General features: G+C 47.1%; 1 protein-coding gene across 1 annotated transcript; it reads right to left on the bottom strand.

The window, feature by feature from the left end:
* Nucleotides 1-23,875: 23,875 nt before the first annotated feature.
* Nucleotides 23,876-62,242, bottom strand: LOC132390535 (killer cell lectin-like receptor subfamily B member 1B allele C). Its single transcript, XM_059963150.1, has 9 exons — nucleotides 62,131-62,242; nucleotides 51,153-51,242; nucleotides 49,393-49,446; nucleotides 45,449-45,568; nucleotides 41,916-42,032; nucleotides 41,255-41,332; nucleotides 36,367-36,509; nucleotides 26,073-26,137; nucleotides 23,876-25,828 (listed from the first exon to the last, which is right to left on the bottom strand). Exons 1-9 carry the CDS (start codon nucleotides 62,240-62,242, stop codon nucleotides 25,639-25,641), a joined length of 969 nt encoding a protein of 322 aa, XP_059819133.1. The 3' UTR covers nucleotides 23,876-25,638.
* Nucleotides 62,243-72,089: the final 9,847 nt, after the last annotated feature.

Below are 72,089 nucleotides of genomic sequence, written 5' to 3'. Positions count from 1 at the left end.
TCTTGTGAAATGTTTGAAATATTACTCGCTCTAGGATAAACAATTGTACATGTCGGGCGGACTCGGATTTGGGGGTTCTCAGAGATTTTGACATGTGCGGCGAGTTTGGGTTCACACGGATTTGGGTGTGTCGGTAGTTTGGGGGATGTGACGACTCACAAGGTTGTTTCACTTGTAGATTATTTAATAATAGAACTTGGAAGTTTGTTTTAGACTTTTGAACGCGAAGCTATTTTGTGAACTGTTTGACCTGACTCGTGATTTCGGATAATCCAGCGTGCATGTGGGTTTGTCGTCAGAATTGGGGTGCATATGGATTTAGGGCGAGCTCTTACTCGGTCATGCGCACAGATTTATGGTTGAATACGGACTTGGCAATGTGCGCAGATTTAGGCGTCTGTTGTCTAATATGGAGGTGCACAGGTTACACCCAGATCTGTGTGTGTCAAACGATCTGGAATTGCAGATGCATTTCGGGATGCGTGCTGATTTTAATGTCGAAGCAGTCATTTTCTGATCGATTTGAAATGATTCCCGCTCTGAGATAATCTATTATGCATGTTGTGAGCACCGATTTTTGGGATTACGCAGATTTAGGGCGGTGTCAGCAAATATGTCCTCATACACCAGTCTGCGGATTCGAACAGATTCAGTGATGTGTCCGACAAAATAGAGATTCACACTTATTTGTAACGCTCATTGATGAGCGAGGAGCATGCAGGCCAGTATGTGAATGTCTACAGGTTTCGGGAAATATGTTCACACACACCAGTCTGGGGATGCGAACAGATTCAGTGATTTGAAGTTGTTAGATATCTGAAGGTTGTTTCACTCATAGATAATTTCAAAACCAATGCTCCTTGACGTTTTCACCAGTATTCTTGTAATTGCGCAATTTTACTTTCTGTTATATGGGTCGCACACGGTCCTGTGGTTCATTTGGTTGTGCATGGATTTAGGAGCGTTCTCTAATAAATTTGGTGTACGTGCGCATTGAGGAAATGACAAATATCACGGTTCTGTCAGTTGTACACTGGTGTATCTACTGATTTGGAGGCATGGCGAATTTCGAGGCTATTGCCTTGTGGCAGCAATATTGTGCGCTCTCTGAAATGATCCTTGCTCAAGGATAATCCAATCTGCATTGGAAAGTGTCACAGAGTTTGGGGAGAACGAATTTGTGGTTCCATGGGGATTCGGGGCAGCACACGAATTGAACAGTCTGTGGATTTCTGTTTGCAACTCATGTGGGGGTTGCTTACAGGTTTGTTGCTGCGCACAGACTTGTGGGAGGAACTTGGTTTCCATGCACATTGGTTAGGGGATGCACAAAGAGTTAGCAATTTGTCTGCCAACGTGGATAGCACCATAATTTGGAGAAGCACAAAGATTTAAGGATAGGTATGCCAAATAAATTTGCACATATTTCATGTTTGTCTTTAATATTTTGGTGCACTTGGATCGGGGATTTGTGCGCCTCGGCTGGTTTAGGGGTGCACACGGATTTCGTGGTGTCCGTCTATCCTATGAGCTTAAATCGGAATTATAAAACTGTATTCTCACATCCTTCTGCTATCCCTCATTCCTCAATTCCCTAGCAATTATTGTATAAGTCTAGCCAGGTAGGTCCGGCCAAAATGCAACGGCTCTTGGTCCCATCTGGATGGAATGTCACATTAGATTCTATCTTCTAAATGTCCAGCCCGTTTTTTCCAGCTGTTCCACTGACGCTGAAAGTTTTCATAAACTATTTCGCTGTCTACTCGTGCTCTTAATCCAGGTGTCATCTGCAAATCCAGTTTATCATATAACAACTGTTACATATTACAAGTTTTTACAAGTTTTACAATATGTTACAATATTACAAGTTGTTACATATTACAACTATCATATTATATCCTGTTCCTTAGAATGTTTTTCGATAAGTTTTGGGGTGCACACAGATTTGGGGTTGTCGCTGGATTTGAGGTGCATACTAATTTGTTTTGTGGGCAGCGTGCAGGTTTTGCGGGTGTACCCATATTTTGTCATTTCGTGAAATGGTTTTGGGTTAATCCTGTTTTCAAGTCGATGTGTCCTCGGCTTTCAAACTGTATATAGACATAAGGGTACACCAGGATTTCGAGGTGCGCACGGATTTGGCGGAGCTGCGGACTTGAAGGTGTGGGAAACCCAAAGTTGTTCTATTTATAGATACATAAACAAAATAAAATCTCATTTGAACTTCAAAATCTGTCGGTGTGTTTTTTCTCTTGTTTAGGCAGCTGTTGCGTCAGATTTTGAAATATTCAAATTTGCATTTGGGTTTCTCAGCGGGTTGATACACTCATACACACACACAAGCGCGCGCGTACGTGGATTGGGTTGCGCTCATATTTGAGGATGCGCGTATATTTTGGGGTGCACACGGATTTGGGATTGCGTACAGACGTTGTCGAATATGGAGATCCACATGGATTTCGGGTTTGTCAGATTTGTTGTGTCAGAGGTTTTGAAGTTGATCACGAATTTTTGGCTATGTGCCGATTTTAATGTCCAACAGTTCTGAACTGTTTGAAATGATTCCTGCTCTCGGAATATCTGGTGTGAATGTGAGAGGTGTAAGCGGGTTTGGGATGCACACTGAATTAGACATTGCGCATATTTAAGGTTGCCTTCTCGAATATGTGGATGCAAATTTATCTTTCGATTGAGTAGATTTAGGGGTGTGTTCTCGAGTATGAGACGTACACGGAAATGGTGATGTGCGTAGATTTAGGCTGTGTTTTCTGATATCGGGCAGCACACGGATTTGGGATTATCTGTTTAAAATTATTCTTAATCTGCGATAATCTAATACGTATATGCGCTTGTCAGCGGGTTGAGTGCACATGGAATTTGGGGTTGCGCTCTTATTTAGTGACTTGCGCAGATCTGAAGGTACCAGCGCATTTGGTGATGTGTCTGGATTCAGCGGTGCATCGTCCAACACAGAGATGTACACTTATTTGTCGATGTGTACAGATTCAGCGGTGTATTGCCGAATACAGGGGATGCGCATATATTTAGGGGTGTATAAGCCAATACGGGGATGCTTACCGATCTCGGGCTTTTCACAGATTTGTAATTTTTTATCGATTTGGAGTTGCGACGCATCTCAAGGTTGTTTCATTTATAGATACTTTTAATATAAAAGCACTTTGAACTTTCAACAGTGATCTTGTTACTTTATGTTGCAACCTGCTATTTTATTATGTTTTCTCGCCGAGCAGCAGTGAACCATCTGATTGGCCTTGCAGAGTCCACTTTGGGAACTATTTGAATTGATCAGCATTTCTGATCGTGTGTTCACTATCACACTTAATGAAAAAAAAGGCGGTTATAGTCTGAACAGTTTGACATGATAACCTCGTGATCATGTGGATGTGTCAGCGGGCGTGGGTGCACACTCAATTAGGAATTGCGCAGATTTAGGGCAGCGAATATGGAGGTGCATACTGCTTTGGGGTGCCCATGGAGTTGGAGATGCGCACAGACACAGTTGTGTTTTATTGGGGTGCGCACTGACTCGGGAAATGCGCAGATACAGGAATGTGGTGGCAAATACGAGTCGAAAAACAGTTTTCTGGAGTGTACCTGGATTTGGGGAGTCGCGCAGATTTAAAAGTGTTTACCTGAATATGGGGTTGGGCACAGATTTGTCGGTGTGCGCAGATTTACAGGTGTTTTGTCCAATATGAGTGTGCACACAGATTTGGGGCTGTGGATTAGAGTTCTGTCTATCAGCCTGTCTCCAGTTGAAATCGCATTTCGGTGTGCTTGGGAATTTTAATTGTCGAAACAGATATTTTCCGAACTGTTTTGAAATTATTCTTGCTCTGGAATAATCTATTTTGTATGTGGGGTGTCACCGTCTTTGGGTACGCACTGATTAGGTGATGTGCACAGACCTGGGGATGCGTTATGGCTGTGTCGGCGGATCAGGATCTGCAGACGAATAAATTTTGGTTCACATGTGGAGATTTAGTGACTAGGCTGCCATTTTGTGAACTGGTTGAAATGGTCTTTGCATTGCGGTAATCTAATGTGCATGTGGAGATGCCAGTGGGTTTGTGGTTCACACTGTTTTGGGGACTGTGCAGACAGAGCCACCTTTCCGAATATGATGTTCACACGGTTTTGGGAAAGCACATGAATCCGGGGATGTGGCAGATTTAGGGATCTACTCTCGAATTTAGGGTCCACACGTATGTTACGATGTGCGCATATTTCGGCGTCCCTTGTCGAATATGGGGGTGCACACATATTTATTGTTAAACTGAGGGTTGTGACTCCCAGCTGATCTACAGTTCAAATCGTATTTTGGGGTACATTGTAATTTTAATGCGAAACAGCCATTTGCTGAAAGTTTTGAAAAGATTCTTGCTCTGGAAAAATGTAATATATGTGGTGTGACAGCGTGTTTGGAGAGCTCACTGATTTGCTGATACGCACAGATTATTTTCAAAGATGGGCCTGCTCATGCATTTGGAATACATATATATATATATATATATATATATATATATATATATGGTTGTGTTTGGCGGATCAAGGTTTGCGTACGAATATTTGCCTGCGTGCAGATTATTAATGACGAGGATGCTCAGGGAAAATCTGATGTGCATTTGGGAGTTTCAGCAGCTTTAGGCTGCGCACTAAAAGCGGATTGCGCATATTTAGTTTATGTCGGCGAATACGGGAGAGCACACGGTCTTGGGGAGGGCATAAACCCGGGGATGCGCACGGATTTTGCTGAGTTCTGTAAAATAGGTTTGCACACGTGCACTGATTTAGGGGTATGTGCTCCAATATGGGGCTGCGGATCTATTTGGGGATTAAGCAGATTTAGGGATGTGTTGACGAATATAGGAGTTGCAAAATTTTTGTGGGTGTATATGATGATGATTAGACGGACCTGGCTGTGCCGGACCCTGGGATGCGTGCGGATATTTTAATGTCCAGGACTCCATTTTGCGTTTGGAGTGAATCTTCGTCTGGATATTTTAATATGCATATGGGGATATGCTCAGATTTGGGAGTGCACGCTGATGTTAGTGACGTACACATCCTTAGGGGTTTACTATTGAACATGGGGGTGCACACGGATTTGGGTGTATTGGCCGATCTGCAAATGGAGTTTGTGGCGCGTGAGGGCTTTTAATGTCGGGACAGCCATTTTCTGCCCTGCACCAGATCTCTGTAATAGCTGGCTCAGTACGTTACTTATTAATTCAAAGTACGACTGTCTTACGTTTTACACACCTCGTCTGACATAAACTGACCAAGGCCTCGGAGCCACCGGGATCATTGACTGGGTCCAGTCTTCCTTCTTTTTGGCGTTCCTTGACCTCGTCTCTGCCTTTTATTCAATGCTACTTGCTCACCTGTAGTATTAGTTCCTACTCCATGCCCCAACCCCAACAGCACGTATGCGCATATTACATGTTATTGCCAGGGCAGCTGCATCAGACACTGCAGCTAGAATATTAAAGAGCAAACGACTGGGAGACAGCTTCGCTGAACACTTGCACTCAGTCTGCCTGAAAAAGCAAGATCTCCCAGTAGCCACACATTTTAATTCCACGTTCCATTCCCAGTCGGATATGTCTATCCATGGCCTCTTCTGCTGTCAAAATGAATCCAAACTTAGGTTGGAGGAACTTCACCTTATATACCGGCTGGGTAGCCTCCAAACTGATGGCATGAACATTTACTTCTCTAACTTCCGTTAATGCCACTTCTCCTCTTCTTACCCCATCACTGACATATTTATTTGTTTGCCTGTTCTCCATCTCCTACTGGTGCTCCACCCCTCTCCTTTCTTTCTCCCGAGGCCTCCCGTCACGTGATCCTTTCCCTTCTCCAGCTCTGTATCACTTTCGCCAATCACCTTTCCAGCTCATAGCTTCATCCCACCCCCTCCGGTCTTCTCCTATCATTTCGCATTTCCCCCTCCCCCCACTACTTTCAAATCTCTTACTATCTTTCCTTTCGGTTAGTCCTGACGTAGGGTCTCGGCACGAATCTTCGAGAGTGCTTCTCCCTTTAGATGCTGCCTAGCCTGCTGTGTTCTGCCAGCATTCTGTGTGTGTTGCAGTTAGAATATTAAACCCCTTTTGGTACAGGTGTAAAACCCGTACTCCTTACACCTGTCGCACCAATCCTGGAAGACAGTCCAATAATGCGTGTATACGATTACCTCCTGTAAAAATCGTTAGCCACATATTTACCTGTACTTCCTTAGGATCTCTTCCCTCATTAGAACACTAATCCGGAGTTGCTATTTCTGAAGCCATGAGCCTTCATAACCACTAAATTAACTTATTTGGATATATTGGGGGAATCTATAGGATTGCATAATACGTCTTCCTCCACACTGCGATCAAATCTACCATATATGCTCTGTAACCTAGTTTAAAGTTTTATTGTGTATGAACTTTTCATTGCGTTGGAATTCTACGCTATCCACAATACCACATAGGTGTCATTGATTCATGCAGAGATGAAGCGAAGAATTTTACCCCAGCCTAATCGCTAAGTTGTTTTCTTTTTTTTTTCGTTTACCTTGTGAGAATACCCATACATATCACGGAGAGAATGTACAAATTCCTTACGGAATAAAAAAAAAAACACCTGAATGAACTCCGATTTCCATCGTCAGATTCTAACCGCTGTGCTACGTGGCGCCCCAAACTGCAAGTTTCCAACCCACACATCCACTTCTTCTCTCAAGTCATTTACAAATATCAGAGAAAGCACGGTTACAGAACAGATCTTTTGGAAGCGTCCCATCTACTGCCAGCCCCATGCTCACCATGCCTCTCGACGTTCTGGATCGAACTATTGTACGGCTCTTGTCAAACGCCTCACACAATTCCATACACAGATCATCCATCTCCTTAATTTGTTTTCTCACTCTCTCAGAATGCGTAAGGTATGACCTTCCCATCACAAAGCCATTTGATCGCCTGTGATTCTGCTTCTCCGACTGTTTGTCAAACCTTTCGTGAAGAATCCCCTTCAAACGTTTAGCCTCCATGAAGGGCAGTAGTCACTGTTTTACGATTCCCAGGATTATCCTTACTACTTATTACCCGTCTTAACGAAGCTTATATCTAGAGTTTATCATTCCATCTTACCCGCTCACGATTAAAATTATTAAACATCATGGACCAACCACTGAAGGACTCAGACTGATACCTCAATTCAGCTTTCTCTGGAGAACGTAATATCTGAATACAAATTGCCCGTACTCCCAACATCTTTCTAATTGTATAAATAGTTTATGCCCGATCGTGTGTGTTTAGAGAGACCCTCCAGTTTCCCAGTTGCGTCAATTCAGAATTAGCTGAAACTTTGTTCCATTAGTTATCAAGTTTCTGTTTCTATCACACTGTCCTTTTCAACCATTCTTTGCTTGTTCTTTGTCAAGGGTCAGTTCTGCGTTGGCATAGTCGAATATCTCGTTGACACTGACTAAGATTAGAGCGGTCAGACGCAGGAGACAATCTGCACACTCTAGAATTCCGAAATGCTGGAGGAGCTCTGCAGGCCAGTCAGCATCTGTGGACAAGGGTAAACTGTGGACGTTTTGGGCAGAGACCTTACATCAGAATTGCATTTCCTTTCCTCTCTCTCAAATTCTGCTGCCTGAGCTGAAGACTGTCGCCAGCACGTTGTTTCGGATTAGTTCATATCAGTTCCCATTTTGCTTCGCTGTGTCTTTTGTTTTTGGGTTCACAGCATCGCCTCGTCCACTCAACACCCCTCCCCCTCCACCTAACCTTTGAGAGCAAACATCCTGTTACTGGAATTCAGTTCAAATCGGAAAACAGAAGGAAAAGCTACAGGTAGGGACAGAGGAGACAATCGGCGTGAAGTAAAGGACGGGTAATGATGGGAGCAGGAGTGATTAATATCGAGGGAAGTATACTCCATATCAAGCTGTTCTGTCAGAATCGGGAAGAAGGGTTGACAGGTTCGCCTCAAGGCACAACTTAAACGGGGCAAGTGTGAGATGCAAAGGGGATTTTTATTTGTTGTATGTACAACAACAGCTTCGTGCGGTCCTGTGAAAAGATGTCTAGGAGTATAGCAAATATAGAATAAATAACATAGAACAGTATCAGCACAGGACTAGTTAAAATTCAGGTCGAAGTTCCCCACAATGGTAATTTCTCCTACCTACACATCCGTGTGTCTATATAAACGTCTCTTCAAGCGCTTTAATGTATATTTGTCTATGCCACCATACTGGGCAGAGCATTCACGGTTTTACCACCGTCTGAGTAATGGAATTAACCCTCGCATCCTCTTTGAACCTGCAATCTCTCACCTTGAATGCATGCCCACGGTTGTTAGACATTTCTATCCTGGCAAAATACTGCCTCTCTCGTCTTTCCTTTCCACTCTTAATTTTGTAATCTAATATCAGATCTCCTCACAGCCTCCGCCACTCAAAATAAAAAAATAGCCAGACATTGCCCCGTTTCCTGGTAAAGCTCTTCAACACTTGATTCAAAGCCTTTGCATCCTTCCTACAGTGGGATAACCAGAAAATTATGGAATACTCCAGATGATGCCTACCCACAGTTGAAACACCACCTCCTGACGTTTCAACTTGATCCTTCGCCTGAAAAAAAAGAAAACATGAGACTTTTTAATCCCCCTGTGGGACAGTGGAGACGCGTTCATAGATCTATGGTCTTGGACCACAAGATGCCTTTACCCAGTAACACTGTTCATACAGAATAGGAATCACAGAATGTTACAGCACAAAACCAGGGTCATTTTCATCTGCCGGGCGAGTATCCTGTCAATTACCATTGATCTGCACTTGGTTCCTAGAGCTACATACCTGCTCCATTAATGCACTTATGTAATCGTGTCAAATCTGCATCTACCCATTCCGCTTGCATGTCGTTCCACACAAGGTCTATTTCTGACTGAATGCATCCAGTCTACAAAGTCTTATTGAAATTTGCAAACCCCCCCCCCCCCCCCGATCCCGCAGGACATCTGCAGTTCTTTTTTCTAGATCTGGTGAGAGAAGGGAGGAGAAACACAGGAGGTAGAGTAGGAGAGCAAACCGGACAGAATGTTACAGATGCTTCCGGGAGGGACGGTCCACTGTGTCAACTTGGGCAGAGCGCTGACATCAGGAATATGCGAGCACCCAGAATGGATCATCGAGCAGAACTCCCAACAGCTGGTGAGAGATGAAGGAAAAGGTATGTGGACAGATTATGGAAATGTTACTATGTTTTATTTGATCAGTCCAGTCTAATTTCCCCAAAAATTGACTGGAACTGGAACCTCAGCATCATCTAGCGTCAAGGATTAGTTCAAATCCATCTCCCCCCACACAACAGCCCCACCTCCACGCGGTTTCCCCAACGGCTGAGATGGAGGTACACGATGTGGCAATTCATGCATTGGAAAAAGGTTAGCTTCCTGCAGGTGAACACTGCGCAGAGTATTTACTGATTTTGCCAGTTAGACTCACCCGTTAAATGTAATTTAATCCTTGTCCAGAGCTGTCTTGTTTGACTTCTAACATGGCACTTCCGGATTTAGAAAATTGCATTACAGGGTCAGGATAGTCTGAAGTACTATGTATGTGAGCAGGTGTCCACAGGGAGGGTGTCGGGCTAGAAACGTCAAAGTGATTGTTTTTCATGCTACCTCTCTGAATTCCTCCGGCGCTTTGAGTTTGCAATGTTGTGTCGCGGTGTCGCATAACAACCACTCAAACCACTAGTACTTTCGTTTGTTCCATGAAACCTGCATGTTTTTGATTATGTTCTTGCTGATGTCCGATGACCAGGTACGCCATCTGGTATAGGACTGCAATTCCGAATGGAGCTGTGTGGTATTGTGGAGCACAGACATTCAATTGTAGGAGGTTGTTTCCCATCCATGCGCGTTACTGTTGATCTGAAATAGATTGGGTGGGTAATGACAGAATGTACATGGGTGATGTTCCACCTGCCCGTGTGCATGCCAGTTCGGTGGCTGTAGTATTACAACTTGTCCAAGGGCACTGGCCGCACTGGAACAAACGACTTTAGTACGTTAGCCACCATTTCCGAAGGCTCGGAGCATTTGTCGCCGGCTGAGACTTGGTATCCTATTAAGATCGCGTGATCTTAATACGTGATGGATAACGCGTGGAAAATGGCTGCCGGCAACGATGGTGGATATGGATGCGATAGGGTCTTTTAAGAGATTTTTAGAAACGTACATGGAGTTTATTGAAGTCTGTTGGTAGGCCCAGTAATTTCTAAAAGCGGGACATGTTCGGCACAACTTTGTGGGCCGAAAGGTCTGTATTGTGATGTAGGTTTTCTAAGTGTTCGTGATAAATACGCTACTCAGAATATGAGTCCTTCAACATCCCATCTGGGACTCTCGTTATCTCAACAGAGCCTCCTTTTGTTACCCTAATTGACGAATCCCCTGTCACGACATCTCGCCGCTGCTCTCACTAACATGACGTTCTGAGATACAGGACAATACTCAGGGTTCACCAAACAATTGTCAATAACCGCCAGACACACACACACACACACACACACACACACACACACACACACACACACACACACACACACACACACACACACACACACACACACACACACACACACACACACACACCAAAAAAGCAGTATCCGGTGGAAAATGGGAGGTGTGACAACAGACATCAATATTCCCCTTCCTCATCACACATCCCTCTGAACAAAGAAAAGGAGGGGTGTAGCGGAGTGAGGTACAGATATACTTAGGTGAATATGGAAAATGCGATTACGGAAATTGTGAGGGCTGTAGGGGAGGGCGTGGGTGAGGCAAACGAAGACGAGTATGGGGGAGGGAATTGGGTACGGCGACATGGAGATTTTTAAGGGATGGAATAGTGGAAGGGGACGGGCATCTGTATTCCCCAGCCTGGTAAAACAAATTCCTTCTGTCCTTCAACACTTCCCCCGAGTTACAGTACAGGTCGCTACAACGAAGGTAAACAGCGCTTTGGGTTCCACCTTTCCAAAATCATCTTTGGGAGAAAATATCTTGTTCAAATCCACACATTTCGGATCCTTTCTGACTCAAGGTAAACCGCCTTGTTCCAATTTAGAATCGAAACCTGAGGACCGGTCCTATCGTTTCCGATAATTACTTGGATCTAATGATTTTCTGCATCACTAGATACGAAAGTGTGGCCCTGAACAAAATTCTGACAGTTGCCTTATCTCATGCCACAGTAGCTATCAAGTATTGCTTCTCTCTCTCTCTCTCTCTCGATCTCTCTCTCTCTCTCTCTCTCTCTCTCTCTCTCTCTCTCCTAGATCTCTGTCTCCCCCCCTCCGAGTGAAATGAACAAACCACAGTTTCTCTCTTTCTCTCTCTCACTCTCTCTCTTTCTTTCTCTGTATGTCTCTCTCTCACCCTAATTCCGAGTTAAATGAACAGCACTTCACAGACTGTCTCTCTCTCTCCTCTCACTTCTCACTATCTCTCTTTCCCTCTCCCAACACCGAGTGAAATTAACAACGCCTCAGATGCTCTCTCTTTAACTCTCTCTATCTCCCTATTTCTTGATCCCCTCGTTCCGAGTGAAATGAAAACAACTCCTGACAGTCTCTCTCTCTCTCTCTCTTTCCTCTCTCTCTCTCTCTCTCTCTCCCTCTCACTTTCTCACTATCTCTCTTTCCCTCTCCCCAACACCGAGTGAAATTAACAACGCCTCAGATGCTCTCTCTCTCTTTAACTCTCTCTATCTCCCTATTTCTTGATCCCCTCGTTCCGAGTGAAATGAAAACAACTCCTGTCAGTCTCTCTCTCTCTCTCTCTCTCCCTCTCTCTCTCTCTCTCTCTCATCTCTCTCTCTCTCTCTCTCTCCTCTCTCTCTCTCTCTCTCTCTCTCTCTCTCTCTCTCTCGTCTCTCTCTCTCTCTCTCTCTCTCTCTCTCTCTCTCTCTCTCTCTCTCTCTCTCCCTCTCTCTCTCTCTCTCTCTCTCTCTCTCTCTCTCTCTCTCTCTCTCTTCTCTCTCTTCTCTCTCTCTCTCTCTTCTCATTGGGACCTATACGTAATAATTAAAGAATGAGTTGTAGGCCATTTCGACCAGAGTTGAGGAAAAACTTTTTCACCCAGAGAATTTTGGATCTATGGAATGCTCTGCCTCGGAAGGCAGTGGAGGCAATTTACTTCAATGCTTTCAAGAAAGAGTTAGATAAAGCTCTTTAAAGATAGAGTAGTTAAGGTATATGGGAGATGGCAGGAACGGGGTTCTGAATGTGGATGATCACATTGATTGGCTGTGCTGGCTCGAAGGGCAGAATGGCCTACTCCTGCACCTGTTGTCTATTTTTTTTGTCTATTGTCTATTAAGGACTCTTCTCTGAACATATTTCACAAACTCTATCCCAATGATCCTTTTGCAGTATACGAATCAGTCAATAGGTGGACAGCTGAGATAACCTGCTATCATAATCTTATGTTTCCTGCAACAGGCTGCGATCTCTCTAATGGGTGCTCCTCCTAATCCAGCGGACTGTTGGCTAATCTACAAGGTAGCTCCAAAGTCATAGTGAAGCATTTCCTATTCCTCATTTCCTCATTCCCATTGATGACGGAAGAACAGTAGATGTAGAGTATATGGATTTCAACAAGTCATTTGTTAAAGTACTTCATGGAAGATTATTGAGAAAGTAAGGAGGCATGGGATCCAAGGGGACATTGCTTTGCTGGTTGCAGAACTGGCTTGCCCACAGTCGGCAATGAGTGGGTGTGGACGGCTCATATTCTGCATGCAGGTCGGTGACCAAGTGGTGTCATTCAGGGATCTGTTCTCGGGCGCCTACTCTTTGTGATTTTTATAAATGACCAGATGAGAAGTGGAGGGATGCTGTTTGCTGTTGACACAAAGGTTGGTTGTGTTGTGGATGGTACGGCGGGCTGTCGGAGGTTACAACGGGGACATTCATATGATGCAAAACCGGGCTGAGAAGTGGCAGATGGAGTTCAACCCAGATAAGTGTGAAGTGGGTCAAATATGATGATAGATGAAGTCTTAATGGTAAAGCTCCTGGTTCTATGGAGAATGAGAGGGATTTTGGGGTCCGGGTCCATAGGAAGCAGCTGCGCAGGTTGACTCTGTGGTTAAGAAGCTATACAATGTATTGTCCTTCATCAATCGTGAAATTGAATTTAGGAGCAGAGGTAATGTTGCAGCCTCATGGGACCCTGGCCAGACTCCACTTGGAGGACTGTGCTCAGTTCTGGTCGCCTTTCTTTAGGAAGTATATAGAAAGTTTCCTGGACTGGAGAACATGTCTAATGAAAACAGATTGAGGGAAATCGGCCTTTTCTCCTTGGAACGACGGAGAATGAGAGGTGACCTGATAGATGTGTATAAGATGATGAGAGACATTGATAGTGTGGATAGTCACAGGCTTTTTTTCAAGGGCTGAAATTGTTCCCACAAGGGACACAGGTTTAAGATGCTGGGGACTAGGTACACATAAGCTGTCAGGGATACGTGTTGTACGCGGAGATTGGTGAGTGTGTGGAATGGGCTGCCGGCAACGGTGGTATAAAATAGTCTCTTTTAAGAGAACTTTGTATAGGCACATGGAGCTTAGTAAAGTAGAGGACTATGTGTAGGCCTAGTAATTTGTAATGTAGGGACATGTTAGGTGCAGCTTTGTGGGCCGAAGGGCCTGTGCTGTGCTGTAAGTTCTCTGTTTTTATTTTTTCCACACATAAAACCTCACAAAGACAAGTTGTCTTTTCTGTTCTGACTGTGTTTTGCGGTGACATTTCCTCAGCCCTGTAATGTCACCCCTCCTCCTGTAATTCTTCCGTTTACGTCTAAAAATAGGGAACCCGAGAGATCATGCTGTCCTGCTTGCTCCTCCTACACCCAGTTGTCAATAATGGCTGTAAAAACACCTTCGCTGTGTTGATTGATGCCCTGAGCTGCACTGAGTCCCATCCCCCTGCGCCCCCAGTTCAACTACTCTCCAGAAACGCTCATGCGCAGTACTGACAACCCGTCCCGCTGGGATATCAGTTCCCCTCCAGTTTATGTGTGAATATGTGGCTGAGGAACCGGTGCAGGAAGCAAGAATTTACATTCTTGGACCAGTGGGATATGTTTTGGGGTAAGGACAAATTGTACAAAAGGGACGGGTTGCACCTGAATAGGCGGGGGAGCAGTGTTCTGGCAGGCAGGTTCGCCACTGCTACACGGATGTGTTTAACATCAGTAGTTAGGGGGAGGGGAAGAACTGGAAATATAACGATGGAGTTAAAGGGAAAGTGAAAATAAGAAACGTTGAAAGGACAACAGAATCAATGGAGCAGAAAGCTCAAGAAGAGATCATGCAGTATGGACAATTGAAATAGGACATGATTTGAAAGGTGAGATGAGTAACGAATCAAAATTATTATATGACTGCACGAATTATAAGGAATAAAGTAAATGAGCTTGAGGCTCAGCTGCAAATTGGCAAGTACGATGTTGTGGGAATAACAGAGACATGGCTTCAAGCGGACAGGGCCTGGGAAATGAATATTCCAGGATATTCATCTTATCGAAAGGACAGGCTGACTGGCAGAGGGGCTAGGGTGGCTCTGTTTGTGATGAATGATATTCAGTCTCTCGCGAGGGGGGACATAGTATCAGGGGATGTAGAGTCAGTATGGATAAAACTGAGGGTAGAAAGACCCTAATGGGAGTTATCTACAGGCCCCCAAAAAAACAGTCTTGATGTCGGGTGTAAGTTGAATGAATAGTTAAAATTGGCATGTCGCAAAGATAATGATACAGATGTCATGAGGGATTGCAACATGCAGGTATACTGGGAAAATCAAGATGGTACTGGGCCCCAAGAAAGGAGGTTTGCAGAGTGCCTCCGAGATGGATTCTTAGAGCAGCTTGTTCTGGAGCCTACCAGGGAGAAGGCAATTCTAGATTTGGTGTTGTGCAACGAGCCGGATTTGATCAGGGACCTCGAGGTAAAAGGAGCCTTTAGGAGGTAGTGACCATAATATGATATGTTTTAACCTACAATTTGAGAAGGAGAAGGGAAAATCGGATGGGTCAGTATTACAGTTGAACGAAGGGAACGATGGCGCTGTGAGGGAGGAGCTGGCCAAAGGTCAATGGAACAATACCCTAGCAGGGAAGACGGTGGAACAACAATGGCAGTTATTTCTGAGAATAATGCAGAAGGTGCACGATCGGTTCACTCCAAAGAGGAAGACAGATCCTGAGGGGAGTAAGAGACGTCCGTGGATGACGAGGAAATTAAAGGCAGTATAATTTTTTTAAAGAAATATAACAGCAAAAATGAGCGGGAAGCCGGAGGTCTGGGAAGCTTCTGAAGAAAATAACAAAAAATACAAAATCCACCCTCAAAATGTTTAATCAATTTCGCTGCCACTATACATTCACATCAGTTCAGTTTTGGGTCCCATTCATAGAAACCATCTATTTCTTCCCTCCACACTCGATTCAGTTTTTAGACAAAGGGGTTGGAACGGTCGTATGCGCATGAAGGTTTGTACACTGATAACATATTTAATAGCTAATAACATATACACTGTGCAGTGCATATGGCCTTCCGCACAATCATATTTTTCAATACTTGCAGATTCACCACTTTGTCAAGGAAAGATTTCCTTATTTTCCTCATCTACTACCTGCTATGTTGTGGGACAAACTCACTTTTAACTTTCATAATAACATGCTGATCTCTGTACTATACAGTCAGCTGATGTCTTTGGGAGTTCAAGATCCAAACAAAACTACGACTAGCTGGGAGGATGACCTTGGTGTGGATCTGGTTGAGGAATATAGGGCAAAAGCACAGAACAGGGTTCATTCCCCGTCATCCTGTGCTAGACTCGGGCTCATAATGTATTATACGATACACTTAAGTAAAGCCAGGCGTGCTGACATATATCCTGGGACAGACTCTGGCTGTGAAAGGTGTTCCTTCTCTCCGGCTGGTTTAGTTCATACATTTTTGACTTGCCTTCGGCTTGATGGCTACTGGGCACTGGTTTTTAAAATTATCAGTGAGGTTTTGGGGCTGTCACTGAGTCCTTGCCCGATTATATCTGTATTTGGTGTGGCTGATGATGTTTTGGGTTTAAATGCAAACCAGTCGGATATCATTTCACTTACTTCGCTTTTGACCCGTAGGAGAATCTTGCTGGTCTGGAAATCTGCCAGTCATCCATCTGCTGCTGCTTGGTTAGAGGACGTAATGTTTTTTTTTCTGAAATTACAAAAGATTAAATTCACTCTGAGGGCGTCTGTGAGAAAATTCTATTCGAAATGGGGGCCTCTCTTGTCATATTCTGGGAGTCGTAAAGAATTACCTACTAGTTGTGGGTATTTGATTGTACTTGGGAAGTTGCTTCCTTTTACCTCACAGGGTGGTTGATGAATTGTAACATGAGTCTATTCCGGATCATCTGAGATGTTGTAGATGTGTGTGGGACTTCGTCTTGAACTAGTGTGGGGATACGGCTGTGAAATGTCCGTACGTGTATTTGTGAAGTGTTGTATTGTAAATACATTAGCTGCCATTGTATGTTCCGGGATGGTGGGTGAGGGGAAGTTTATTTATACAAAAGCAAAATGGAGGAAAATGTAATCCATTATGTATTCTATATTGTGCGTTCCTTCAGTAAAATATATTATTAAAAATGAATCATAGAGAAGGAACGGTGTGCTGTGAAAAGAGGAAGGAAGGGGAGGAGAGTCGGGCCACAGAAAAGTTGTTCAGATTCAGCCGTTGGAGCGGAACATGTGAAGCACGATTTGCTTGTTCCTTGTCTTTGTTTGGAGTCTGTTGAAACGCCGAAATCCACTGACCCATGGCCAGGAATCACAGACAGAGCGACATTCCCTCCATACAATCCCATCACACAGTCCTGGAAACGTACACTGAGTAACGCTCCCTCCGCAACGATCCATCACACACGCCCGGGGTCATACACAGAGTGCAACACCCTCCATATTGTTTCAACACACACTCCGGTGTCACACACAGTGTGAGGCTCCGTCCACACACTCGACACGCACAGTTCCAGTGTCTGATAACCAGCGAAGCTCCCTAAATATTATCCATCACACTCCCGGTGTGGGACGTTTGAAAACCTTCCGCTAGCGCAGCGCACCCTACCGGAGTCAGCAAAAACATGAAACCCTTTCCCTCCTCCGTTCTCCCCACTCACCGATACCCAGTCTTTCGGCTTTCCAGTAGTCTTGAATCGTGTGTGTCTCTCGGAGATGGTGCGTGTGTCTGTTGCCGTTAGAGGAAGGAAGGGGAGGAGAGAGGAGGCCTGGGAAAGGGTAGTGAGAATGCAAACACTGATGCAAGTGGTGTGGCACACGTGACCGGCCTGTGCATGCAGAGTTGTGGAGAGATTCAGATCCTGCCGATCGATAGCCATGGTACGGGGGGAGGTGAAACAACAGCCATCAGCTCTCTCTCACACTCCCCACAATTGCATGTCACAGAGTGGGGGGAGAGTGGAGGGAAGACGTAAATGGGGACGTTTTGCGGGTGGGGTGTATCAGGGAGGGGTCGTTGGCGTATGGGTACGTGCGCGATGATGGGAACGGTTAAGTTTGAAGGAGAGGGTGTGGTTCACGGAGACAGGGCTGCTTGTAGGCGTGGTTTGTAGTTCGGAGTCGGGTGGTGTACTGCAGTCTGTGTGACGATGACAGGGAGTAGTGTAGGAGTCGGGTGACGGAGTTGGGGTGGGGTTTAGGAGAGGGAGGGTGTTAGGCATACGGGGAGGACTGTATTCGAGTTACAGTGCAGGGCCTGACTCTGTGTTGGTATCGTTGAGTGGTGAGATCCTGCTGTGGTGCAGAGCCTGTCAGTGTGTCAGTGTCACGATGAGGGGCGTGTTCATGTCAGATGTGGGTTGCGGCAGTGACACCGAAACACTTTCAGTGTCCCATTGAAGAACATCTCCGTGTCACAGTGTGGGTTATGTGCCTCGTTCATAGCTTATGCAAACGGTACTGTCCCGCCTGCAATCAAGTCTCACTAATATCTGCCGTGTCAAGCTTAGAGGCGTTGACCCCTGACCTAAGCACAACATCCCTCCAACAATACTTCCTACATGGAAACGTACGCCGCTCAGAACATGAGTCCCAGCAGGCTCAACGTTTTGCTTCTTGACTTTTTTAGAAGTCTTAGCAACATATTTCCGAACAACCACTCAACTATCTGTAATGGCTTTCTTGTTTACATGTCCCTGCAACTCTCGTTTATACCACCACTTTTCCTTTCTAATGACAAACCTTACCGCTGGGATATTAGTTCGAGTCCAGTTCAAGTGCAAACTGAGAAAGTTGTTCATGGGAGAGGAAATGATGAACTGAGCAAGGTGGGGGCGGTCTTGCGCGGCCTCCAGGCAGGGGTCTGTGCTGCCGCCCAGTGTTCGCTCGGCAGAATGCAATCTGCTCTGTGAACATCTGCAGAATGCAGTGACTTTAAACATCCCCAGGGTGTGTGTGTGTGTGTGTGTGTGTGTGTGTGTGTGTGTGTGTGTGTGTGTGTGTGTGTGTGTGTGTGTGTGTGTCTATGTATGTGCGTGTACATAAGTTTGGAGAATAACGTCCCTTTTGCCTCCAATACAGTGGTGACATACCATCAAGAAATCTCGTTCTCATCCATAGTACCTTTTTTCCGTTCCCCTAACAAAGAGAACCGCATCGATACAGCTTGCCAAGTTTCACCCCTTACTCTCTGCTGAGCCACAGAGCCACAGTCAGTGTAAGTGATCTGACCAGTGAGACTTTTCGCTGCTTTCTGCACCTCTCCCCTCCCATCCAGATATATTCAAGGGGGTTGTCTGTTATTGTGCGGGTTGGCCACATCGTGTCTCTGTACTGCTTCTGGCTGTTTAACCCCTTACACCTTCCTGTCTGTCACCCAGTTGCCTGTATCCTTCACTGTGGGGTAGGTACTCCCTATCACACCCTCAACTTCCCGAATGATTCCCGAGTTCATTCAGTTCCAATTCCAATCCTGTAATGCAGATCGTCAAGGTGAGATACGTGTGGGTGTCACGGTTTGGAGTCGCTTGGCGTCCGGTTAGGGTTGTGTCCATATCATGCTGAGGGTTGTGTATGTGTCACAGTGACAGCTGTGGGGCTCGCTCACTGCCTGTGCTGTTTGTGAAGTTCTAGTACTCCGTGTTTAACAATCTATCGTCAAATAAAGTGATATACCCCACCCGATGTCTGCCCAGTCGATGAGTTGAAATCTGTCTTTTACCCCTCTTGCAGAGCAGTAATTGAAAATAACCAAACAGAACAGAACCTTCGTCCTACAATGTTGTGATATACCAATTGAGGAAATCACTTCAGATTGCAAAACAACCATCTCCCTGCATTCCCTGCATATTAACGTCCCTGTCAAAGAGGCACATGAACCACTCTCTCCCTGAATTTGTTAATGAATCGCATGTAACTAGTAAAGCCGCCCCTCAACTTTGAATACTTCCCGCTTTATCACGACTAATACAACCGAGACCGGGAATGTTGAGCTGCCGCTCCTGCCCGCCCTGCAACTGTGTCCCTCTGATGTCTACAAGATCACAATTCTAGCCGTTGACCCCTGCCCTGAGCTCATCGGTCTTTAGTACAATAGATGCTGCATTGAAATGGAGGCAGCTCAGAACATGACTCCGTGCAGGCTCAATCTTTGCATTCCACACTTTGTCTGTGGTCGTAACTGCTACTGTCGGAACAAACACTCCGCTATTTGTTTTCGCATTCTGTTTTTCATCCCTCTGATTCAATCTCCACCCCTCCTCCTCCTTAACGGCAGAACTTCCCCCTGGGATATCAGTTCCAGACCAGACCAGGTGGAAACGGTGAGGTTTGCTCAGTGGAGAGAAATTAAGGGACTGCACCACGTGGGGGCGTTGCGGCGCAGCCTCCAGGCGGGTGCAGGTACCTCCCCCTAGTGTTCGCTCTGCAGAAGACCTCTATTGGTGTCGAATCCAGATTTCGGTCGCAATCTGTGGACCCCGGGACTCAAGCTGCGTTGTGGCCTATTTTATGCGTCAGATATTATAGGTGTTTTTGCACCTTGGTCCTGCAGTAACGCAGTTTCGTCCAGCTGTATTAATGGCTATTCATGTAAGGTTGGATGAAAATTAAACTTGACTGTATTGGACTAGGCCTTATACACTGGTCGCACCTTCCAGTGGAGATAACACAATGATCCAGCTATCAGAAGCCCTCATTCATACCACGACTCCTTAATCACGTGTTAATCGGTGTTCCTTCGTATTAGCCACACCTGCACGTACCGAACTTCGCCTGCTCCTCCTCCCACTTAAGATTGCTGAGGACCCGCTCAGAGTGGTAGTTTCCCCGACACTCGGGTGGGCAAATACCAGTCAGAAATCTCTCTGTCACGCACAGAACCTCTTTTCTAATCCCCGAAAAAAAAATCACCTCTCCCCACAGCTCACCTCATCTCGCCGTTCCTCTTCCCTTCTGAACCACAGAGCCAAAATCAGTGTCAGGAACATGACCTGAGATACTTCCCTTTGCTTGGACATTTGACCCCTCTCCTCCTATCCAATTGCATACAAACTGGTAGACCTATTATTGTGAGGGTTGGCCACAGGGAGCATCATACACTGCGCCTGGCTGTTCAACCTTTTTCATAGGCCTGACTGTTTCCCTGTTTCTTGTGAACTGCACATTCCGTCTAACGTCCTCACAATATTTCCTCCCTTTCACCCCTAGGCTTCCCAAATGATCCAGTTCCACTTCCAACCCCTTAATGTTAGAAGCTGCAGCTGATTTACCTTCTTACAAGTGAAGTTGCCAGAGACTCTTAAGGTCTCCCTGCCGTCCCGCGTCCTGCAAGAGGAGCATTTAACTCTCCGACCAGGCATGCCTGAAGTCCTGAAGTCAGACACTGAGTGATGCTCCCTCAGCAGAGATACATCACACAGCGTCGGGGTCAGAAGAGCAGTGAAGCTCCCTCGGCGCTCCCATCCCACAGAACAAGATTCCGAGGAGTGAAGAATGTATTTCGGCAGGCAGACGCTGAATGAATCTCCCTCCACACTGCCGGATCACGGTCTATCGAGATCTGACAGAGACAGGAACTCCCAACAGAGCGTCCCATCACAAACACCCGGGGTCAGTGAAGTAGTGAAGCTCCTTCCACACCGACCCAGCACATACTCCCATCACACATTCAGAATCGGGGAGATTCAAAAAAGAGGACAAGTTGAGAGTTAAGGGGAAAAAGTTTAGGGGTAACACGAGGGGGAAACTCTTTACTCAGAAAGTGGTAGCTATGTGTAATAGGCTTCCAGTAGAAGTGGTAGAATCAGTTTCTACATTGTCATTTAGAAGAAAGAAATGGATTGCTAAATGGTCAAGAAAGAAATGGAGGGTTATGGACTGAGTGCGGGTCGGTGGGACAAGGTGAGAGTAAGCGTTCGGCACGGTCTGTTTCCGGGCTGTAATTGTTATGTGGTTAATAGGTTAGCACGTTTGCTGATGACACTAAGGTTGGCGTTGATGTGGAGGGCTGTCAGAGGTTATTTCGGGACATTGATATGATACTAAACTGGGCTGAGAAGTGGCAGATGGAGTTCAACCCAAATAGTTGTGAGGCCGTTCATTTTAATAGGTGAAATATGATGGCAGAATAATGTACTACTGGTGAGACACTTTGCAGCCTGGAGGATCAGAGGGATCTTGGAGTCCGATTCCATAGGACGCTCAAAGTTGCGACGCAGGTTGACTCAGAGGTTAAAAAAGGCGTATGGCGTATTGACCTTCATCAATCGTTGAATTCTGACGCTGAGTGGAAATGCTGCAGTCATACAGGACCCCACTTGGAATACTATGCTCAGTTCTGGTCGCCCCACAACAGGAAGGATGTGGAAGCCATAAAAATGGTGCAAAGGTGATTTACAAGGATGATGCCTGGATTACGGAGAATGTCTTATGAGGATAGGTTGAGTGAACTCGGCCTTCCCTCCTTGGAGCGACGGAGGACGAGAGGTGACGTGATAGAGGTGTTTTAGGTGTTGACAGGCGTTGATCGTGTGGATAGTCAGAGTCTTTTTTTTTTTCCCACGGCTGAAATGGTTGACAGAAGAAGACGCAGGTTTAGGGAGCTGGGGAGTAGGTACAAAGGAGATGTCAGGGTTTTGACTCTGAGAGTGGTGAGTGCGTGGAAATATCTGTCGGCAAAAGTGGTGGAGTCGGACACGGTAGGCTCTTTTAAGAGATGTTTTTATAGGTACATGGAGCTTAGTCAAATAGAGGGCTGTATGTAAGCCTCATAATTTCTTGGGTAGGGACAGGTTCAGCACAACTTTGTGGACCAAAGGGCATGTATTGTGCTGCTGTAGATTTTCTATGTACCTATGCCTCTACGTCTCTATATTTCCAATCTATCATCTTGTAAGCCTTTCGAATTATCTGAAATTTCCTGGATGTTTGCATTGCAGTGTATGTACTCTGACCCGCTGCATCTGGTATCTCCCCACAATAGGTCTACTGCGGATGGAAATTCACTTCCTCGCCACTGGAGTTTGGACCTTCTGGACAACAGCAAAACCTACGTCAGGCTGCGGTTTATTGACAACAGCTCAGCGTTCAACACAATCATATCCTCAGTTATAATCAACAGGATCCAAATCCTGAGCCGTTGTGTCTCCCCCTGCAACGGAATATTAGACTTCCTCATCGGGAAACGACAGTCCGTGTAGATCGGTCTTAACATTTTAGATCAACAGATTGTGTTGAGGAAGCAGGCACTTGGACAGAGAGGAAAATGGACAAAAAAGTGGCTGTTGGAATACAGTGTCGGGAAAGGCCTGGATCTGTGCCTCTACTCATTAGAATAGAGCTTAGTGTTGCGCGCGTTGAAACCTGTATTTTCATAATAATAATAATAATAATAATAATAATAATAATAATAATAATAATAATAATAATAATAATAATAATAATAATAATAATAATAATAATAATAATAATAATAATAATAATGCAAAATTTTATTATTATTGTTATTAAGCAAATTCATCAGAGTACATCGAATTAGGTAACACTTACAATGTCCCAAAAATTAAAATGAAATGTTTTATAGATTGAAAAGTATGGTACCACAAAAAAGATGAATAAAAACACTACTAAAGCAAAGAAAAGTGAGAAAGGAAAAAAAAAACATTAGTTGCTCAACCCCGGAGCCATGCGTCGTACAAAAAGCTTCTAAAGATAAACATCAAACAGCCAGCAAAAGGAAACATTTAAAATAAAATTTATAATTACATCGTAAAGAATGTAATTAATCAATTACCTCAAATGGTAGTAACGAGCAAATGAACCCCATCTTTTCTCAAAATCAAAGACATGTACGTAGGTTCTCCAAACTAAGACATAACATCGCTTGAGAGAGATATTATGACAGAGTGGGAACCGACGCGTCCTTCCACTTCAACAGAATGGCCCTCCCAGTTATTAACGTAACAAACGCAATAACATGTTGGGCAGACAAAGACATGCCGCGGATATTTTGAGGAATTATTCCAAAGAGTACAGTTAATTTGTTAGGTTGTAAATTAATTTTAAGTTCTTCAAAATTGAAGAAAAATACTGACATCCAAAACTGTTCCAGCACAGAAAAACAAAAACGTGTGTGTCAGTGCAGCTGTCTCAGTTTTACATCTCTCACAATAATTATCAACATAAGGAAAGATTTTCTTTTTCAATCTATTTTTATTGATTAAAAAGAAAGAACGATACAAGTCAGAGGAGACGTTATCTCAAATGCATATTTGAATAAATGTACAAAGACAAGAATATACACTGTCAAAATCATGTATTGTATCATATTGAGTTGATATAAAATAACAACCACAGCTCCTCAACAATTCATAGACAGGAAAGACTCAGATATGACAATGGACAATTTTATACTGAATCAGCGAATGACCAGCAGAAATCGAAGAAGAATTATCCAACTTCAGAATGCGCACCCTGTCCTCTGTGCTAAAAGTCAAATTAAGTACCTTTCCCCGATTTGTTTAATTTTCCTAATGGACCTTTATCCTATTGTAATAATAAATCAAAAATTCTTCCAATGGAACCGTTCATCAAAGGGTTTCTGCTCGTCATAGTATCTAAAATTTCGGCATCTAATCTGTAAGGAAAATTAATTAAATATTTTGATAAAAGACCAAGAGTCACTAAATGTCTCTCACAAAAATGGAAAAAGGATGGAGATCGTGCTTTGCATAATTTAGGAATGTATTACTGTGATATTAATGTGCGATATATGTCCTTTTGGTGACATTGCGTTGATAAGAACGAGCGGCCAATTTGAGTAGATTTGGAATTGAAAGCTGTGAAAGAGTTTTATTTAACATCGTTATTGGGAGCTATGATACCTATACAATTAGCTAAAGATGCTAATTCAGAATTATACCCTGTGATTTAATATTCTTTACTAATTTGGCTCCAGTTCCGTAATTTCTTAATCTTAAAAAAATAAGCGTCGTAGTTTAATTTATCGAAATTATTTTTTACGCCTTCTTTGAGTGAATCCTTATTTAATCGGGAAAACAATAAAGGAATTAATTCTTTTTTTAAGATCTATTTAAAGAAGATCTTTTACTGAAGACCCCCACCACCCGGAACATGCCCTGTCATCATTCGGACCATCGGGCAGGAGGTACAAGAGCCTGGCGACCCGTAGTCAACCATTTGAAACCAGTTATTTTCCTTCCACCTTCAGATTACTTAACGCTACCCATATCCAGGATATCGATAGTCCCCTATGTTCTGTATTTATTAATTTTTGGAACTAACATTAAATTTACATCTTTGCGTATTACTGATTGTACAAATGATTAACTGTCAGGTGGCATAAATCACAGACAATAAATGTATGATGATTCCGGTGGCAAACACGCGATACAGTTAGACAGGACATGTGGCACGCTGGTCATCACTGTGTACAGGAATCAGGAGGTCACATTGCAGTTGTACAAGATATTGGTGAGGCCACACGTGGAGTACTGTGTTCGGTTCTGGCCGCCCTGCTGTCGGAAAGATGAGCTAGAAAAAGTGCAGAGGGAGATTTACGAGGATGTTGCCGGGATTCGAGTGGCTGAGTTTTGGAGACCGGGCTGGCGTGAGGTGTTTATTTTTTGGGGAGCAAGGGTGACATTATAAAGGTGTGTATAAAACCCCGAGAGGCATAGATAGAGTGAATGCGCATAGTCTTTTACCCCAGGATGGGTAATCTGTGAACCAGAGTGCACAGGAGTGATGTCAGAGTGGGTGGAGAGGAGGGAGAGAGACACCAGAGACGGAGGGGTGGAGAACGGTGCAGGGAGGGGAGAAGAGTGCAAAAGATGCCAGGAAATAAGGAGATCGATGGGGAAAGACCAACGTCGGAGAGTGTTGCGGGAAGGGATCACGAGAGTTCAGAGTGAGGATGAGGAGGCTGAGTGGATGAAGAGGGAATGTGCCGAAGAGCTGGTTAAGAGAGGGGAAGATAGACCGGGCAGGGAAAAGGATTGTAATGTGATTCAATTTGGTCCTTGGGACTGCTGACAGAGATCCCGGATCTTTTCAGGAATATCGGTGAACAAATGTGAACGCTTCTCACAGATAAAACTGTGTTGACTTTTGCAAAGTTTCTTCCATTCGTCCGAGTCGCAGTTACGGCAAGTGGACCTTCCAAGGCTATCCCTGTACATAAGACTAGAAGCCGCTTCCCTATCAAAAAAGGTTGAATAATTTAAACAGCGTCAAAACAGCCCCGTGTCGGTCCCCAAACTAAACCCATTGACCCACATTCTCACTGCAGATCGTATCACTGCCCCTCTCTCTACCCCACCGCCCTGTGTCAGAAACTAATCTACGATCCTGACCCCCAAACTTCTCACAGCCACGGTCTGTCTCCAAACTAATCCCCTTCACCCGGTCCCAAGCCACAATCCAGTAAGAATCCGAATCTCACCCGGCTTCGCATTTTCCAATCCAGTATGCAATGAATGGATGGACGAGAGATTTGGAAACAACATTCTGCGAAATTAAATTCTTTAATTAATGGTAAGCAGGAGCCTCTCTTAATGCCAGAACCTGAGTGAGATGTATGTTTGTCTTCAGAGAGAAGGAGCTTCACATTGGCAGAGACAGGGAGTGTGGAGAGAGATTCACTCTGTGACTGCGGCCGGGAGTGTGTGATGGGACGGTGTGGAGAGAGATTAACTCTGTGTCTGACCCCGGGAGTGTGTGATGGGACGGTGTGGAGGGAGATTCGCACTGTGTCTGACCCCGGGAGTGTGTGATGGGACGGTGTGGAGGGAGATTCACTCTGTGTCTGACTCCGGGAGTGTGTGATGGGACGGGGTGGAGGGAGATTCACTCTGTGTCTGACCCCGGGAGTGTGTGATGGGACGGTGTGGAGGGAGATTCACTCTGTGTCTGACCCCGAGAGTGTGTGATGGGACGGTGTGGAGGGAGATTCACTCAGTGTCTGACACTGAGAGTGTGATGGGAGGATGTTGAGGAAGCGAGGAAGCTTCAGTCTGTGTCTGATACATCGAGTGTGTGAGGGTTCGGTGTGGAGTAAGATTCACTCTGTGAATGATCCCTGATGTTGTAATGGGACGGTGCAGCGGCAGGTTAAATCTCTGTCTGACCTCGGGAGTGTGTAACGCGAAGTTGCAGTGAAGGAATCACGCTGCATGAACCCGGGAGCGTGTGATCGAACGGTGCGGAGAGAGTTTTGCTCAGGGTATACTCCAGGGACTTCGTGACGGAACTCAATAACAGGAGTTTCACGGACTGTCAGCAACCAGAAGTATGCGAGCGGATAGAGGGACGGGAGCTTCACAACAGACCTCACCAATTCCCCAACTCTACCACAATCCTCCGGTTGGCGGAACATTTGCCACACTTAATCACTTCTCTGTTGGCTCTTCCCACTTTAATCAGACCAATGGTTTAACTATGGGCACTCGCATGGGCCCCAGCTATGCCTGCTCTTCGTGGGTTATGTGGAACAGTCGGTGCTCCAAATCTCTACCGGTACTGCTACCCAAATTTTCATTCGGTACTTTGACGACTACAATGGTGCTGCTTCCTGCACCCATGCAGAGCTCGTCAGTTTAATCGACTTAGACTTTAACTTTCACCCTGCCCTCAGATTCACTTCATCCATCTCGGACACCTCTCTCTCCTTTCTCAATCTTTCGGTCTCAATCTCTAGATACAGACTCTCCACTGGCATCTTCTATATAGCCACGGCTTCCCATAACTACCTTGATTATACCTCTTCCCACCCTGCCAAATGTAAAAATGATATTCCCCATTCCCAGTTCCTCCGTCTCCACCGCACTGCTCCCTAGAGGGAGTTTTCCGTTCCAGAAAATCACAAATATCCTCTTTCTTTAACAACCGTGGTTTCCGTTCTGCCGTCATCAATGATGGCCTCACCCGCATATCTTCCATTTCCCTCACTTCGGCCCTCACCCCATTCTCCCGTCCCCACAACAGGAACCATGTTCCCCTTGCCCTCACATACCAGCCCACCAGCCACCGGATCCAACATATTATCCTCCGCAGCTTCCACCACCTTCAACAGGACCCCACCACTAAGCATTTTTTCCCTTTTTACCCCTTTCCGCTTTTCGCAGGGATCGCTCCCTCCGCAATTGCCTGTCCCACGCATCCCTCCCCTTAGGTCTCCCACCTGGTACTTATCCCTGCACGCGCAGCTTCTACACCTGTCACAGCACCTCCTCTCGTAACACCATTCAAGGCCCAAAACAGGCTTTCCAGGTGAGGCAACACTTCAATTGTGAGTCTGCTCCGGTCATCTGTTGCATCCGGTGCTCCTGGTGTGGCCTTCCCTACATTGACGAGACCCGACGCAGACTGGCGGACCGCTTTGTCGAGCACCTCGGCTCCGTCCGCAACAACAGACAGGATCTCCCACTTGTCACCGACTTCAACTCCCCTTCACATTCCCAATTCGGTAGTGTCCATACATGCCCTCCTTGATTGCTATGATGAGGCCAATCTCAGGATGGAGGAGCATCACCTCGTATGCAGTCTGGGTAATCTCCAGCCCTTTGGTATGAACATCGAATTCTCCATCTTCTGGTAATTCCCTTTCTCTCCCTTCCACCATCCCACTTTCACTCTGCCTCCTCTTCCAGCTGCCTATCACCTCTCCGATGAGTCTGTCTTCTTCTACTACTCATTGTGCTTTCCCCTTACATTACTTCTTCACCTCTCCTGCCTATCCCATCCCTGCTTCCCCTCCCCTACCACTTGATCTTACCTCTGATTGTTTATTCACCTGGCAATTTCCCTCCCTCCCCCCGCAACCTTCATGACAGGTCCCCTGCCCCTCCTTCTTCAGTCCTGACGAATGGTCTCGGCCGGGAACGTTGACTGCTCCTTTCCACGGATGCTGCCCGACCCGCTGCGTTCCTCTAGCGTGTTTGTACGGGACCTTCACTCGGGGTCACACTCCCGGAGAGTGTGATGGGACGGTGTGGTGGGATATTCACTCTGTGACAGATGCCGGGAGTGTGAGATGTGATGATGTGTGATGAGATGGTGCAGAGGAAGTTTCACTCTGCATGTGCCCCAGGGACTGTTTGACTGTATTAAGCAGAGGGCGCTTCACTCTCTGCCTGACACTGGCAGGGCGTCATGGGCCGACGTGGAGGGGGCTTCACACAATGTCTCTTCGCGGGGATTTTGTTGATGGGACGTTGTGGTGTTGAATTTACTTTTTGTCTGATGCCGTAGGAGTGTCATGGGGAATTGGAGGTTCACTCTGTGTCTGACCCAAGGAACATTTGAAGCGACGGTATGCAGAAAATCTCACTCTGTGTCTCACCCCGGGAGAGTGTGATGCGACGGTATGGAGCAAGATTGACTGTGTGTCTGACACCGGGAGTGTGTGATGGGACGGTGTGGAGGGAGATTCACTCTGTGTCTGACCCCGGGAGTGTGTGATGGGACGGTGTGGAGGGAGATTCACTCTGTGTCTGACCCCGGGAGTGTGTGATGGGACGGTGAGGAGGGAGATTCACTCTGTGTCTGACCCCGGGAGTGTGTGATGGGACGGTGTGGAGGGAAATTCACTCTGTGTCTGACACCGGGAGTGTGTGATGGGACGGTGTGGAGGGAGATTCACTCTGTGTCTGACACCGGGAGTGTGTGATGGGACGGTGTGGAGGGAGATTCACTCTGTGTCTGACACCGGGAGTGTGTGATGGGACGGTGTGGAGGGAGATTCACTCTGTGTCTGACCCCGGGAATGTGTGATGGGACGGTGTGGAGGGAAATTCACTCTGTGTCTGACCCCGGGAGTGTGTGATGGGATGGTGTGGAGGGAAATTCACTCTGTGTCTGACCCCGGGAGTGTGTGATTGGACGGTGTGGAGGGAGATTCACTCTGTGTCTGACCCCGGGAGTGTGTGATGGGACGTTGTGGAGGGAGCTTCACTCTGTGTCTGACACTGGGAGAGTGTGATGGGACGGTGTGGAGGGAGATTCACTCCGTGTCTGACCCCGGGAGTGTGTGATGGGACGTTGTGGAGGGAGCTTCACTCTGTGTCTGACCACGGAAATGTGTGATGGGACGGTGTGGAGGGAGATTCACTCTCTGTCTGACCCCGGGAGTGTGTGATGGGACGGTGTGGAGGGAGATTCACTCAGTGTCTGACACTGAGAGTGTGATGGGAGTATGTTGAGGAAGTGAGGAAGCTTCAGTCTGTGTCTGATACATCGAGTGTGTGAGGGTTCGGTGTGGAGTAAGATTCACTCTGTGAATGATCCCTGATGTTGGAATGGGACGGTGCAGCGGCAGGTTCAATCTCTGTCTGACCTCGGGAGTGTGTAACGCGAAGTTGCAGTGAAGGAATCACGCTGCATGAACCCGGGAGCGTGTGATCGAACGGTGTGGAGAGAGTTTTGCTCAGGGTATACTCCAGGGACTTCGTGACGGAACTCAATAACAGGAGTTTCACGGACTGTCAGCAACCAGAAGTATGCGAGCGGATAGAGGGACGGGAGCTTCACAATAGACCTCACCAATTCCCCAACTCTACCACAATCCTCCGGTTGGCGGAACATTTGCCACACTTAATCACTTCTCTGTTGGCTCTTCCCACTTTAATCAGACCAATGGTTTAACTATGGGCACTCGCATGGGCCCCAGCTATGCCTGCTCTTCGTGGGTTATGTGGAACAGTCGGTGCTCCAAATCTCTACCGGTACTGCTACCCAAATTTTCATTCGGTACTTTGACGACTACAATGGTGCTGCTTCCTGCACCCATGCTGAGCTCGTCAGTTTAATCGACTTAGACTTTAACTTTCACCCTGCCCTCAGATTCACTTCATCCATCTCGGACACCTCTCTCTCCTTTCTCAATCTTTCGGTCTCAATCTCTAGATACAGACTCTCCACTGGCATCTTCTATATAGCCACGGCTTCCCATAACTACCTTGATTATACCTCTTCCCACCCTGCCAAATGTAAAAATGATATTCCCCATTCCCAGTTCCTCCGTCTCCACCGCACTGCTCCCTAGAGGGAGTTTTCCGTTCCAGAAAATCACAAATATCCTCTTTCTTTAACAACCGTGGTTTCCGTTCTGCCGTCATCAATGATGGCCTCACCCGCATATCTTCCATTTCCCTCACTTCGGCCCTCACCCCATTCTCCCGTCCCCACAACAGGAACCATGTTCCCCTTGCCCTCACATACCAGCCCACCAGCCACCGGATCCAACATATTATCCTCCGCAGCTTCCACCACCTTCAACAGGACCCCACCACTAAGCATTTTTTCCCTTTTTACCCCTTTCCGCTTTTCGCAGGGATCGCTCCCTCCGCAATTGCCTGTCCCACGCATCCCTCCCCTTAGGTCTCCCACCTGGTACTTATCCCTGCACGCGCAGCTTCTACACCTGTCACAGCACCTCCTCTCGTAACACCATTCAAGGCCCAAAACAGGCTTTCCAGGTGAGGCAACACTTCAATTGTGAGTCTGCTCCGGTCATCTGTTGCATCCGGTGCTCCTGGTGTGGCCTTCCCTACATTGGCGAGACCCGACGCAGACTGGCGGACCGCTTTGTCGAGCACCTCGGCTCCGTCCGCCACAACAGACAAGATCTCCCACTTGTCACCGACTTCAACTCCCCTTCACATTCCCATTCGGTAGTGTCCATAGATGCCCTCCTTGATTGCCATGATGAGGCCAATCTCAGGATGGAGGAGCAACACCTCGTATGCAGTCTGGGTAATCTCCAGCCCTTTGGTATGAACATCAATTCTCCATCTTCTGGTAATTCCCTTTCTCTCCCGTCCACCATCCCACTTTCACTCTGCCTCCTCTTCCAGCTGCCAATCACCTCCCTGATGAGTCTGTCTTCTTCTACTACCCATAGGGCTTTCCCCTTACATTACTTCTTCACCTCTCCTGCCTATCCCATCCCTGCTTCCCCTCCCCTACCACTTGATCTTACCTCTGATTGTTTATTCACCTGGCAATTTCCCTCCCTCCCCCCGCAACCTTCATGACAGGTCCCCTGCCCCTCCTTCTTCAGTCCTGACGAATGGTCTCGGCCGGGAACGTTGACTGCTCCTTTCCACGGATGCTGCCCGACCCGCTGCGTTCCTCTAGCGTGTTTGTACGGGACCTTCACTCGGGGTCACACTCCCGGAGAGTGTGATGGGACGGTGTGGTGGGATATTCACTCTGTGACAGATGCCGGGAGTGTGAGATGTGATGATGTGTGATGAGATGGTGCAGAGGAAGTTTCACTCTGCATGTGCCCCAGGGACTGTTTGACTGTATTAAGCAGAGGGCGCTTCACTCTCTGCCTGACACTGGCAGGGCGTCATGGGCCGACGTGGAGGGGGCTTCACACAATGTCTCTTCGCGGGGATTTTGTTGATGGGACGTTGTGGTGTTGAATTTACTTTTTGTCTGATGCCGTAGGAGTGTCATGGGGAATTGGAGGTTCACTCTGTGTCTGACCCAAGGAACATTTGAAGCGACGGTATGCAGAAAATCTCACTCTGTGTCTCACCCCGGGAGAGTGTGATGCGACGGTATGGAGCAAGATTGACTGTGTGTCTGACACCGGGAGTGTGTGATGGGACGGTGTGGAGGGAGATTCACTCTGTGTCTGACCCCGGGAGTGTGTGATGGGACGGTGTGGAGGGAGATTCACTCTGTGTCTGACCCCGGGAGTGTGTGATGGGACGGTGAGGAGGGAGATTCACTCTGTGTCTGACCCCGGGAGTGTGTGATGGGACGGTGTGGAGGGAAATTCACTCTGTGTCTGACACCGGGAGTGTGTGATGGGACGGTGTGGAGGGAGATTCACTCTGTGTCTGACACCGGGAGTGTGTGATGGGACGGTGTGGAGGGAGATTCACTCTGTGTCTGACACCGGGAGTGTGTGATGGGACGGTGTGGAGGGAGATTCACTCTGTGTCTGACCCCGGGAATGTGTGATGGGACGGTGTGGAGGGAAATTCACTCTGTGTCTGACCCCGGGAGTGTGTGATGGGACGGTGTGGAGGGAAATTCACTCTGTGTCTGACCCCGGGAGTGTGTGATGGGACGGTGTAGAGGGAGATTCACTCTGTGTCTGACACCGGGAGTGTGTGATGGGACGGTGTGGAGGGAGATTCACTCTGTGTCTGACACCGGGAGTGTGTGATGGGACGGTGTGGAGGGAGATTCACTCTGTGTCTGACACCGGGAGTGTGTGATGGGATGGTGTGGAGGGAAATTCACTCTGTGTCTGACCCCGGGAGTGTGTGATTGGACGGTGTGGAGGGAGATTCACTCTGTGTCTGACCCCGGGAGTGTGTGATGGGACGTTGTGGAGGGAGCTTCACTCTGTGTCTGACACTGGGAGAGTGTGATGGGACGGTGTGGAGGGAGATTCACTCCGTGTCTGACCCCGGGAGTGTGTGATGGGACGTTGTGGAGGGAGCTTCACTCTGTGTCTGACCACGGAAATGTGTGATGGGACGGTGTGGAGGGAGATTCACTCTCTGTCTGACCCCGGGAGTGTGTGATGGGACGGTGTGGAGGGAGATTCACTCAGTGTCTGACACTGAGAGTGTGATGGGAGTATGTTGAGGAAGTGAGGAAGCTTCAGTCTGTGTCTGATACATCGAGTGTGTGAGGGTTCGGTGTGGAGTAAGATTCACTCTGTGAATGATCCCTGATGTTGGAATGGGACGGTGCAGCGGCAGGTTCAATCTCTGTCTGACCTCGGGAGTGTGTAACGCGAAGTTGCAGTGAAGGAATCACGCTGCATGAACCCGGGAGCGTGTGATCGAACGGTGTGGAGAGAGTTTTGCTCAGGGTATACTCCAGGGACTTCGTGACGGAACTCAATAACAGGAGTTTCACGGACTGTCAGCAACCAGAAGTATGCGAGCGGATAGAGGGACGGGAGCTTCACAATAGACCTCACCAATTCCCCAACTCTACCACAATCCTCCGGTTGGCGGAACATTTGCCACACTTAATCACTTCTCTGTTGGCTCTTCCCACTTTAATCAGACCAATGGTTTAACTATGGGCACTCGCATGGGCCCCAGCTATGCCTGCTCTTCGTGGGTTATGTGGAACAGTCGGTGCTCCAAATCTCTACCGGTACTGCTACCCAAATTTTCATTCGGTACTTTGACGACTACAATGGTGCTGCTTCCTGCACCCATGCTGAGCTCGTCAGTTTAATCGACTTAGACTTTAACTTTCACCCTGCCCTCAGATTCACTTCATCCATCTCGGACACCTCTCTCTCCTTTCTCAATCTTTCGGTCTCAATCTCTAGATACAGACTCTCCACTGGCATCTTCTATATAGCCACGGCTTCCCATAACTACCTTGATTATACCTCTTCCCACCCTGCCAAATGTAAAAATGATATTCCCCATTCCCAGTTCCTCCGTCTCCACCGCACTGCTCCCTAGAGGGAGTTTTCCGTTCCAGAAAATCACAAATATCCTCTTTCTTTAACAACCGTGGTTTCCGTTCTGCCGTCATCAATGATGGCCTCACCCGCATATCTTCCATTTCCCTCACTTCGGCCCTCACCCCATTCTCCCGTCCCCACAACAGGAACCATGTTCCCCTTGCCCTCACATACCAGCCCACCAGCCACCGGATCCAACATATTATCCTCCGCAGCTTCCACCACCTTCAACAGGACCCCACCACTAAGCATTTTTTCCCTTTTTACCCCTTTCCGCTTTTCGCAGGGATCGCTCCCTCCGCAATTGCCTGTCCCACGCATCCCTCCCCTTAGGTCTCCCACCTGGTACTTATCCCTGCACGCGCAGCTTCTACACCTGTCACAGCACCTCCTCTCGTAACACCATTCAAGGCCCAAAACAGGCTTTCCAGGTGAGGCAACACTTCAATTGTGAGTCTGCTCCGGTCATCTGTTGCATCCGGTGCTCCTGGTGTGGCCTTCCCTACATTGGCGAGACCCGACGCAGACTGGCGGACCGCTTTGTCGAGCACCTCGGCTCCGTCCGCCACAACAGACAAGATCTCCCACTTGTCACCGACTTCAACTCCCCTTCACATTCCCATTCGGTAGTGTCCATAGATGCCCTCCTTGATTGCCATGATGAGGCCAATCTCAGGATGGAGGAGCAACACCTCGTATGCAGTCTGGGTAATCTCCAGCCCTTTGGTATGAACATCAATTCTCCATCTTCTGGTAATTCCCTTTCTCTCCCGTCCACCATCCCACTTTCACTCTGCCTCCTCTTCCAGCTGCCAATCACCTCCCTGATGAGTCTGTCTTCTTCTACTACCCATAGGGCTTTCCCCTTACATTACTTCTTCACCTCTCCTGCCTATCCCCTCCCTGCTTCCCCTCCCCTACCACTTGATCTTACCTCTGATTGTTTATTCACCTGGCAATTTCCCTCCCTCCCCCCGCAACCTTCATGACGGGTCCCCTGCCCCTCCTTCTTCAGTCCTGACGAATGGTCCCGGCCCGGAACGTTGACTGCTCGTTTCCACGGATGCTGCCCGACCCGCTGCGTTCCTCCAGCGTGTTTGTACGGGACCTTCACTCGGTGTCACACTCCGGGAGAGTGTGATGGGACGGTGTGGGGGGATATTCACTCTGTGACAGATCCCGGGATTGTGAGATGTGATGATGTGTGATGGGAAGGTGCAGAGGAAGCTTCACTCTGCATGTGTCCCAGGGACTGTTTGACTGTATTAAGCAGAGGGAGCTTCACTCTCTGCCTGACACTGGCAGGGCGTCATGGGCCGACGTGGAGGGGGATTGACACAATGTCTCTTCGCGGGGATTTTGTTGATGGGACGTTGTGGTGTTGAATTTAATTTGTGTCTGATGTCGTAGGCGTGTCATAGGGCATTGGAGGTACACTCTGTGGCTGAAACAAGGAATATTTGAAGCGACGGTATGCAGAAAACTTCACTCTGTGTCTCACCCCGGGAGAGTGTGATGCGACGGTATGGAGCAAGAGTGACTGTGTGTCTGACCCCGGGAGTGTGTAATGGGACGGTGTGGAGGGAGATTCACTCTGTGTCTGACCCCGGGAGTGTGTGATGGGACCGTGTAGAGGAATAATCACTCTGTGTCTGACCCCGGGAGTGTCTGCTGGGACGGTGTGGAGGGAAATTCACGCTGTGTCTGACCCAAGGAGTGCGTGGTGGGACGGTGTGGAGGGAGATTAATTCTGTGTCTGACCCCGGGAGTGTGTGATGGGCCGGTGTGGAGGGAGATTCACTCTGTGTCTGAGCACGGGAGTGTCTGCTGGGACGGTGTGGAGGGAAATTCACGCTGTGTCTGACCCAAGGAGTGCGTGGTGGGACGGTGTGGAGGGAGATTAATTCTGTGTCTGACCCCGGGAGTGTGTGATGGGACCGTGTAGAGGAATAATCACTCTGTGTCTGACCCCGGGAGTGTCTGCTGGGACGGGGTGGAGGGAGATTCACTCTGTGTCTGACCCCGGGAGTGTCTGCTGGGACGGTGTGGAGGGAAATTCACGCTGTGTCTGACCCAAGGAGTGCGTGGTGGGACGGTGTGGAGGGAGATTAATTCTGTGTCTGACCCCGGGAGTGTGTGATGGGACGGTGTGGAGGGAGATTCACTCTCTGTCTGACCGCGGGAGTGTGTGATGGGACGGGGTGGAGGGAGATTCACTCTGTGCTTGATACCGGGAGTTTGTGTTTGTTGCTGATATCGTCTCTCGCAGTGCGACACTTACCTTCTCTTCTTCTGAATTTATTTCCAGCAGCATTGCATCAATGTTCGAACAATATTTCTTTGCTTCGTCGTAAGATGTTTCCAACGTGGATATGAAATAACATCGGTCTTCGTTTTTGATCCAGTGCTGGGAACACGCTTGCTCTGGGAATCAGGAACAAGTAAAGTGAATCACCAGCACATCGTCCCATCACACAATCCAGCGGTCAGACTGCACACCATTATATCACAAACACCGATGGTCAATCAGTGTAAGAAGCACCCTTTGCAATCTCAGGTTACTCATACAAGGAGGAAATCAGAGAGCGCTGCTCGCTTTGTCAGTGGGATCACAACGACCCGACCTCAATCTCAGAGGGAAGCTCTCGATTCGCCATCTATTCGCTCAGTCAGTCTCAGACTCACAGTCAAGTTAGCTCGCCGCTCACCCGGGTTCAGACATTAGGTGTCGTTCACTCCAAACCGTCCCATCACACTCTCCCGGGGTCGGACACAGAGTGAATCTCCCTCCACACCGTCCCATCACACACTCCCGGGGACAGACACAGAGTGATTATTCCTCTACACGGTACCATCACACACGCCCGGGGTCAGACACATAGTGATTATTCCTCTACACTGTGCCATCAAACACTCCCGGGGTCAGACACAGAGTGATTATTCCTCTACACGGTCCCATCAAACACTCCCGGGGTCAGACACAGAACGAATATCCCTCCACACAGTCCCTTCACACACTCCCGGGGTCAGACACAGTGAATCTCCCACCACACCATTCCTTCGCACAATCCCGGGGTCAGACACAGAGTGAATCTCCCTCCATTCTGTCCCATCACACTCACCGGGGGTCAGACACAGAATGAATCTCCCTGCAAACCGTCCCATCACACTCTCCCGGGGTCAGACACGGAGTGAATCTCCCTCCACACCGTCCCAAGACAATCTCCCGGGGTCAGACACAGAGTGCATCTCCCTCCCCACCACCCCTTCACACACTCCCGGGGTCAGACAGAGTGAATCTCACTCCACACTATCTCATCACACACTCCCGGTGTCAAACACAGAGTGAATCTCCCTCCACACTGTCCCAGCACATACTCCCGGGTTCAGACACAGGGTGAATCTTCCTCCACACCGTCCCATCAAAACAATCCCGGGGTCAGACACAGAATGAATCTCACTCCACACCGTCCCATCACACTCTCCCGGGGTCAGACACAGAGTGAATCTCCCACCACACCGTCCCATCACACTCTCCCGGTGTCAGACACAGAGTGAATCTCCCTCCATACCGTCCGATCAAACTCTCCCGGGGTCAGACACAGAGTGAATCTCCCTCCACACCGTCCCAAGAAAATCTCCCGGGGTCAGACACAGAGTGACTTTTGCTCCACACCGTCCCTTGACACTCTCCCGGGGTCAGACAGAGAGAATCTCCCTCCACACCGTCCCATCACACAATCCCGGGGTCAGACACAGAATGAATCTCACTCCACACCGTCCCATCACACTCTCCCGGGGTCAGACACAGAGTGAATCTCCCACCACACCGTCCCATCACACTCTACCGGTGTCAGACACAGAGTGAATCTCCCTCCATACCGTCCGATCAAACTCTCCCGGGGTCAGACACAGAGTGAATCTCCCTCCACACCGTCCCAAGACAATCTCCCGGGGTCAGACACAGAGTGACTTTTGCTCCACACCGTCCCTTGACACTCTCCCGGGGTCAGACAGAGAGAATCTCCCTCCACACCGTCCCATCACACATTCCCGGTGTCAGACACAGAATGAGTCTCACTCCACACCGTCCCATCACACTCTCCCGGGGTCAGACACAGAGTGAATCTCCCACCACACCGTCCCATCACACTCTCCCGGTGTCAGACACAGAGTGAATCTCCCTCCATACCGTCCGATCAAACTCTCCCGGGGTCAGACACAGAGTGAATCTCCCTCCACACCGTCCCAAGACAATCTCCCGGGGTCAGACACAGAGTGACTTTTGCTCCACACCGTCCCTTGACACTCTCCCGGGGTCAGACAGAGAGAATCTCCCTCCACACCGTCCCATCACACAATCCCGGGGTCAGACACAGAATGAATCTCACTCCACACCGTCCCATCACACTCTCCCGGGGTCAGACACAGAGTGAATCTCCCACCACACCGTCCCATCACACTCTACCGGTGTCAGACACAGAGTGAATCTCCCTCCATACCGTCCGATCAAACTCTCCCGGGGTCAGACACAGAGTGAATCTCCCTCCACACCGTCCCAAGACAATCTCCCGGGGTCAGACACAGAGTGACTTTTGCTCCACACCGTCCCTTGACACTCTCCCGGGGTCAGACAGAGAGAATCTCCCTCCACACCGTCCCATCACACATTCCCGGTGTCAGACACAGAATGAGTCTCACTCCACACCGTCCCATCACACTCTCCCGGGGTCAGACACAGAGTGAATCTCCCTCCATTCTGTCCCATCACACTCACCGGGGGTCAGACACAGAATGAATCTCCCTGCAAACCGTCCCATCACACTCTCCCGGGGTCAGACACGGAGTGAATCTCCCTCCACACCGTCCCAAGACAATCTCCCGGGGTCAGACACAGAGTGCATCTCCCTCCCCACCACCCCTTCACACACTCCCGGGGTCAGACAGAGTGAATCTCACTCCACACTATCTCATCACACACTCCCGGTGTCAAACACAGAGTGAATCTCCCTCCACACTGTCCCAGCACATACTCCCGGGTTCAGACACAGGGTGAATCTTCCTCCACACCGTCCCATCAAAACAATCCCGGGGTCAGACACAGAATGAATCTCACTCCACACCGTCCCATCACACTCTCCCGGGGTCAGACACAGAGTGAATCTCCCACCACACCGTCCCATCACACTCTCCCGGTGTCAGACACAGAGTGAATCTCCCTCCATACCGTCCGATCAAACTCTCCCGGGGTCAGACACAGAGTGAATCTCCCTCCACACCGTCCCAAGACAATCTCCCGGGGTCAGACACAGAGTGACTTTTGCTCCACACCGTCCCTTGACACTCTCCCGGGGTCAGACAGAGAGAATCTCCCTCCACACCGTCCCATCACACAATCCCGGGGTCAGACACAGAATGAATCTCACTCCACACCGTCCCATCACACTCTCCCGGGGTCAGACACAGAGTGAATCTCCCACCACACCGTCCCATCACACTCTACCGGTGTCAGACACAGAGTGAATCTCCCTCCATACCGTCCGATCAAACTCTCCCGGGGTCAGACACAGAGTGAATCTCCCTCCACACCGTCCCAAGACAATCTCCCGGGGTCAGACACAGAGTGACTTTTGCTCCACACCGTCCCTTGACACTCTCCCGGGGTCAGACAGAGAGAATCTCCCTCCACACCGTCCCATCACACATTCCCGGTGTCAGACACAGAATGAGTCTCACTCCACACCGTCCCATCACACTCTCCCGGGGTCAGACACAGAGTGAATCTCCCTCCATTCTGTCCCATCACACTCACCGGGGGTCAGACACAGAATGAATCTCCCTGCAAACCGTCCCATCACACTCTCCCGGGGTCAGACACGGAGTGAATCTCCCTCCACACCGTCCCAAGACAATCTCCCGGGGTCAGACACAGAGTGCATCTCCCTCCCCACCACCCCTTCACACACTCCCGGGGTCAGACAGAGTGAATCTCACTCCACACTATCTCATCACACACTCCCGGTGTCAAACACAGAGTGAATCTCCCTCCACACTGTCCCAGCACATACTCCCGGGTTCAGACACAGGGTGAATCTTCCTCCACACCGTCCCATCAAAACAATCCCGGGGTCAGACACAGAATGAATCTCACTCCACACCGTCCCATCACACTCTCCCGGGGTCAGACACAGAGTGAATCTCCCACCTCACCGTCCCATCACACTCTCCCGGTGTCAGACACAGAGTGAATCTTCCACCACACCGTCCCATCACACACTCCCGGTGTCAGACATAGAGTGAATCTCCCTCCACACCGTCCCATCACACTCTCCCAGGACAGACACAGAGATAATCTCCCTCCACACCGTCGCATCACACCCTCCCGGTGTCAGACACAGAGTGAATCTCCCACCACACCGTCCCATCACACACTCCCGGTGTCAGACATAGAGTGAATCTCCCTCCACACCGTCCCATCACACATTCCCGGTGTCAGACACAGAATGAGTCTCACTCCACACCGTCCCATCACACTCTCCCGGGGTCAGACACAGAGTGAATCTCCCACCACACCGTCCCATCACACTCTCCCAGGACAGACACAGAGATAATCTCCCTCCACACCGTCCCATCACACATTCCCGGTGTCAGACACAGAATGAGTCTCACTCCACACCGTCCCATCACACTCTCCCGGGGTCAGACACAGAGTGAATCTCCCACCACACCGTCCCATCACACACTCCCGGTGTCAGACATAGAGTGAATCTCCCTCCACACCGTCCCATCACACTCTCCCGGGGTCAGACACAGAGTGAATCTCCCACCACACCGTCCCATCACACTCTCCCAGGACAGACACAGAGATAATCTCCCTCCACACCGTCCCATCACACCCTCCCGGTGTCAGACACAGAGTGAATCTCCCACCACACCGTCCCATCACACACTCCCGGTGTCAGACATAGAGTGAATCTCCCTCCACACCGTCCCATCACACCCTCCCGGTGTCAGACACTGGGCACTGGGATATTGTTCTGTATCTCTCTCTCTCTCTCTCTCTCTCTCTCTCTCTCTCTCTCTCTCTCTCTCTCTCTCTCTCTCTCTCTCTCTCTCTCTCCCTCTCCACCCTGTGTGCCGAGACGGGTAGGTGTAATTTGTTGCCTCACCTCTTTTACTGGTCAGGAATTGGCAAAATAACGTGTAGTTTTTGTCGCTGCTGATTTGAGACTGACGAATCTGTAATACTGAGAGAGTGAGAGAGCATGTGAACGACGTTTAGCTTTAACAGTAACGTGTGAGACATTGTCACGGTGCCGCGCGGTCACGGTAACTGTTGTGTCATTGTCACGGTGCGGTACGGTTCATGTTGATAATCGTGTCATGTTGAGTCTGGTGACACATTGTCACTCTCAAGGGCGTGTCGGTGTCACTGTGAGGTGTATTCCGGTGTCGCCTTGAGGAGTGTATCTGTAACAGGTTCAGGGGCATGTCGATGTTACATTGAGTGTCATGTCTGTGTCACAGTGAGGGTTGTGTTCGTGTCGCGGTTAGGAGTGTGTCGGTGTCGCGTACAGAGGCGTGTTGGCGCGACGGTGAAGGTATTGTTGGCGTTATTGTGAATGGCATGTCGTTTCACTATGAGACTGGAATGTGTTACGGTACAGGCCGTGTTATTGTCACGGTTAAGGGGTGTGTCGGTGTCTCGTTGAGGATCGTGTCGGTGTCTCGTTGAGGATCGTGTCGGCATCTCTGTGAGGTTTTACGCTAACTCTTCATTCCACTCTGTTAGTTTACGCTCTGGTTCCATCCGGAGCCCGTTCGACTCACCGCAGATCGAGAGCCCGGCCACTATCGCGATGAGGGCGGATGTAACTAGGCAGAGAAGGCAGATCTTCCGGTCCGGTTTCTTTCTGATTTTATCTTTCGGCTGCTCTGTATGTGGACCTGTACAGAGAACATTCAGCGTCTGCGTGAATTCAGCGGAGATCCCCAGTGTTGATCCCACCCACCCACAATCGGCGCTGTCTTTTTCTACCACGATCAACCCACCGTCTCTCAATCTCATCTACATTCAGCCGTCATCGCCGAGTCCTAATTCCTTGACTTGGCAAAGGCTGACTGGTGTCTGACGGATTCCAGAGATCAGTCAGATCTCCCCTGAGCCTCCTCCGCTCCAGAGGAAGCGACCCAGGTGTCCGACCTCTCGTTGTAACACAAGCCACCGAATTCAGGCAGACTCCTGTTAAACCTCTCCGGAGGGTCCCCAACGCCCTGTCATCCTTCCGATAATGGGGTGACCAGAACTGTATACAATACGCCTGATTCAGCCCAGCTTGTGATTTTTATAAAGTTGCAACATTGCTCCTTGATATTTGTACTCAATGCCCCGACGAATAAAGGGAAGAATGACATAGGACTTCTTAACCTTCCCACCAAACTGTGCAGCCCCGTTCAGGGAGCTGTGAACATGGACCCCAGGATTCTCTGCTCATCAACACTGTTTAGAATCGTTTCTTTGATAGGGTGCAATCACTTCATTTGACCTACCCGAGTCGCTGTGCCTTCTAACAATAATTATTCCTGCCTGATTTGGGTAGAGACGGCCTACCTGGAGGAACCAACAGTGGTCACGCCTCTGGAAAGCATGGAGTTGGATGTCACCGGGACTGAACGTAATTTACCCCAGGCTACTGTGGGAAGCGAGGCAGGAGATTGCTGACCCTCTGGCAATGGCCGTTACATCATCCATGAGGACCGGAGAGGTTCCGGAGGATTGGAGGGTTGCGGACGTAGTTCCCTCATTCGGGAAATGGAGGAGGGAATGCCCAGGAAATTATAGGCCAGTGAGTCTTACTAGGTTGGTTACTATGTTGATGCAGAAGATCCTGGGAGGCAGGATTTATGTACATTTGGAGAGGCATGACACGATTAGAAATAGTCAGCATGACTTTGTCAAAGGTTGGTCGTGTCTTACGAGCCTGATAGAATTTTCTGAGGAAGTGACTAAGCATATTGATGAAGGTGGAGCCGGAGATGTAGCATACATGGAGTTTAGCGAGGAATTTGATACGGTACCACATGCAAGGCTTATTGAGAAAGAAAGGAGGAATGGGATCCAAGGGGATATGGCTTTGTGGATCCAGAACTGGCTTGCTCACTGAAGGCAATGCGTGGCTGTAGACGGGTCAAATACTGCATGGAGGTCGGTGACCAGTGGCGTGCCTCAGAGATCCGTTCTTTTACATCTACTCTTCGTGATTTTTATAAATAACCTGGATCTTGAAGTGGAGGGATGGGTTGGTAAGTTTGCTGAGGATCGGACATATAAGACATATCTTGAGGTCCTAGTCAATAGGACACTCAGAGCTGCAACGGATGTTGACTCTGAGATTAATAAAGCATATGGTGCTTTGGCCTTAATTTCAATCCCGGAATTGAAATTAGCAGCCAAGAGGTAATGCTTCAACTGTATATTGTTCCAACCCCACATGGAGTACTGCGCTCAGTTCTGATCACCTCACTACAGGAAGAAAGTGGAAGTCATTGAAAGAATGCAAAGGAAATGTACTGGGATGTTTCCTTGTTTGGGGAGCATGCCTTATGACCATAGGTTGAGTAAACTCGGCCATTTCTCTTAGGAACGACGGAGGATGAGAGTTGGTCAGGTAGAGGTGTATAAGACGATGAGAGGCATTGATCGTGTGGATTAGTCAGAGTCTTTTTTCCCAGGGGTGAAATGCTTGCCACGAGAGGACACAGTTTTAAGGTGCAGGGAGTAGGTACACAGGAGATGTCGGGGTAAGTTTTTTCACTCCGAGAGTGGTGAGTGCGTGGAATGGGCTTCCGGCAATATTGCTGGAGGCGGACACGATAGGGTCTTTTAAGATACTTTTAGATAGGTAATGAAGCTTAGAAGAATTGAGGTTTGTGGGGAAAGCCTTGGTAGTTCTAAGGTAAGAACATGTCCAACACAGCTTTGTGGGTCGAAGGTCCTGTATTGTGCTATATTTTTCAATGTATCAATGTTTCTAACCCACCCCTCTACAATTTCATACAGATCATTTGGAAAACATCACAGACAGGCGAGGTCCCAGTTACGTCCATAGATACAAATCTGTTTAAAGGAGTAGAACAGCGTAAAAAATCACCGAATGCAGAATAAAGTGTCACAGTTACAGAGAGAGGCAGTGCGGGCAGACGATAAGGTGCAATGGCCACGACGAGGTAGATCGTGATGTCAGGAGTCCATCTGATAGTCCCAGGGGGGCGTTCAATGATCTGATATTTCCCCCCCCCCCGATGGGAGGGAGACCGGGTTGGGCGGGGGTCTATGATTAATCTGGCTGCTGCACCGAGACATTAGGGAATGTAGGCAAGCGAACAGGGAGAGAACTTGTCAGCTTTCCATCTTTGGAGAGAGGCAGCAAGACGGACGATGAGGGCAGTGTAGTAGACAATGATATATAGGAACTTCAATAAGGAAATTGTCGGGCTGCTCTGTATAATGGGGTGGGGCTCAGGGAGATTATACTGACCGATTTGATTGCGGATGACCTGTTTGTACTGATTACCAGATAATATCTACAAATGCTTTTACAAGTCAAGTCACAAGATCCCAGATGGTATATCACTTTCGGAGATTGAAGAGAAAAAGGGAGGAAGAGACGGAGAAAGAAAAGAGAGGTGAGAGAGTTGTAGTATTTGAGGAAGACAAGCCAGGATGGGACATTTACAGTGAAGAGGAGGAACCCTGGGGAGTGTTATAGAATAGATTGTCCCAGGGCTACGGGAAAACGTTTCCCAGAAATTGAGGTCAATGACAGATAGGGCAGTAAAGATTGCATCTTTATCAATCAAGGCACTAAATCTTGGAGTCGAGAGGTCACTTTGCAGTTGTACAGGATGTAGGGTAGGCTGACCTTGGAGAATAGTGTTCAATTTTTGTCCACCTGCTGCAGATGAAATGCCGCTGAGCAGCAAAGATTGCAGAGGGAGCTTTATGCGTATATCGCCGAGACTCCAGGGACTGAGTTATGGAGATAAGTCAGGTAGGTTAGGATTTTATACCTTGGAGTTCATGGGTGACTTTACAGAGGTTTATAAAATCACGTGGTGCAAGGCAATGAGAATGCGCAGACATTTTCTATAGACTTGGAGAATCGAGGATCAGAGCGCACAGTTCTGAGGTGACAGCAGAAAGAGATTTAACTACGGTCCAGAGTCACGTTCTTTTTTTAAGCAGACGGTGCTTCGTCTGCAGAACGAACTGCAAGAGGAAATGGTCGATGCTGATGCATTAACACAGGTGAGCGTATGTCACGTGACCCCTTCAGATTGGCGTCTTCAATGTGAACTCTGACCTGCCTGAGCAGTCAATGGCATTTTTCCTGGTCCCGAGGCAACAGAAGGATCATCATCCTCAGCGATGTGAAGTTCATTTTGGCGGAAGTTCAGCTGAGAGTAGGTGGGGTCCAGACCATCTGCAAGGGAATGGAAGAGAATGTGAGAGAGCGACGAATAGAAGGGCAAGTGACAGGTACAGAATGGTGAGGCGGATTGATTGACAGGGAGAACATTTGAGGAAGATGAGGAAGTGAGTAGAGAAAGACGTGGAGACTGAGCAGCAGATGGATGGACAGAGAGAGGAAATAGGGTGAGAGATAAAGCCGATGTACGGGAAAATAGGAGAGAATGGGGAGAGAGAACGAGGAGAGGAATTCAACAGGTAGTGCGGACGGAGAACAATGAAAGGGACGGCTTGCAGCTTAACAGGCGGTATCCAGCATTCTGGCAGGCCGGTTTGCCGCTGCAACACGGGTGCGTTTAAACTAGTAAGTGGGGTGAGTGGAGGGTACTAACTCGAAATATAAGGATACAGTTAAAGGGAAAGTGTGAAACTGAAAACTTAAGATAAACAACAGAATTAAAGGGGAAGAAAGCTCAGGAAGGATTCGGAGCGTATGGCCAACTGCAATATGGATCGATGTGTGAAGCGAGGGAAGTGATGGATGGAAAGAATTATATATGAATGCACGAAGTATAAGAAATAAAGTGATTGAGCTTGAGCTCAGTTGGAAATTATATGATGTTGTAGGAATAACATAGACATGGCTGCAAGAGGGCCAGGGCTGGAATATGAATATTCAAGCGTATACGTCCAATCAAAAGGACAGATCAGGTGGGCAGAGGCTCTGCTGGTGAGGAATGAAATTCAATCCCTTGCGAGCGGTAACATAGAATCAAGAGATGTAGAGTCAGTATGGATAGAACTGAGAAATTGTAAGGGCAAAAAGACCCTAATGTGAGTTATCAACACGACCACAAATAGTAGCCGGGATATAGTCTGCAAGTTGAATCAAGAGCTAAAATTAGCATGTCGCAAAGTTAATGCAAAATGCAGGCAGACTGGGAAAATAAGGTTGGCACTGGACTCCAAGACATGGAGTTTGTGTAGTGCGTCCGAGATTGACCCTTAGAGCAGATTGTACTGGAGCCTACTAGGCAGAATGCAATTGTGGATCTCGTGTTGTGTAATGAACCGGATTTGAGAAGGGAACTCGAGTTAAAGGAGCCATTAGGAGGTAGTGACCATAATATGATAAGAACTGATCTACAATTTGAGAGGGAGTAGTCAGTACTACCGTTGAACATAGGGGACCATGGAGCCATGAGGAAGGAACCAGCCAAAGTTGACTGGAAGGATACCCGAGCAGGGGTGACAGTGGAACAACAGTGGCAGGTATTTCTGGAAATAATACAGAAGGTGCAGGATCAGTTCATTCCAAAGAGGAAGAAATATTCTAAAGGAGGAGGGGGCGACCGTGTCTAACAAGGGAAGTCAAGGACAGTATAAAAATAAAAGAGAAGAAATATAACATAGCAAAAATGAGGGGAAAGCCAGAGGATTGGGAAACTTTTTTAAGGAGCAACAGAAGTTAACTAAAAAGGCAATACGGGGAGCAAAGATGAGGTAGGAAGGTAAGCTAGCCAAGAATACCGAGGAGGACAGTAAAAACTTCGTTAGGCATGTGAAGAAGAAAAAAAACTATTTAAGACCAAAGTTGGGCCCTTTGAGGCAGAAACGTGTGAATTTATTATGGGGAATAAGGAAATGGCAGACGAGCTGAACAGGTACTTTGGATCTGTCTTCACTAGGAAAGACACAGACAATATATCAGATGTAATAGTGGTCAGAGGACCAAGGGCAACGGAGTAACTGACGGAAATCCACATTAGGCAGAAAATGGTTTTGGGTGGACTGTTGGGACTGAAGCCTGATAAATCCAGAAAGCCTGATGGTCTGCCTGCCAGGGTACTTAAAGAAGTGGCTTTAGAAACTGTCGACACATTGGTAATCATTTTCCAATGTTCTATAGAGTCAGGATCAGATCCTGAGGATTGGAGGGTAGCTAATGTTATCCCACTTTTTAAGAAAGAAGGGAGAGAGTAAACAAGAAATTAGCCTGATATCCGTGGCGGGGAAGTGCTGGAGTCAATTATAAAATATGAAATAGCGGCTCATTGGATAGCAGTCACAGTATCGATTCGAGTCACCGTGGAGTTACGAAGGGGAAATCACGCTTGATTAGTTTCTGGAATTTTTTGATGATGTAACTATGAAAATGGACAGGACAGCCAGTGGATGTAGTGCAGCTGGACTTTCAGAAAGCCTTTGATGAGGTCCCACATAGGGGAATAGTGGGCAAAATTAGAGCACATGGTATTGGGAGTAGGTTTTAAAGTGGATAGAAAATCGGATGGCAGACAGGAAACAAAGAGTAGCGATTAACGGGTGCTTTTCAGAACGACAGGTAGTGATTAGTGGGTTTCCTGAAGGCTCGGTGCAGCTATATGCAATATACATTAATGATTTAGATGAAAGGATTAAAAGTAACATTCGCAAATTTGCAGATGACACAAAGTAGGGTTACAGTGTGAAATATGAGGAGGATTTTAGGAGAATGCAGTGTGATTTAGATTGGTTGGGTGAATGGGCAGATACATGGCAGAAGAAGTTTAATGTGGATAAATGTGAGGTTATCCACTTCGCTGGCAACAACAAGAAGGCAGATTACTATCTGAATGGCGCCAAGTTAGGAAAAGGGGAAATACAACGAGATCTATGTGTTCTTGTACATCAGTCACTGACAGCAAGCATGCAGGTACAGCAGGCAGTGAAGAAAGCTAATGGCATGCTGGCCTTCATAACAAGGGGAGTTGAGTATAGGGACAAAGAGGTCCTTCTGCAGTTGTATAGGGCCCTGGTGAGACCACACCTGGAGTATTGTGTTTAGTTTTGATCTCCAAATTTGAGGAAGTACATTCTTGCTATTGAGGGAGTGCAGCGTAGGTTCACGAGGCTTATTCCCTGGAAGGCGGGACTGTCATATGTTGAAAGATTGGAGCAACTGGGCTTGTATACAGTGGAATTTAGAAGGATGAGAGTGGATCTAATTAAAACATATAAGATTATTAAGGGATTGGACTCGCGACAGGCAGTAAACATGTTCCCGATGTTGGTGGAGTCCAGTTTAAGACTAAGAGGTAGACCATTGAGAAATGAGTTGAGAAAAAGTTTCTTCACCCATAGAGATGTGGATCTATGGAATGCTCTGCCTCAGAAGGCACTGGAGGAAAATTTTCTGCATGCTTTCAAGAAAGAGTTAGATAGCGGAGTCAAGGGATATGGGGAGAAGGCAGGAACGGGGTACTGACTGTGGATGATCAGCCATGATCCCAATGAATGGCGATGCTGGCTCGAAGAACTGAAGGGCTTCTCCTGCACCTATTGTTTATTGTCTATTGCGGACAGGAGTCGTGTGACCATGTTGCATTTGTACAGGACGTCGCTGACGCCGATACACATGGAGTACGGTGCTCAGTTTTGGTCGTCCTGTTCCTGGAAAGATGCCAGAGAATTGGAAATAAGTGCTCGGCGAGACTTACGACGACGTTGCCGGGACTCCAGGGACTGAGTTAGGGAAAGAGGTTGAGTTGATTGCGACTTTATTCCTCGTAGTGCAGGGGTGACCTTTCAGGAGTATATAAAGAGTGGAACACAGACAGAGTGAATGGGCGTAATTATTTCCCCTAGACTTGGAAAATCGAGAGCGCACAGGTATAAGGAGAAAGGGGGAAAATATTCAACTGGTGAGACGATTTACAATCGTTTGTTACCCAGATGGTGGTCAGTCTGTGGATCGAGCTGCCAGAGAATTGGTGGAGTCAAATACATTACATTCTTGGCCATTTGGGATTATGACATGTGAGCCCTCCAGAATGACGTCGTTGTTGCATCACTGACCTGCTGGTTCGACTTTCCGAATGTTCAGCTCGGTGTAGGTGGAGGTCACATCGTCTGCGAGAGAGAGATAGACAAGTATGAGATAGCGCGATAGAGAATCGGTGACAGTGAGGTGTAGAGGGAAGCGAAGAAATCACAGAGACGTGGGGGAGGGGGCTGTTGGGGACAGCGAATGTGATGAAGGGGGAGAGGCAAGAGAGGGAAGCGAGACAGGGAGTACAACGACAGAGAGAGTGAAATGGAAGGATTGAGTTGTTAAGAGGGGGTGACTGAAGAGTGGCGATGGGTGGGAAAATGGAGCAGAATTGGGAATGAGAACGAGGAGACATAGCAGAGAAGGAGGGTGGTGTGTTGAGGGGTGTGAGGTAGTCAGTGCAGAGAGTAGGACTGAAAAACGAGGCAGAGGGGTGAGAGAATAAAAAGAGAAGGGTGGATATGTGCGACAGAGAGGATGGAAGAGTTAAAAGAAGAGAAAGAGTGAGGTAAAGAGTGCAGAGGGAGAGCCAGAGTAGGAGTCCGGGGGAGGGTGTCAGAGGAGAGAGGATTAAGAAAGAGAGCAATGAGAGAATGAAGAGTGAATGGGTAAAAAGAGGTAGAGAGATGTTGGGAGATAGTTAGAGAGTGGACAGAATAATCACGGGAGAGGGAGGAAAAAGAGGAGGGGGGAAGAGGGAGGGACTGGGAGACAGGGAATAGTGGGACTGATAGCGTGAAAGACAGGGCAGGGAGAGAGAGGGTAGGGAAGAGACAGAGGTTCAAGGAGGGATAGAGAGGGGAGTGGGTGATAGAGGGGAGCGAATGAGAGAGAGCAGAATGGGGGCAATAGAGCGTAAAGAGAGGGGGTGATGAGGACGGGAGGGGCGAGTGGATGAGATGGGAAAAGAGGGATAGAGGGGAGAAGAGAGGGGAAACAGAAGAATGAGTGTGAGGGGAAAGGGAGAGAGAAGGGGGGAAGAGATAAGGTTTGTGCAGAGTGTGTGGGGAGGAGATGGAAAATACGACAGGGGATTAAAATAAATTTTAGGGGTTTCCGTCATCACCACATCTCTCATTGCCCTCTCTAAACATCACCCTTCCCACGGTACTCCATATTCACCTGCCATCCCAGAGCGCTCCCTCCTTTCGCCATCTCAGCTCTCCCCCCTCAGTAAACCTTCCACCCCACCATGACATTCCGTCCTCCCACATTACACTCTCTACATCCCACTCCACAATGCTGCCTCGGTAATGCCCTCCTATGCCGGTCGCTCCACGCCACCCTTCCCAAAGCACGCCATCGTCACTGACGTCCCCACCCACTCATATTGCTCCCTCCAAGTCGCCTGTCCTGCGCGTTCCCTCTAACATATTCTCAAATAGCGAATCATTAGGGTCAGCTGTAAGTTTGCCCTGAGGTTTCTCGACAGGAATGGACAAATTACATGAACACAGTCAAGGCAACAACGATGAAACTGACCTCCATCTCTACGGATCTGGGACTCAGAGAGGGTCTACGCTTTAGGCTCCACGTACGATACATCAGGTTCAGATATTGGCTGAGGCTCCCTCATCATCGACCCAGTCAAACACAGAGTGAATCTCCCTGTGCAGCGTCTCACAAGTCCAGGGCTTAGACACAGAGTGACGCTCCCTCCCCACTGTGCTATCACCAGCCGCCAGGGACAAACGCAGAGGGGGTTTCCATCCGCACAATCCAACACACGCTCTCGGACTCAGACTCAAATGGAAACTCCTTCCCTCCGTCTTTCTGCCCCACTCACCTCGGGAAGGTGCCCCTGAGCCTGTGTTTGTGCATTTCTTATTCATGGAAGCTTCGCGGCCGTCTATCCTGTCGAGGATCCTCTGCGTGTCTGAGCTCAGGAAGGAGAAGTAACCGTTGTCAGAGTAAGCCCGTTTTGACAAGTGAGACAGAGCGACACCAAAAACCCAAGGTTAACAGCTGAAAAAGAGAGGAAGCGAGAGCTGGGCGTGGGAGAGGTACTGTGGAGAGGGATTGAGAGTGCGAGAGAATGGCCCGCAGAGATGGTCTTCAATAAGGCCTTTGACAAGGTCCCACATGGGAGGTTAGTTCAGAAGATTCAGTTGCTAGGTATCGATGGTAAAGTAGTAAACTGGATTCGACATTGTCTCAATGGGAGAAACCAGAGAGTGGTAGTGGATGATTTCTTCCCCGAGTGGAGGTCTGTGACTAGTGGTGTGCCACACGGATCGGTGCTGTGTCCACTGTTGTTTGTCATCTTTATCAATAATCTGGATGATAATGAGGTAAATTGGGTCAGCAGATTTGCTGATGATCCAAATACAGATGCAGTGGACAGTAAAGTATGTTTTCAAAGCATAGGGATTTGGACCAGTTGTAGGAATGGGCTGAAGAATGGCAGATGAAATTTACCGCGGACAAGTGTGAGGTATTGAACTTCGGAAGGTCAAATCAAGGTTAGATCATACAAGGTAAATGGTAGGACACTGGGGAGTGCAATAGAGCAGAGGGATCTGGGAGTACAAATCTGGGAGTAATTTCCTGAAAGTGGCGTCACACGTGGATAGGGTTGTAAAGAGACCTTTTAGTACATTGGCCTTTATAAATCGAAGTAATGAGTATGAGAGTTGGAACGAAATGGTGAGGTTGGATAAGACATTGGTGAAACCGAATTTGGAGCATTGTGTGCAGTTTTGGTCACCTAATTACAGGAAATATATTTATAAGGTTGAAAGGGTGCAGAGAAAGTTCGCAAGGACATTGCAGGGACTCGAGAAACTGAGTTACCGAGAATGGTTGAATAGGGTTGGACTTTATTCCCTGGAGCGTAGAAGAATGAGAGGAGATTTTATAGAGATATATAAAATAATGATATGTAGAGATAGAGAGCATGCAACCAGGATTTTTTACGCTGAGGGGAGGGGAGAAAAAAAAAACAGAGGTTATGGGTTAAGAGTGGAAGTATTGGCGCGTGGCCTAGCGGATAAGCCATTGGTCTAGTGATCTGATGGTCACTGGTTCAAGCCTCAGCTGGGGCAGCGTGTTGTGTCCTTCAGCAAGGCATTTAACAACTCTTTGCTCTGCGACGACACCGGTGCCAAACTGCTTGTGTCCTGGTGCCCTTTCCTTGGAGAACTTGAATAACATTAAGGATCGGATTTTCAAGTATTTGAAAAGACAGACACCTATTAGAAAAAAGACAGCATGGCTTTGTGCGTGTTACGTCATGTTTAACCAATGTATTAGAGTTTTTCGAGGACGTTACCAGGAAAGTGGATGAAGGGAAGAGAGTGGATGTATATAGACTTCAGTAAGGCCTTTGACAATGTCCTGCATGGGAAATAAGTTAGGAAGATTCAGTCGCTAGGTATACAAGAGGGGTAGTAAATTGGATTAGACATTGGCTCAATGGAAGAAGCCAGAGAGTGGTAGTGGAGGATAGTTGCTCTGAGTGGAGGCCTGTGACTAGTGGTGTGCCAGAGGGATTATTGCTGGGTCCATTGTTTTTTGTTATCTATATCAATGATCTGGTTGATAATGTGGCAAATTGGATCAGCAAATTTGCTGACGATACAAAAACTTGAGGTGTAGTGGACAGTGAGGAATGTTTTCAACGCTTGCAGAAGGATTTGGACCAGTTGAAGGAATGGGCTTCAAAATTGCAGATGGAGATTAATGCGGAAAAGTGTGATGTATTGCACTTCGGAAGATCAAACCAAGGTAGAACATACAAGGTAAATGGTAGGACACTGAGGAGTGCAGTAGATTAGAGAGATCTAGAAGTACAGATACATAACTCACTAAAACTGGCTTCACAAGTAGATAGGGTTGTAAAGAAAGCTTTTGCTACATTGTCCTTCATAAATCAAAGTGTTGAGAGTTGGAATGTAATGGTGAGCCTGTATAAGACATTGGTGAGATCGAATTTGGAGTATTGTGTGCAGTTTTGGTCACCTAATTACATGAAGGATCTCAATAAGACTGAAAGAGTCAGATAAGATTTAAAAGGATGTTGCCGGGGCTTGAGAAACTGAGTTACAGTGTAAGGTTTAATAGGTTAGGACTTTATTCCCTGGAGCGTAGGAGAATGAGGGGTGATTTGATAAAGGTATATAAAATTATGATGGGTATTGATAAAGTGAATGCAAGCAGGCTTTTTCCACTGAGGCCAGGAGAGGAAAAACAAAAGAGGTCATGGGCTAAGGGTGAAGGGGGAAAAGTTTAAAGGGAATATTGGGGAGGGGCAGAGAGTGGTGAGAATGTGGAAAGAGCGGACAGATGATGTGGTAAATGCGGGTTCACTTTTAACATTGAAAACTTGGACAGTTACATGGATGAGAGGTGCAAGGAGGGATACGGGCCAGGGGCCGGACCGTGGGCTAGGCAAATAAATGGTTCGGCATAGTCAAGAAGGGCCCAAAGGCCTGTTTCTATATGGCAATGTTCTAATGTTCTACATGGTCTAATTCTGCCCCTACAGCTTACGTTCTTATGATTAGTTTATTTTGTTTTGTTGTGGAAAAACTAAATGCTGTTGCTGAGCTTGACTATCTGAAAACTGGGGCCCCGAAGGCCACAGGATAAGATGCAGACTCTGCTCTGTTTGTGCGAGCTAACGAAAGTTAACAAAGTTACTCTGTCATGGTAATGGAAGACCTGACTGTAGACGTGCAGATCTAATTTTGTGCACCGACCAGAAGCATTCGTAGACTGGCTGATATCTTACAAGTGCTTCTTGAAATCGCTCACTGAGTTTATTTGGCTGTTGGCTGTACCCTTCCATAACTTTCCTGTCTCCTCAAAAACAACCCCTGAACACTTGCCAAATTTCTTCCGGACTTTTCCCTGAGAACATATGTTTCCAAATTAAGCTTCCACGTTCCTGCCTGATTGCCTCATAATTGACCTTACTCCAATTGGGTTCAGGTGTTCTGAAAGGTGTTCTGATCAGGTGTACTGTAAGAGATATTTTGCACGTGTTTACGGGATATCTGCATGGAGTTATGCATAGGTATGTTCCAATGAGAAGGGAAAAGGATGGTAGGCTACAGAAACCGTGGTCAGCAAAGACTGTTGGAAATGATGTCTAGAAGAAATGAAGGCCTTACGAAAAGTTCAAAAGACTAGTAGATGACAAAGGTTTGGAAGATTATAAAGCTAGCAGGAAGAAGCTTCAGACAGAAATTAGGAGCGCCTGAAGGGGCCATAAGAAGCCCCTTTAGGTTAGGATTCAGGTGCAACGCAGCGCACTCGATAAGCACTTGAAGAACACGTGGAGAAGATGTGAGAGATTAGGACGAATCAAGTATGACAGTGGAAAAGTGTGAATGGAACCGGAGTAGACAGCAGAGGTACATAATGAATATTTTGCTTCAGAATTCACTAGGGCAAAGGATTCTGGCGTTTGTACGGGTGACTTAGAGCGGACTGAAAACCTTGAGTATGTACAAATTAATAAAGGCAAAATGCAAGAGATTTTGGAAAGCATCAAGTTGCAAAAGTCACGGGGAATGGAGGACCAGGCTACTGTGCGAGCCGAGCGAGGAGACACCTAAGCCTCCAGTGATGATGTTTGTATCATCAATGGGGACGGGAGAGTTTCCGCAGGACTGGAGTGTTGTGGATGTCGTTCCTTTATTCACGAAAGAGAGTAGAGATAGTCCAGGAAATTATAGAACAATGAGTCTTACTTCAGTGGTTGCTACGATGAGGGAGAAGATCCTGAGAGGCAAGATTTGTGAACATTTGTAGAGGCATGATATGATTAATATAAACTGGCATGGATATGCAAAGGCAGGTCGTGCCTTATGAGCCGGATTGATTTTTTTTTTTTTGAGGACGTCTCTGAACATGTTGATGAAGGTAGCACAGTAGATCTAGTTTATAGTGATTTCAAGGAGAATTTGATAACGTACCCATGGAAGGCTTATTGGGAAAGTATGTGTGCAGAAGGGGTAACAGAAGGGGCCTTTGCTTTCTGGATGCAGAACTGGCTTGCCCACAGAAGGATTTAGATGGGTCATATTCTGCATGGAGGCCAGTGAACAGTGGAGTTCCTTAGGGATCTGTTCTGGGACCCTTACTCTTCGTGATTTTATAAATTACCTGGATGAAGATGTGGAGGTGTGGGTTCGTAAGTTTGCGGACTATACATGGTTGGGTTTGTTGAGATAATGAGGTCTGTCCGGGCTTAGTGCGGGAAAGTCCTAGGATACAAAACTGGTCTGAAAAGTGGCAGATGGTGTTCAACCAGGATAAGTGAGAAGTTGTCCTTTTTTGTAGGTCAGATATGATGGAACGATTCTCAGCAGTTTGTTGGCTCGGAGACATCTTGGAGTTCGAGTCCACAGGACACTCAAAGCTGCTGCGCAGGTTGTCTCTGTCCTTAAGAAAGCGTCCGGTTCATTGGCCTTCATCAACCGTGAAGCTGGGTTTTGGAGCAGTAAGGCAATATTACAAATGATAAGACCCCACTTGGAATACGTTGCTCAGTTCTAGTTGTCTCACTACAGGAAGAATGTGGAAACGATAGAAAGGATGCAGAGGAGATTTACAAAGATGTTGACTTGATTGGGGTGCATGGCGTATCAGAATGGGTTTGGTGAACTCGTCCATTTTTCCTTGGAGAGGCGGAGGATGAGAGAGGACCTGATAAGGTGTATGAGATGATGAGAGGCATTGATCGTGTGAATAGTCAGAAGCCTTTATTTCGCAGGGGTGAAATCGACAGCACGAGAGGGCACAGTTTTAAGCTGCATAGAAGTCAGTACAGAGCGGATTGCCAGGGGTAGTTTTATTTTTGTTCGAAGAGAGTGGTGAGTTCGTGTAATGCGCTGCCGGACAGGATGGTGCAGCCCGATACAACAGGCAGTTTTAACAGTCTCCTGGACAGGTACATGGAGATCAGGAAAATAGAGAGCTATTGGTAAACCGAGGTAATTTAGAAGTCCATTCTGGAAAAGAGCTGGATGGTTCGGAGGAAAGGACATGTTCTCACAGTTTGTCGGCCGAAGGGCCTGGACTGTGATCTAGGCATTCTGTGTTTCTATGTTTCTATGACCGCTGGACGGAGCGGTCTGAGGAGAGTGGATCCGAGGGTCGGCTACGCTTGGGAGAGGTCGACGGGAACAAATGGACGACACTGTGATCTCCAACGTTGGAATATTAGACTGTTTCATAAGAACGTGCCCCTTTCTTATTTTTATGTTGATTTACTAACCATATAGTCAAAATAGAAATTTATAGCTCAGTCATTGACTCTCATATTGTGTACTATTTTTAAACATAGTACAGCATCCACCCAAAGGAGATTTCGTAATTTTCTCGGGTCGGGGGCGTCCATCACCCGGATGAAGCAGCGAGCCGAACAGATGATTACATTCCCACTATTTTTTTATTTTCTTGTAAGCCCTTTCTTTAGCTTTTACAAGACCTTTGAGTTCCTTTTTCGGCCAAAATCGAATACTTTTTGAGTATTGAGAACTTCTTCATTTTTGGAATACACATGACCTGCATCTTCCTCATCTTTTCCTGGAAACGAAATCAGTTGCTGCTCTGCTGAAATCCCTTGCAGATATGGTTGGAGAAATGGCAGATGAGTTCAGCCCGGACAAATAGGAAGATATAGCACAGAATTAAAGACAAGACAGTGTCAACGAGCAGAGGGATCTTACGTCCGTGTGTGCAGCTCCATGAATGTGGCTCCACAGTTTGTAGACGACATGAGGATAAGTGGAGGGGCAGGTAGTTTTGAGGAATTAGACAGGCTACAGAAGGGCTTAGACAGGGCAAAGTAATGGCAGATGTACCGAAGTGTTGAAGGATGCATGCTTTGTGAGAAATTAAAAGGTTGAATATTTTATAAATGGAGAGAAAACACAAACAAAACATAAATTTCAGGGGACTTTAAGGTCCTTGAGCGCGGTTTCCAGACGTTTAATTTTCAGGTTGAACATAAAATTCTACAGCACATTCCCGGCCCCTCAGCCCACAATGTTGTGCCGATGATGTAACCTTCTCAGGTTGAGTCTGTGGTGAGGAGGACAAATGCATGTCAGCATTTCGACCCGAATATAAAAGGAAAGGAGAGATGCTGAGTATTTATAAAGCACTGCTGAGGCCTCACGTGGAGTATTGTGAACAGTTTTGGGCCTCTTATTTTAGAAAGATGGTGCTCAAAGTGGAGATGGTTCAAACGAGGTTCACAGAAATGATTCCATGATTAAATGGCGTCATATTAGAAGTGCTGGAAATCTCTAGGCCTGCACACACTGGAATTTAGAAGGAAGAAGAGCGATCCCATTGAAATCTATTGAAAATATAAATGCCTTGATCGAGTTCGTGTGGCGAGGATGTTTTCTATGGTGGGGGAGTTGAAGACCAGAGGACAAAGACTTCGAAGAGCAGCGCGTCCTTCTGGAACGGGGACAAGGAGACATTTATTTAGCCAGACTGTGGTGAAATTGTGGATTTCTGCCGCAGGCGGCCTTGGAGGCCAAAGGTCTCTTCTTGTATATATTTATGGCCGAGGTTTTTGATTGGTCAGGGCTTGAAGGAATACTGGAAGAGGGGAGGGGATTTAGGCTGAGAAGTAAATTAGATAAGGCACGATGAAATGCTGGAGCAGACTAAATGAGACAAACGGTCTAATTCTGCTCCTAAATCCTACGTTCTCATGGTAAGTTAATTTGTCTGAATGTGAAAAAAAAAATGTTTTAACCAAGCTGGACTAGCTGCAGACTGAGGTCACGAAGGTCACAGGATAAGTTGCAGACGCTGCCTTGCTTGTGCGAGCGAACAAAACCTAGCAGCATTGCATACCAAAAATGAGGTAATGTTGACTTTAATCCCACACTGTCTTGGTAAAAGAGGAACTGACTGTAGTCGTGCAGTTCTAAATTTGTCCACCTCCCGGCAGCATTCGTAGACCAGCTGATATGTAACAAGTGCTTCTTGAAATCGCTCACTGAATATTTTTGGCTGTTGGCTGTTGCCCAAAGTTCACTATATACATTTAATAGATAACTTGGCATTGGCGGAGTCGTAAGGCAACGGGATCACCTATTGAGCGGTAAACCGTACACCCAGGTTTGCGTCTTTATTTCTGTTTAATCCCGGGATAAATTCTTTTACAGTCCAATTCTGTAAAACTGGGTAAATCCTTCGGGAATAATGATGTGGGACACAGGGAGAGATGACCGGCTGATTTGATTGTGTAGGAGCTAGTTTTTCAGTTGTTATGTGCAATAAACACAGACATGTCTATTAAGAATATATCAGATGGTAGAAACCCAAGGAGATGGAAGGTTGGGAGAGACGGACATGAACTGTAGTGGTGAGAGAGGGAAAGAGAGGAGGAGATTGGGAGCGTGGAACATTGAAGGGGGAGGGAGGTATCTGATGACGTGAAACGCAGGGAGAGTTGTCGGTCTGTTTTGACCGGGAAAGGGAGATCAAGCACGGATAGAAGATGTAACTTTCATGGAATTTGGAAGGAATTTCATGGAACCTTCGGATCATTCGAGAGGCAGAGGCAGAAATAAACAGGAGTTACAGGGAGACATTTACCCCGAAATGTCAGGAGGCAGGTAGCTGGGTGACTGTGAGCGGAGGGAAGGGGGATAAACAGAATGAGCAGAGCATCCCTGCGGCCGGTCTCACAAATAATAAGTATTCCGTTTTGGATACTGTTGGTGGGGACGTACCCTCATGGAGTAAAGCCAGATCTGTCGCTGGTGTCCCTGGATGAGGAAGTGGAGGAATGGGTTAGTATGTCTGCTGATGACAAATAGTTTGGAGATGTTGTGGACAGTGTGGAGTGTTGTCAGAGGTTGCAGCGGGAAATTGATAGGATGCAAAACAGGGCTGAGAAGTGGCAAATGGAGTTCAACCCCATTAGTGTGGTGGTTCATTTTGGTAGGTCAAATATGATGGGATAATATAGTATTAATAATAAGACTCTTGGCAGTGTGGAGGATCAGAGGAATCTTGGGGTCCGAGTCCATAGGACGCTCAAGGCAGCTGCGCAGGTTGACTCTGTGGTTAAGAAGGCATATGGTTTATTGGCCTTCATCAATCGTGAAATTGAGTTCAAGAGCACAGAGGTAATTTTGCAGCTATATTGGACCTTGGTCAGACCCTAATTGGAGTAATGTGCTCTGTTCTGGACGCCTCACTACAGAAGGGATGTGGAAGCCTTAGAAAGGGTGCAGAAGAGATTTACAAGGATGTTGCCAGGGCTGGGGAACATGCTTTATGAGAATAGGTTCAGTGAACTCGGCCTTTTCTTTTTGCAGCGACGGAGGATCAGAGGTGACCTGATAGATGTGTACAAAATCTTGTACAGGTATTGTTCGTGTGGATAGTAAGAGTCTTTTACCCAGGGCTGAAATGGTTGCCTCAAGAGGACACAGTTTTAAGGTGTTGGGGAGTAGGTACAGACGAGATGTTAGGAGTAAGTCTATTACTCAGAGAGTGGAGATTGCGTGGAATGGCTAGCAAGAGAGGGCAAGGTTTTAAGGTGCTCGGAAGTAAATACAGAGGAGATGTCAGGGTTCAGTTTTTTTTTGCAGCGTGTGGTGAGTGCGTGCAATGGGCTGCCGGAGGCGGCGGTGGAGCTGGAAACGAGAGGGTATTTTAAGAGTCTTCTCGATGGCTGAATGGATCTTAGAATAATAGGGGGCTATGGGTAAAGCCTAGGTTGTTATAAGGTAGGGATATGTGCTGTCAGTTTGGTGGGCCGAAGTGCCTGTATTGCGATGCATGTTTTCTATGTTTCTATGTTTCTAACCCTTCCAACTGCAATTTCATACAGATCATGTATATGCATCACAGGCAGTAATTATTGGGGAGTCGAGTGACAACGTTATATTACCCAGATGGTGGTCAGTCTGTGGGGGACAGAGAAAGTGGCCGAGCCGGATGCATTAGAAACTTGGACAATTGCGAGTATGACACGTGATCCCTCAAGTCTGACGTCATCAGAGTAAACATTGACCTGTTTGTGCAGTGTTTGAAAACCCGCCGGGTTCCGAGGCAATGGGACGATTTTCAACCTGATCGATGCGGGGTTTCTCTTTGCGAAAATTCAGATCTGAGTAGGTGGAGTTCAGACCGTCTGAGAGACACACAGAGAGAAAAGATAAGAGTGAGAGCGGTAGAGCATGGGGGATTGTGTCGGGAAGGGAGGAGAGGGGTGAGAGAAGAGAGAGAGAGAGAGAGAGAGAGGTAAGTGAGGGAGAGAGAATGCGTGAGAATTCGAGAGAGAGAGTCAGGGAGAGGGGTAGAGAGACGAGAGGCTCTCGGGGGCAGCAGAGGAGATCGATGGACAGAGAAGGGGATATAGCGACAGGGACGATGGGCGGGAAGATGTAAGAGGAAGAATGGGGAGGGAGAACGGGGTTTCGCGGTAAGAGAGTGGGACGGACCGGGGAGAGAGTCGGTAACACTGAGAGGGCAGGGAGAGGTGCGAGAGAGGGGGATTCAGAAGAAAGAGTGAGGGGAAGAGAAAAGTGGGAGACGGATGGAGAAGCGAGAAGAAAATTTGAGTAAGAGAGAAGATCGAGGGGAGAGAGCGTTGGGGAAAGGCGTGAGCCATGGATAGACAGGACGAGAGGGCATGAAGGGATTTCAGGGGCATATTTATGGACAGAGCCAGTTTGGAAAACCGGAGTGGCGGACGGGGAAGGATGAGAGGGAGCGGGGAGAGAGGGAAAGGACACGAGGGGGAGACCGAGAGTCGTAGAGACGGTGACTGTGATAGAGGATGAGTGGAGGGAGGGGGCAAGGCGGCAGGGCGAAGAGAAGGGGACAATGCGAGAGAGTGGGGAAATCAGGGAGAGAGGAGTGGTGAATGGGAGAGTGGAAAGGGTGTGAGGAGGTGAGGGAGCGGAGAAAAGGGGAAAGAGGGGAAAGAGAGTGGGGTTAAGAAAAGTGAGAGAGCAGTTATGGATTTATACAGCGTCTCCTCCTCAACGTTTCTCCCACTGTGTCCCTCCTCACCACACGGACACGGCGTTCACTCATCTCCACACACCCAGTCTTCAGAGTTCACTCCTCATCGCGCCTTCCTCCTTACAGCACATCCCATGCTCGCTCTCCTCACCGACCCACAGAGCACCCTCCTCAAACCATCCAACGGCTCTCCTTCTATACCGCAGCTCCCGGGGCGCTGACACCTCACGGCACCGACCCCACCGTCCCTTCCATAATGTCCACCCACCCATCATCTCTCCCACGCGTTCCCTCCGTCTTATGCTCAAACAAGGAATCATTAGAATGACTGTACGTTTGCCCTGAGATCTCTCGGCAGGATTGGACACGTCAGCTCAACAGGGTCAAACCAACAAAGATGAAACTAACCTCTATCTGTCCGGACCCGGGGCGCGGAGAGGGTCTTGAAATTAAGTTCCGCGTACGATACAACAGGTTCAGCTCAGAACAAAACAGCGAGGGTTAGAGACAGAATGAGGTTCCCTCCACACAGTCCAATCACACACTCCCGGGCTCAGACACAGAGTGAATCTCCCTCCACACCGTCCCATCACACACCCCCGGATTCAGACACAGAGTGAATCTCACTCCACACCGTCCCATCACACACTCCCGGGGTCAGACACAGTGTGAAGCTCCCTCCACAGCGTCCCATCACACACTCCCGGGGTCAGACGCAGAGTGAATCTCCCTCCACAGCGTCCCATCACACACACCGGGGATAAGCTGCAGAATAGACCTGTCGCCTGTCTCTCTGTCACACTCACCTCGGGAAGGAGACCGTGAGTCCGTTTTGCCCAACTTCACATTCATGTGACTCTCGCTCCGGTCCATCCTGCCGAGGATTCTCTGCGCCTTTGGGCTCAGATAGGGAAGCATCCGTTGTCAGAGGAGGCCTGTGTTAACAAGTGGGTTAGACCGGTTCCAACCAACGCCGGATGAAGAGCTGATGAATAGAGGAACCGAGAGCAGGGGGACGAAGTGCGGGGAGCAGAGAGATTGGGGGTGTTGCAGAGGGTGGTCGTGAGAAATGAGAGTGGTTGGGGGAAGATAATGAGAGTGGGGAAAATAGCGGAGGATTTGGGGTCGGGTAGAGATAGAAAGGTGGGTGACAATGGTCAGACTGGAGGGAAGGGAGGGAGAGAAGGTGCATGGGGAGAGAGGAGGGAGGGAGGAGTGATGGAGGTGAAAAAAGCGCGGAGATGGTGAGACGGAGAAATGAAGGCCGAGAGTTGGAAAGTGATTGAAGAGAGAGGATCGGTGAACGGAGGTAATTGAGTGAGGTCAGGATTGGACAAGACAGCGGAGAGGAGGAGAGGAAGGATGGAGATCGCGGCGGTGATGGAGGAGGAATTCCGGGAGGTCTGAGGAAATGTGGAAACAAAGCAGGGACAGAGAAAGGAAATGATTTGAACGATGCGAGTTGAGACGGAGTGCAGGAATGAGGAAGGAGGGAACAAGGAGGGATTTTATCACACATACAGAGTCTCAATCCGGAACAGATGCACCCCCAGCTAATTCCTGTTTTGAGCATTGGCCGTTCCCACTGTCCCCGCTCATGGCTGTGATTCAACCCCTTCCCTCCGAGTGAGGTGAGCAATTCACCTCGAAACACGGTTCCTTCAGCGCGTTTCCTCGCTTTCCTCGACCAGTGGCGCACTCTTTCTCCATATAACCATATAACAATCACAACACGGAAACAGGCCATCTTGGCCCTCCTAGCCCGTGCCGAACTCTTAATCTCACCTAGTCCCACCTACCCGCACACAGCCCATAACCCTCCACTCCTTTCCTGTCCATATACCTATCCAATTTTACCTTAAATGACACAACTGAACTGGCCTCTACTACTTCTACAGGAAGCTCATTCCACACAGCTATCACTCTTTGAGTAAAGAAATACCCCCTCGAGTTCCCTTAAACTTCTGCCCCCTAACTCTCAAATCATGTCCTCTAGTTTGAATCTCCCCTACTCTCAATGGAAACAGCCTGTTCACGTCATCTCTATCTATCCCTCTCAAAATTTTAAATACCTCGATCAAATCCCCCCTCAACCTTCTACGCTCCAATGAATAGAGACCTAACTTGTTCAACCTTTCTCTGTAACTTAATTGCTGAAATCCAGGTAACATCCTAGTAAATCGTCTCTGCACTCTCTCTAATTTATTGATATCTTTCCTATAATTCGGTGATCAGAACTGCACACAATATTCCAAATTTGGCCTTACCAATGCCTTGTACAACTTTAGCATTACATCCCAAATTCTGTACTCAATGCTTTGATTTATAAAACCAGCTTTCCAAAAGCCCTCTTCACCACCCTATCTACATGAGACTCCACTTTCAGGGAACTATGCACAGTTATTCCTAGATCTCTCTGTTCCTCTGCATTCTTGAATGCCCTACCATTTACTCTGTATGTTCTATTTGGATTATTCCTGCCAAAATGTAGAACCTCACACTTCTCAGCGTTATACTCCATCTGCCAACGTTCAGCCCATTCTTCTAACCGGCATAAATCTCCCTGTAAGCTTTGAAAATCCACCTCATTATCCACAACACCTCCTACCTTAGTATCATCGGCATACTTACTAATCCAATTTACCACCCCATCATCCAGATCATTTATGTATATTACAATATTACAAACAACATTGGGCCCAAAACAGATCCCTGAGGCACCCCGCTAGTCACCGGCCTCCATCCCGATAAACAATTATCCACCACTACTCTCTGGCATCTCCCATCTAGACACTGTTGAATCCATTTTATTACTCCAGCATTGATACCTAACGACTGAACCTTCTTAACTAACCTTCCATGTGGAACTTTGTCAAAGGCTTTGCTGAAGTCCATATAGACTACATCCACTGCCTTACCCTCGTCAACATTCCTCGTAACTTCTTCAAAAAGTTCAATAAGGTTTGTCAAACATGACCTTCCACGCACAAATCCATGCTGGCTACTTCTAATCAGATCCCGTCTATCCAGATAATTAAAAAAAACTATCTCTAAGAACAATATCCTTCTCCTTAGTGAATACCGAAGAGAAGAAATCATTCAAAATCTCTCCCATCTCCTTCGGTTCCACACATAGCTGACCACTCTGATTCTCTAAGGGGCCAATTTTATCCCTCACTATCCTCTTGCTTTTAATATAACTGTAGAAACCTTTCGGATTTACTTTCACCTTCTGTCAAACCAACCTCGTATCTTCTTTTAGCTTTTCTAATCTCTTTCTTAAGATTCCTTTTACATTCTTTATATTCCTCGAGCAATTCCTTTACTCCATGCTGCCTATAACTATTGTAGACATCCCTCTTTTTCTGAACCAAATTTCTAATATCCCTTGAAAACCATGGTGCTCTCAAACCTTTAACCTTTCCTTTCACCCTAACAGGAACATAAAGATTCTGTACCCTCATAATTTCACCCTTAAATGACCTTCATTTCTCTATTACATCCTTCCCATAAAACAACTTGACCCAATCCACTCTCTCTAAATCCCTTCGCATCCCCTCAAAGTTAGCCTTTCTCCAATCAAAAATCTCAACTCTAGGTCCAGTCCTGTCCTTCTCCATAATTATATTGAAGCTAATGCTATTGTGATCACTGGACCCGAAGTGCTCCCCAACACATACATCTGTCAGCTGACCTATCGCATTCCCTAACAGGAGATCCAACACTGCCCCATCTCTAGTCGGTACTTCTATGTATTGTTGCAAAAAACTATCCTGCACACATTTCACAAACTCTAAACCATCCAGCCCTTTTACAGAATGAGCTTCCCAGTCTACGTGAGGAAAATTAAAATCTCCCACAATCACCACCTTGTGTTTACGACAAATATCTGCTATCTCCTTACACATTTGCTCTTCCAACTCACGCGCCTCATTAGGTGGCCTATAATACACTCCTATCAGTGTTACTGCACCTTTCCCATTCTTCAATTCCACCCAAGTGGCCTCCCTAGAGGAGCTCTCTAATATATCCTTCCAAAGCACCGCCATAAGATTCTCACGGACAAGCAATGCAACACCTCCTCCTCTGGCCCCTCCCACTCTATCACACCTGAAGCAAATATATCCAGGAATATTTAGTTGCCAATCACACCCTTCCTGCAACCATGTTACACTAAAAGCTACAACATCATAATTCCAGGTATCAATCCACGCTTTAAGCTCATCCACCTTTCTTACAATGCTCCTAGCATTAAAATAGATACATTTAAGATTCTCTCCATCTCCTCCTCTCTTTCCATCCCTAACAATGCATTCAAATTTATTATCCTTTTCTTTCTTCTCCCCTACATCTTCGGGCTGAGCGCATCCCTTCTCCATCACCTGCCTTTCCACCCTCACACACTGTCTACTTACTTGCTCCACTGGTGAACTAACCTCCTCTCCCATAGTCTCCTCAAATAGTCTCCCGCCCCCCCATCTTACTAGTTTAAAGTCCGCCCTGTAGCCCTAGCAAACCTCCTCGCTAGGATATTGGTCCCCCCACGATACAAGTGTAACCCGTCCTTCTTGAACAGGTCACTCCTGCCGCAGAAGAGGTCCCAATGATCCAGAAACAGAGATTACTACCTTTGCGGTCCTTCTTCTTAACTGCCTTCCAAACTCCCTATACTCTCGTTTCAGGACCTCTTCCCCTTTCCTTCCTATGTCATTGGTACCTACATGTACCACGACCTCTGGCTCTTCACCCTCCCACTTCAGGATATCTTGGACGCGATCAGAAACGTCCCGAACCCTGGCACCAGGGAGGCAAACTACCATCCGGGACTCCCGGTCACCTCCACAGAAACGCCTGTCTGAGCCCCTGACTATTGAGTCCCCTATTACTATGACCTCTTTCATCTAACCCTACCCTCCCTCCTTATTCCGTGGCATTCACTGTCTCATCCTCTCGTTCTCCCTCGACAAGCTTCCCCCACGCTCCCGTTTTCATTCTCCTTTTCCCTCACACCATCCTCTCTCTCACTTTTTATCCTATCTTCCCTGCTCAACCTTGTCTCTTTTCTGTACCTGCTCTCTCCCACCTTTGTCCCACTGTCTCCTCTTCCCCATTATCTTACTCCCCACCCTCCCCATCCACTTCTCTCTTTTTCTTCCCTCCACGACCAACACTCCTGTCGCCCTGACACGCTGATGTGCTGACAAGCCCACAGATGCTTTCTCTGCAAAGGATGCCATTAGTAAGTGGGAGTCCTTCAAAGGAGAAATTTTGAGTGTGCAGCGTTTTTATGTTCCTGTCCGGAGTAAAGGCAAATTGAATAAGGATAAGGAACATTGTTCTCTAGGGATATTGGAACTCTGATAAAGAAGACGGCGATATATGACTTGATAGGAGATAAGCAACAAATAAGGTACTTGAGGAATATAAAAGTGTAAAAACATACTTTAGAAAAAAAATCAGGAGGGTTAACAGAAGACATGAGGTAGCTTTGGCAATCAAGTTGAAGTCTAATCCAATGAGCTTCTACATGTATATTAAGAGCTAACTGATAGATAGGGATAACTTTGGTCGTCTTGAAGATCAGTGTGTTGGGCTATGTATGGAGATAAAAGAAATGGGGGAGATATTTTTTTCGTCTGTATTTACTAAAGAAACTGGCATGGAGACAATGGATATAAGACAAACAGGTGGTGGGTTCAGGTAACCTATGCAAATTGAAGAAGTGAAGGTGCTTGCTGGCTTGAGACTATCAGAGTAGATAAATCCCCAGGATTTATCTGACAAGTTACTTTCTCCGACCTTAAAGGAGACGAATGTTTAAATTGCAGGGGCCTTGATAGACATATTTAAAGTGTTGCTATCTACCGGTGAGGTGCTGGAGAATTGTAGAATAGCTCATGCTGTTCTGTTGTTTAAAAAAAAGGTTCTAAACGTATTCCGGGAAATTATAGGCCAGTAAGTTTGACGTCGGTTGTAGGTAAATTATAGGCAGACCTACTAAGAGATAGGATCTCCAAGTATTTAGAGAGAGAGGGACTTATTATGGAAAGTCGACACGGCTATATGCGTGGTAGGTCATGTTTAACAATTCCATTGGAGGTTTTAGAATAGAGTACAAAGAACGTGGATGAAGGGAAGGCAGTGGATGCTAACACAAAGTACACTGCGGATGTTGTGGTCAAATAAACACGTAAAACAAGATGGATGAACTCAGCGGGACAGGTAGAATCCGTTGAAGGGAGCGGTAAACGTGTTGGGCCTAGAACTTTCGTTCAGTGGCTGCTGTCTGCATGGACTTCAGTGAAGCCATTGTCAAGGCCCGTATGGGAGATTAGTTCGGAAGATTCAGTCGCTAGGTATACATGGTGAGGTAGTAAATTGGATTAGACAATGGCTCAAAGGGAGAGTGGTAGCGGAGGCCTACGTCTAGTGGTGTACCACAGGGATAAGTACTGGGTACATTGTTATTTGTCATCTATATCAATGATCTGGATGATATTGTAGTAAATGGGATCCGAAATGTTGCTGATGATACAAAGATTGGTGGCGTGGTGGATAGTGACGACAGTTTTCAGAACTTTCAGAGGGATCTAGAACAGCTGGAAAAATGACCTGAAAAGTTGCAAATGGAGTTTATTACAGGCACGTATGAGGTATTGCACTTTGGCCGGAAATAAAACCAATGCAGAACGTAGAAGGAAAATTGTAGGGCACTGAGGAGTGCAGTAGAACAGAGGGATCTGTGAATCCAAATGCAACATTCTATAAAAGTTGCATCACAGGCATATAGGGTCGTAAAGAAAACTTTTAATACATTGGACTTTATAAATAAATTTATTGAGGATAAGTGTTGAAATGTTACTGCGAGTTTGTACAAGGCATTGGTGAGGCCGAATTTGGAGTATTGTGTAGAGATTTGCTCACTTAATTACAGGAAGGATATTAATTTTAAAAAATGGCAGAGAAGGCATACAAGGATGTTGCCTGGACTTGAGGAACTGAGTTACAGAAAACTGTACAATAGGTTAGGACTTTAATCCCTGGAGCTTAGAAGAATGAGGGGAGACTTGATAGAGGGTTATAAAATTTTAAACTGAGTGAATCGCAGGCTTTCTTTTTTCCACTGAGGATAGGGGAGGGCATTGGTTAAGGGAATAGGTTTTGGCGCGGTGCCTAGTGGGTAAGGCATCGGTCTGATGATCTGAAAGTCACCTGTTCGAGCCTCAGCTGAGGCAGCGTGTTGTGTCCTTAAGCAAGGCATTTATCAACACATTGCTCTCCTAGTGCCCTTCTGTTGGACAAACTCAGTGCCGAGGAGATCGGATGCTTGGGCAACTGCCGGTCTCCCAGATTTGAAAGGCGCAAATCCATGATCTCAGGAGACTAACGGATGACTATTACTATTATTACTTTTGAAGGGGGAAATGTTTAAAGGGAACATTGGTGGCTTCATCACACAGAGAGTGGCGTGATTGTGGAGTGAGCGGACAGATGATGTGGTAAATGCGGGCTCAGTTTTAACATTGAAGACTTGGATATGTCCATGTATGAGAGGGGTAAGTTTGGTCACGGGCCAGGCGCAGATCCGTAGGACTAGGCAGATAAATCGTTCGGCACAGCCAAGAAGGGCCAAACGGCCTGTTTATGTGTTGCAATGTTCTATGGTTCCGGTTCTATGGATCAGCCACCACGAAATGGCGGAGCAGACTCCATGGCCCAAATGGTCTAATTCTGCTCCTAAATCTTACTTTCTAATGATAAGTTTCTTTTATTTTATTGTGGAAAAACTAAATGTTGCTGCTCAGCTTGACAAGTTGAATATTGAGGCCGCAAAGTTCACAGGATAAGATGCAGAAGCGGCCTTGCTTGTGAGAGCTGACAAAAGCTTGCAACATTTCATACCAAGAATGTGGTAATGTTAACTTATCTGCGATTCTGTCTTGGTAATGGAGGAACTGACACAGGTGTGCAATTCTAATTTTGTGCACCGTCCGGAAGCAATCGTAGACTGGCTGATGTCAAACAAGTGCGTCTTGAAATCGTTCACTGAGAATATTTTGCTGTTGGCTATCGCCTATACATTTGCTATCGCCTATACATGTATACATTTAAGATATAACCTGACTCTGGCGGAGTCGTAGGGCAAATTTATCACCTATTCGAGGGTGATCCGTACACCAATGTCTGTATATTTATTTCTGTTTGATGCCGGCAGAAATTGTTGTATGTCCTTTCTTGAGCGTTTGCAAAAAACCTTGAGTTCCCTTTTTGGCTACAATTGAATACGTCTTGAGAATCAAGTACTTCTTCATTTTTAGAAATACCCATGTCCTGCACCTTCCTCATTTTTGTTTCCCAGCAATTAAAGCCTTTGCCACTCGTCTGACATCCCTTACAGATGTTGTTGGAGAAATGACAATGGAGTTCATCCGGTAAAAATACAAACATATAGCACACTATTAAAGAAAAAACCCTTTCGATGAGCAGAGGGATCTTGCGCACCGTGTATGTAGCTCCCTGAACGTGGCTCCACAGTTTGCAGACGATATCAGGATAAGTGGAGGGGCAGGTAGTTTTGAGGTAGTAGACAGGCTACAGAAGGGCTTAGACAGGGCTAAGCAATGGCAGATGTACTGTTGTGTTGAAATATGCTTGGTCATGCACTTTGGGAGAAAATACAATTGTTGACTATTTTCAAAATGGAGAGAAAAGACAAGGAAAACAGAGATTCACGGGGACTTTGAATTGCTTGTCCAGGGTTCCCTAAAGGTTAATTTGCAGGTTGAACACAAAAATCTACAGCACACTCCCGGCCCCTCTGCCCACAATGTTGTGCCGATGATGTAACCTTCTCAGATTGACTCTGTGGCGAGGAGGGCAAATGCATGTCAGCATTTCACCTCCAATAAAAAAAGGAAAGGTGAGATGTTGAGACTTTATCAAGCAGTGGTGAGCCTTCACCTGGAGTATTGTGAACAGTCTTTTGCCTCTTATCTTAGAAAGATGCTACTCAAAGTGGAGAGTGTTGTAACGAGTTTCACAAAAATGATTCCAGGATTGAAGGGCCTCATATGAGCAGATATTGATATCTCTAGGCCTGTGCTTACTGGAATTTATAAGGAAGAAGTGTGACTCCATATATTTAAATATTTAAATGCCTTGATAGAGTGTGTATGTAGAAGATGTTTTCTGTGGTGGGGGATTCGAAGACCAGAGGACAAAGACTTAGAAGAGCGGCGCGACCTTTCAGAACGGTGACGAGGAGAAATTTCATTAGCCAGAGAGTGGATGTGTGGATTTCCTTGCCACAGGTGGCCGTGGTGGCCAAGGCTTTCTATTTTGTATATTTAGGGCTGAGGTTCTTGACAGGTCAGGGCTTGATCGAAGGGATTGAAGCTGAGATGTAAACTGAGAAACGGAAAAGGTCTGACCACATTATTGGGTTTGTGCTATAGACCATACAATAGTCAGCGAAATTTGGAGCAGCATATCTGCAGAGAGATAGCAGACAACAGCGGGAAACTTAAAGTTGTGTTAGTAGGGGATATTAATTTTCCACGTATTGATTGGGACGGCAATACAGTTAAAGGTCTAGAAGCGTTAGAGTTTGGAAAATGTGTTCCGGAATGTTTTCCAAATCAAAACTTGGATGTACTGACTAGAGAGGATGCAATACTAGATCTCTTATTATGAAATGGGTTAGGACAGGTGACGGGAGTGTGTGCAGGAGAACACTCTGGTTCTCGTGATTACTTTCAGCTTGGTGATGGTTCAAGAGTGATCTGGTCCTCGGGTGGAGGTTAGAAACTGGAAAAAAAGTACAATTTTGAAGAAATGAGGAAGGATCTAAAAAGCGTGGATTAGGAAATGTTGTTCTCTGCAAAGGATGTCATTAGTAAGTGGGATTCCTTCAAAGGAGAAATGTTGAGGGTGCAGCGTTTTTATGTTCTTGTCCGGAGTAAAGGCAAATTGAATAAGGATAAGGAACTTTGTTCTCTAGGGATATTAGAGCTCTGATAATGAAGACGGCGATATATGACTTGATAGGAAATAAGGAGCAAATAAGGTACTTGAGGAGTATAAAAGTGTAAAAACATACTTTAGAAAGAAATCAGGAGGGTTAACAGAAGACATGAGGTAGCTTTGGCAATCAAGTTGAAGTCTAATCCAAAGAGCTTCTACATGTCTATTAAGAGTTAACTGATAGTAAGGGATAACTTCGGTCGTCTTCAAGATCAGTGTGTTGGGCTAGGTACGGAGATAAAAGAAATGGTGGAGATATTTTTTTTCGTCTGTATTTACTAAATAAACTGGCATGGAGACTATGGATGTAAGGCAAACAGGTGGTGGGTTCAGGTAACCTATGCAAATTGAAGAAGTGAAGTTGCTTGCTGTCTTGAGACTATCAGAGTAGATAAATCCCCAGGACCTGGCAAGTTATTTACCCCGACCTTAAAGGAGACGAGTGTTGAAATTGCAGGGGCCTTGATAGACATATTTAAAGTGTTGCTATCTACCGGTGAGGTGCTGGGGGATTGTAGAATAGCTCATGTTGTTCTGTTATTTAAAAAAAAAAATGGTTCCAAATGTAATCCGGGAAATTATAGGCCAGTAAATTTGACGTCAGTAGTAGGTAAATTATTGGAAGGCGTACTAAGAGATAGGATCTACAAGTACTTAGATAGAGAGGGACTTATTATGGAAAGTCGACACGGCTTTATGCGTGGTAGGTCATGTTTAACAATTCCATTGGAGCTTTTCGTGG

Source organism: Hypanus sabinus, unplaced genomic scaffold (genome assembly GCF_030144855.1).
Source record: "Hypanus sabinus isolate sHypSab1 unplaced genomic scaffold, sHypSab1.hap1 scaffold_945, whole genome shotgun sequence".
Lineage (NCBI taxonomy): Eukaryota > Metazoa > Chordata > Chondrichthyes > Myliobatiformes > Dasyatidae > Hypanus > Hypanus sabinus.
This window is presented reverse-complemented; position numbering and strand designations above follow the sequence as displayed.

Coding starts and splice junctions, on each gene's coding strand:
- LOC132390535 (XM_059963150.1), bottom strand. CDS start 62,242: ATGCTTCCCTATCTGAGCCCAAAGGCGCAGAGAATCCTCGGCAGGATG. Junction 41,333..41,915: donor GGCCGGGCTCTCGATCTGCG/GTGAGTCGAACG, acceptor TCACTCTCTCAG/TATTACAGATTCGTCAGTCT. Junction 25,829..26,072: donor ATTGGAAAATGCGAAGCCGG/GTGAGATTCGGA, acceptor CTTTTTTGATAG/GGAAGCGGCTTCTAGTCTTA.